The sequence below is a fragment of the Lethenteron reissneri genome, chromosome 2 (genome assembly GCF_015708825.2).
Source record: "Lethenteron reissneri isolate LAM-NWPU_2019-01 chromosome 2, ASM1570882v1, whole genome shotgun sequence".
Lineage (NCBI taxonomy): Eukaryota > Metazoa > Chordata > Hyperoartia > Petromyzontiformes > Petromyzontidae > Lethenteron > Lethenteron reissneri.
In genome coordinates, this window is record NC_083780.1 from 11,912,007 (window position 1) to 11,983,946 (window position 71,940).

Genomic DNA, 71,940 nt, shown 5'->3' on the forward strand with positions numbered 1-71,940 from the left:
CGGTGGCTGGGCATGCGGGCTACATGACCCAGCCAACGCAGCCTTGCCTGCCGGAGGAGCTCACTGATGGGACTTTGCCCAGATCTTTCAAGGATTTGTGAGCTCCTCACACAATCCAGCCTGGTTAAACCCAGGATGGATCGTAGGCAGGCCAGCCTAAATGTTTCCAACCGGCGAAGATGCTCCACCAGGGGGGTCCACGTCTCGCAAGCGTAGAGAAGGGAGGGAATGACCGTGGCCGAGAAGACCTGAAGCTTCGTGCGGAGCGACAGACCAGGTAGCTTCCACACAGCGTTACGCAACCGATGAAAAGATATTGCCGCTCGACTGATTCGGAGTGAGACCTCTGCTGATAGACTGGAGCCGGTCATAAGCACACTGCCCAGGTATGGGAAACTCTCCACTCTCTCGACAACTGCCCCATCACCAATTGGGAGTTGTGGGGGTGGAGTGTCCGATGGTACAAAATACCCAGGCAGGTGCTTAGTTTTGGTGGGGCTGATGGTAAGGCCCCACCTCTTAGTGGCACGCTCCAGTCTCAGCAGCAGCGTCTCCAACTCCTCTTCTGAATGAGCAGCTATTACCAAATCATCGGCATACATAACATGGTTGACCAATAGGGAGCCATCCCTTGATCGCACCCGGGCGTCGATCAGCCTCCCATTATATCTGTACCAAATGGAAATTCCCCCGGTACAGCTATTGAAGGCTTCACGAACTATGCGGTCAAAATAGATGTTAAATAATGTGGGAGCCAGAGGACATCCCTGTCGCACCCCAAGGTGTACAGGGAAAGGCTCCGACTCCCGGCCACGTAGTTTTACCCGGGCCCGCTCACCATCATGAAGGTCCTTAATGATCGTGAGCAGAGGGTCAGGGACTCCGAAAGCACGAAGAACAACCCAGAGCCCAGTCCTACTGATGGTATCATAGGCCTTGACCAGGTCAATAAAGCAGAGATGTAGGTCTTTTTGGAATTCCCTACACCTCTGCTGTAGCAGACGGACAGAAAATATGGCATCTGTGCAGGACCGCCCTTTCCTGAAACCGCATTGGGGCTCCGCAAGCCTCTCCTCAGCGTGCCTAGCAAGGCGATGTTGAATAATCCTTGCCAGGACCTTACCCGGCACACTGAGGAGTGAGATGCCCCTGTAGTTGTTACAGTCGGTACGGTCCCCCTTCTTAAAGGGGGGGACCACCAGGGCATCCTTCCAGTCCTGCGGAACCCGTCCAGTGGTCCAGACTGTTGTTATGATGTCATATAGGGCAGTCTGTGCACAAACGCCACCCTCCCTCAGCATTTCGCTTGGGAGATCATCTCTGCCCGGTGCCTTCCCTGGTCTCAGACTCCGGATCGCCCTCAATACTTCCTCAACAGCTGGAACCTCAGCCAGCCACTCACAGGGGGTGACCTCTTCCAATATTTGAGGCACCGCAGCCTCAGCAGGGTTATCACCACTTTGTGCCATGATGTTTTCCTGGCTGAAAGAATTTCCCTCCCCCAGGACCTCACATAAATGCTCAGCAAATCTGCAAACCTGTTCCTGGGGGTCGGAGATTGGATCACCGTTTTTTCCTCTAATGATGGTAATAGGTGTGGCGCTGCAGGTTACTTTTTTGATGGAGTTAAATAGTGATTTGTGATCACGGGCCACTGAGGCAGACTCCATCTCCTCAGCAACCCGCGACCACCACCCATCCTTACAGCGCCTTACGGCTCTCCGAACTTCCGAGCGAAGGCTGCGGTAAACCTCCTCATTCTCTGACGTGGGATGCTGTAGGCGATGAGAGTGGGCCTGACGCTTTTTTTCAATTAACCTGAACACCTCCTCTGTCAGCCAGGGTTTCTGGGGAGGTCTGGACCGCGTACCCAAAGCAGCCATTGCAGCTGCATGAGTCAGAGTCTTAAACCTCGCCCATTTCCCCTCGACATCAGGTGGAGTGGGGGACGATGCCAACCCCAGCTGCAAGCGATGATGACATTCTCGCTTGCAACTTTCATCAGCTAACTGAGACCAGGCCACTTTTGGTTGGAATGGGATCCTGGGTGTACACCCACCACCGGAGTGGAAGAAAGGCAGGTGCATCTTACAGATGACTAGTCGATGGTCAGAGGACAGATCAGCTCCACGGTAGGTCCTGGTGTCAAGGACATGGGTTCGCATCCGCTGGTCCGTCACTATGTAGTCCAGCAGATGTTCTTGCTTGGACCCGGCATGTATCCATGATGTTGTGTGGATGCGCCGATGCCGGAAGAGCGTGTTGGTAATTACAAGCCCATGGGCTGCGCAAAAATCTAGCAGCCTCCTACCGTTATTATTGAGCTGATCTGGCCCATGCCTTCCAATCACTCCAGACCAGGTACCAGCATCATGACCAACTCGGGCATTGAAGTCACCCAACAAGATGACTCTGTCCCGAGTGGCCACTTTAGCCAGCACCTGTGACAGGAGGTCATAGAAAGAATCTGACTCATCGGCTTTGCCTGCATCCCTCCACGGATGTTCGTCTTCGGTGGGGGCATAAGTAACCACGACCACCACTCCTCGCCTCTGGTTGATGGGAAGGCGAGCCCAAAGTATCCTGGGGCTTACAGCTTCCCACACCTCACCGCCACGCTCCCACGCCCCCTTCATTCTTTTGTTCAGAAGAAGAGCCACACCCTGTTGTTTGGCAGTCTCCTGCCCCGAGTAGAGGACTGTCCACCCCTCATGGTGGCAGGAGCCAGAACCGGTCCACCGGACCTCCTGAATGCCACAGAGATCCAGGCGGTACCGGTCCAGCTCCCGACAGAGGAGTGGCAGCCTCTCCTCCGCAGTGAGCGTTCGAACATTCCACGTGGCCATCCGCAATGGTTTTTTGTTGTTTCTGGAGGAGCCCCGAGGGTGAAAATTCAATCTCCTGGCTCCGCCAAATGGGGTTTGGCCAGGAGACGTCATAAAAGCCTGACCCCCCGGGGCCTCCGGCACAAGCTTATTAGTTACAGGTTTATGTTTAATTCGTGGTTTAGTGGTGGTTAATTGAAGGTGGAGGGGTTACCAGCCCCTCGCACCCGTCCAGAGCCCCCGTTTAGCCACTGTGGTGGTCACATACGCCATGAGGGGAGAGGCCAATGCGCATTGGCCCTCCCCCCACAGCACTGCCCACGACAGTGTTGCCCGTCCGGCACCGCGAGGAGGTAGGAGGTTGTTTTGCCGGACTACATACACACGCGTACACACACACACGTACACATGCGCACGCACACACGCACACACACACGCACACACACGCACACACGCGCACGCACACACACACCCGCATACACACACTCGCGCACACACACACGCGCACACACACACACGCACATACACACGCGCACACACACACGCGCACACACACGCGCACACACACACGTACACACACACGCGTACACACCCGCGTACACACACACACGTACACACACACACGCGCACACACACACGCACACACACACACACGCACACACACACGCACACACACACGTACACACACACACGCACACGCACACACACACGTACACACACACACACGCGCACACACACGCACACACACACGCACACATACACGTACACACACACGCGTACACACCCGCGTACACACACACGCGTACACACACACACGCGCACACACACACGCACACACACACGCACACACACACACGCACACACACACGCACACACACACGTACACACACACACACGCGCACACACACGCACACGCACACACACGAGCAATGTAATCATTTCAGATTCGCTGGACAATCAACAGCAGACCCTGGCGCACGGCAGTTGCTGTATCGTCTGTCCTGTTGATTCCCGAGGTTCTGGCACTCACGCAAATGGAACAAAAGAAAATATTGATATCAACAATTTGTGACCCGGTCTAAATTTATCCAAGTCAAATTTTTTATTGCCACCTTATGTACGAATTTGTATCATGTGCCAGCCAATCGTCACCATCATTATCCCTGCGGGGTGGGTGGGTGGGGGGGGCGCTTCGCTAAAATCAGAACCGTGTTGGGGAGAAGATATAAAATCTGGAGGAGGGAGGGGGGAAACAAAAAAAACTTCGAGAATATTCAGAGAAATCTGAGACACGCATCTCACGGCCGATGGCAGATCTGGGTTAAGTGGGGGGTAGTTCGATTTAAAGCTTTCGTGACTGCAGGGATTCATCTTCTTGGTTCCTTCGGTAAAGTCACGTAGAAGGGAAATAATAAAGTAATACAAATAAAACATACTAAACTAATATAATTCTCACTATTTTATTATGTTTTATTTTTATTACTTTATTATTTCCCTTCTACGTGACTTTACCGAAAGAAGCAAGAAGATAGTGGGGGGGTAGTTTCTAGATCCGCCCCTGTCCACAAATGAGCAGACGCGGCTGCGCAGCACTTTGGCGGTGACTCACAGCGAGAGTCACTCAACATGATTCTGTGGAAACTCAAGATCGATCATTGGGTGGCAGGGGTGGGGTAGGGTGGGGTCATCGTAATGTGGAACTTCCACTGTTGGTTCAGGGTCCGTCACTATGATCGGCGACTGCCCAGGAGATGACGATCTTCCGAGTGTGTCGACAGCACTCGGACTCGGACTTTTAGTTTAAATAAAAGTACGCGCGCGTGTTGTCTAATCGACGTGTCCCACTTCCTGGCTGTCGGTGTATTAATCCCAGGCACGCATCAAGTTTGCATGTCACCACCAAAGACAAAGATCCCCCGTATAGCCTGTGACGGATTGTTGGGGCAAGTGCTGTTAGCGAGCACCTATGAAGGCCGGCACGGCGCACGAGGGGGTGGGTGGCCAGCACCACGCCCAACCTGCCTTTGTCTCCCCAGTGGCGATTTTTACTCATTTGAGGCTGAGTCGACCTAGGGGAGGCCCAGGACCGGTTCAGAAAATCGTCACTGATCTTGGCCGTGAGTAGGAATCGAACCCGGGTCGCCAGGTTCGTAGCGCAGCGCGCTGACCGCCACCATCATCATCAGACGTGGGCACATTGATGATGATGAAGATAATGATGGTCGTCATCGTCATCATCACCGTATCGCGTCGCTCATTACAACGTCGTGAGGCCAGTGACGGACATCAGTGACAGCACCGAGGTGACAATTCGCGATCATGAACCAAGTTCGTCGCAACTTCGAGGGCCCGCGCAGAGGAGGGATATCTGCGCGTGAGATCCATGTCCCTCTGGTTGGCCGCGGACTTTCCACTCGCCCGCTGTTGTAATCTCCCCATCGCCGATCCCGAGCCAGGAATCACTCCCCCACCCCGCCCCCCACTCCCCACAACCACCACCGCCGCTGCTGCTGCTGCTGCTACAACTTGGCCACTCAGTCCGACACCCACCATCACCCCCAAACCAACCTCGATGCTTTCAATTATGGGGCCATTTTGTGGCACCACTGAAAAGAGACACCCACCTATTGAATTCGTCGTTGTCATCATCCTCCGTGATCGATCCACCGCTAGATGGGTGCCTGCCCCAAGGAGGTGTACTATCCATCGCGCTCCTGCGATGCGGCAGTTTCGCGTCTATTGGTGTCTCTGTAAATCTGCGGGCATCTATGTAAGTCCATGGGCATCTACGTCGATATAAAGGTCCCTATGCAAGTCTGCGGGACTCTAGATGTGTCTATAGGTCTCTACGTAAGTCCATGGGTGACTACGCATGGCCAATACTTAAATCGCACTCTGTCGAGTGAGCGGATGGCTGAGTGGATGGACGGATGAATGCGCGGTCTTTCCGTCGGCGTTTGTGAGATGCAGGTCCCTGCTACCTCGTTTCAAAACGCGCACGCGACTCCGCCGGCCACGAGAGGCCGCTAAGCCTTGTGGATATTTAAAACAACTCAAGAGCTGAGCAATGACGGCCGTCTTCTTCCGAGTATAAGACGGTGCTGTGTGTGTGCGTGTGTGCGTGCGTGTGTCAGACCGTGAGATCTGCGTAACTTTATCGACACCGGGCACGACATTGTTTTCGTTGTGATCGCTTAGTCAAACCACTCACGGAACGAAGGCCCTCTCTCCGTGTCGTGTCGGCCATCGAGGTGGTAGTGACCATACTTCACCACGCTGGTCATTGCGCCCAGGAACCGGTGGAGTCAGAGATCACTCACCGCCGACGTGAGCCGCATGCCGGGAGCCGAAATGACGTCACCGGGTTTATAGCGCGACGTGATAACCGCTGCGCCACCGCTCCCACTACTGTGTGCAGGCAAAAGGCGCAGGACCTGCAACTGCCCGCGCACGTCACTGGTGGACGGATGTGGCCTCCCACTCGAAGGGACTCTGGGGGGGTGTTTGGCCTACTCTTCCACGCTGGTCAGCACGTCTCGGAAGATGTGGGATTACCCACACTGCACCCTGCCGCACGCGAACTGCCAATCGTCCGCATAGGTCAAGGGGTTACAATAATATTAAAGTCGCACTAACAATGCACTTTCTTAATCCAGGAAAGCCTCACTGAGTCTCAAGACTCGTTTCCAAGAGGATCCCTGCCACGTTGTGGGATGTTTGGCCACGAAATGCCGTGAGATGTGGACATTTGACTTCGTGTGTTGGCAGGAAACAAAAAGAACCCGGAGATGACCCCCCACATCTCCGCACAGATGGATGCAATAAAACATTCACTGCAACTGTCTGGCATCCGCGCGGGGTTTTTTTGAGAGTTTCACAAATCTGTGTGGGTTTGTGTGTGTGTGTGTGTGAGCCTGCAACCCTTGCACCCCACCCGATGATTTGCATTGATCTATCAGAAACAAGGACGCGATGACGATGTCATTGATCCCTTTTTTTCTCACCAAAAATCGAACCTTGGATCAATGAGTCCAGCGGGTTGGTTTGCTGTGCACGAGGGAGCGCCGCTGTGGGTGACCCCACTCCTGCCTTGCACAATCTCGGGACACACTCACACTTCCGTCAAATGCACACAACACACACACACACAAAGAACCCCCGTATAGCCTTCACAAACTGGGGGGGGGGGGGGGGAAGTGCTGTTAGCGAGTTGCACCGAGGAAGGGGTAGCACACGGACATACGGGGGGGGGGGGGGTTGGGTGGCAAGCTTACCACGCCCGGCCACCTTTGTTCTTTGCAATACCGATGTTTACTAACACACCGGGTACACGTTTGAGGCTGAGTCGACTTAGGGGAGGCCCGGTACCGGTTCAGACATTAGTCACCGATGTTGGCCGTGAGCGAGAATGGAACTCGGTTCGTCGGCTTCGTAGCGCAGCGGGCATTCCACGACACAACCGCTCCCCCACACACCCACACACACACACACCCACACACCAAACCACACACCCAACCACACACCAACCCACACACCCACACACCCACCCACACACCAACCCACACACCCACACATCAACCCATCAACCCACACACCCACCCACACACCAACCCACACACCCACACATCAACCCACACGCCCACCCACAGACAGACAGACAAAACAAAGACAAAGATCCCCCGTATAGCTTTAACAGACTGATGGGGCAATTGCTCTTATCGACCATCTATGAAGGCCGACACGGCACACTCACACATAAACACATTCACGCTTACACATACTTGCACACACACACTCACACACAAACACATTCACGCTTACACATACTTGCACACACACACACACTCACACATAAACACGTTCACTCCCCACTTGCACAGACACACACACAGCACCACCATCATCATCATTATCTCGAACCCGCCCAGTGGGCCGGCCGATTTAAAAACCCCGCATCTCCCAAACACCGTCAGACAGACAGCCAGCCTTTCACTTCTCCCACTCAGCCACCCATGCACTCCGCTCACTCACTCACGCACCCGCTCGCCACGCACACAGAGTCTCATGCCCGTGCCACACTCTGCGTTTGCATTAGAATCCCAGCAGAAGGTACATAAATAGAGGACGCATTTAAAAACACATCTCCATGTAAACGTTTAAAATACATATTGTACATTGTCAAGCTCTGCTGCGCGTTGTATGCTACGCGAGATTATCTGCCTGCATATCTGCAATTGCATCTGCGTGATAAATTAGGTGTCGAGCATTTGACAAGGTTCACTCAGACTCGTCTCTGGTATAATAATGGTTAGCGAGCACCTATTAAGAGCATCGTCACCATCGCGCACACGACCCTAACAGCGTCTGTCGCACTCGTCCTATGCGACTCACACCTGTGTGCGCCCCACACACACACACCTGCACGCTCCACACACACACACACCTGCACGCTCCACACACACACACACACCTGCACGCCCCACACACACACACACCTGCACGCCCCACACACACACACACCTGCACGCCCCACACACACACACACCTGCACGCCCCACACACACACACACCTGCACGCTCCACACACACACACACCTGCACGCTCCACACACACACACACCTGCACGCCCCACACACACACACACCTGCACGCTCCACACACACACACACCTGCACGCCCCACACACACACACACCTGCACGCCCCACACACACACACACCTGTACGCTCCACACACACACCTGTACCTGCAAGACGACAACGCGATGGGGGCAAGCGGAGCTCTCTTCGCCTGTTACCTGCTCGCATCGGTGGCGACACCGCGCGTCGCTCGCGCGGCACCGCGCCCGCCGCCTCGACCGGCACGTGACTCCAGCCCTCACCTGGACAACGGCTGGGGCGGACAGGTGCGGCTGAGGCACCTGTACACGGCCAGCCGGAGCCAGCCGGCCTGGGCGGCTCACCTGCGGCTACGGGATGACGGCCGCGTGGACGGCGTGGAGCGGCAGAGTGCGCACAGTGAGTGGCGGGTGTGCGTTACGCGTGGGTTGGGTGTGGGAAGGGGGGGGTGTGTTGGTGTGTGTGGGGAGTGTGGGGAGTGTGTGTGGAGAGTGTGTGTGTGTGTTGGTGTGTGTGGTGAGAGTGTAGTGTGTGTGGGGAGTGTGTGTTTGTTGGTGTGTGTGGGGAGTGTGTGTGTGTCAGTGCACTTGCCCCTACAGTCTGCCAAGGCTATACGGGGGATCTTTGTCTTTGTGTGTGGTGAGAGTGTAGTGTGTGTCGGGGAGTGTGTGTGTGTGTGTTGGTGTGTGTGGGGAGTGTGTTTGTGTGAGTGTGTGTTGGTGTGTGTGTGTGTTGGTGTGTGTGTGTGTTGGTGTGTGTGTGTGTTGGTGTGTGTGTGTGAGTGTGTGTGTGTGAGTGTTGGTGTGTGTGAGTGTTGGTGTGTGTGTGGTGAGAGTGTAGTGTTTGTGGGGAGTGTGTGTGAGTGTTGGAGTGTGTGTGTGTTGGTGTGTGTGTTTCGAGTGTGTGTGGCGCTAGCCACCCACCCCCTCGTGTGCCGTGCCGCCCTTCATAGGTGCTCGCTAACGGAACTTGCCCCTAAAGTCTGGTACAGGCTAGACGGGGGATCTTTGTCTGTGTGTGTGTGTGTGTATGTATGGCGACGCTCATAACAACGAGCGGAGCGCCGGGTGGCTAAAGCACAGCAAGTTGGCACAGTAGGGGGCACAGGTGGTGCATCAGCCACTCATCTCAGTCAGTCGACCCGTGGCACCTGGGGTCTGCCCCGTGACCTCCTGCCAGCGGCCGTTCGACTGATAATCCTGTCTGTTGACACTCGGGGTGCCACTGATCCGTTGTGTACGTTTCTGCAAAGTGAAAAAAAAATTGACGGCGAAAGGTTTTCAAAAAGTAATTTGCCCTAGCGAAACAAATTTCGCTCTAGGAAATTAATTTTAATTTCACGTTGATTTCTGTTCGTGTTACCGTTTCATATTCATTCTACCGTACGGCTGTTGTTCTTGGTACGGATTTCCGTTCGCTTCGTCGACTGAACGTCGCCTCTTTTTTACGCGATTGCTTTTGGCCATGTCGGTGACCCGGTTCACCTTTGTGGGTGACACCCCCAGCGTGGTATCTCGAGTTCTCGCCGCCTGGTTAAACAAAGTAAACCCCGCAAACCTGAACCATCACCTCCAGTCACTTTGTGCGTCCCTGCAGCCTAAACCTTGTTCCATGGGGGGGGGGGGGGGGGGGGGGGGAGTGCACGAGACTACAACCAACTTCTCGGCACCACGATCAGCCTACGGTGTCCGTCAGCCCTCACTCCCGTGGCGTGACATGGACCCTGAGGATGTTTAACAACAATCAAAAAAGTTACGTGAGTGACGCACGGACCCCCCTCCCTCCTCCGTCCCTTAATGTTTAATTAGGAGGGGGGGGGCTCCTAAACAACCCCGCTCCAATCGTCGCGTGCTCCCCCTGCCAACGACCTGACCCCAACGGGAGAAGGATCACGGCACAAACACGGCAGAAGCAGCAGTAGCAGCAGCAGCGGCAGAAGCAGCAGTAGCAGCAGCAGCGGCAGCAGCAGCAGCGGCAGCAGCAGTAACGGCAGCAGCAGTAGCGGCAGCAGCAGCAGCAGCGCTCCGATTCCAAATGCGCGCCAGCCCCTGGCCTAGTGCTGCCTGCCAACAACAACAACAGCAACGAGGACGAGGACGGAGTGCCGTGTGGCCCTCTCGCGAGTGTGACCCGTGGCACGGGAGGAGGCGGGTGGTGGGCTGGGTGGGTGAGCGGATGGCACACATGGGCAGAGAGAGAGAGAGGGAGCGCTGCGAGGATTGAAAGTGCACCATCATCATCATCATCTTCAGCAGCAGCCGTGGTCAATCCACTGCTGCTTTTGAATGCCTTCATCTTCACCAAGCCACCGAGGCCTCTCACGATCCTGGGGATGTAGCGATACACCCAGCGGCTGCTGGCGATTTCATCATCGGCTCCATCTCCTACCGGTGGACGTGCTCTTAGAACGCGTTCCATTCCATTCCCTGGCTGCCACTCCATTCGTGAGTCTCGACCACCCGCCATCATCATCGTCATCGTCGTCTTCCCTTCTGGCCGTGACGCGTTCTGCCCTGGCCCACACGTGGCCCCCCTTAACGGTTATGGAAGAGCCCCCCATTAATCGGCGTGCGTTCTCCAAATCCGCACGTCTCCTCCCGCTGTCTCTCCGTGTCGTGGCTCTCTCTCTCTCCCTCTCACTTTATTTCACTCCTGCACTCCCCACGCTTCTCTGTACACTTTTCAACGTTTTGTTCCACGTGTTGTTGTTGGTGTCTTTTTCCCACTGTCAGTGTCAAAGCCGGGACAGTGGGGGGTGGTGAGGAACCCGGCCAATCGCGGCGCTGATAAAAAAAACACAAATCCTCGCTGCTAAAAATCAAATTACTCGTTTGAACGTTGCTACGTTGCGTTGGTATCGTCCTGATTCGGCCTGACCCTACTTCAATATAACCCCTAATCGCGAGCACATGCCCTCCGCGTTATATAATGATGGTGAAGAACGTGCAGCCTGCGCAATAAACGCGTAGCGGGCAGCGGCGATGGAATGCTGTGATCCGTGCCCGTGGCAGTCCGTGGCACGAACCTCAGCTGTGTGGTGAATTCCAAGAAAATAAAGAAAAATGTGACAGTCTTGCCCTGAAATCAGAAGCCAGTTAAATTCGGCCGCACAGCCGGTGGCTGGCTCTCTGAAACCCGCGGCCCCCCTTACCACTCAGGATATCAGAATATTTATTTTATACTGGAGGAATCCGATGAGCTATGAAGCTCTTTGATTCACAAATGTCCAGTAGGGGCACGGGATAAAAAAAAGTTACAACGACAAACAAAACAAAAACGCGATCGTGGGTAAAAAAAAAATCACCCAAACACATACAAACACAGACAAAGGCAAACACATACAAAGATCCCCCGTATAGCCTTAACAGACTGTAGGGGCAAGTGCTGTTAGCGAGCACCTATGAAGGCCGGAACGGTACACGACGAGGGGGTGGGTGGCCAGCACCACGCCCAACCGCCTTTGTCTCCCCAGTGGCGATGTTTACACACCACCCCAGGTACTAATTTCAGCCTGAGTCGACCTAGGGGAAGGCCCACGACCGGTTGAAATAATCGTCACTGGGTGTTGGCCGTGAGCGGGAATCGAACCCCGGGTCGCCAGGTTCATAGTGCAGCGCGCTAACCGCTGCACCACCGCTCCCCACCACAAACACACACAAACACACGCAAATACAACGCCACCATTCCCTATCATCCGACCAGGCCAGAGCCCACGGAGGTGTCAGCTTATCTTTCAGCAACGACCTGCCCACCACAAATGACAGCTCACCAAAGTGAGTGCCCCCCTCATTTGGGACGTTCGAATCAGCACAAATCGTTGCGATGCGCGAGAGAGAGAGAGGCCCCCCGTCTCGTCTCGCTCGAGGTCTCGTCGCAGCTGCGGCCTTAACAGGAGCTCGCTAACACGTCTTGCCCCAACAATATACGGGGGGAGGGGGGCGATCTTTGTCTGTGTGTGGGGGTGAGTCTCTGTTAGTCTCTCTGTGTGAGTGTGTGTGGGGGGTGGGTTGGGTGAGTGTATGCGGTATTTGTTACAAACGAGTTGTGTGTGGGATTGTGAGAGTGTTGTGAGTCTGCCTGTGTGAGTGATATTGGCTGACTGTACCCACTATTGGCAAGGCAGGGGACGCAGGTGGTGCATGCATCTCAGTCAGTCAACCCTTGGTTACCCGGCTCTGTTTCGTGACTTCCTGCCAGCAGCGAGCTTTGAACACTTAGAGGGATCTTCTCGGTTCTTTCGATAAAGTCACGTTGAAGGGAAATAATAAAATAATAAAAATAAAACATAATAAAATACAATTCTCACGACGTTTCGGCCACAACGCAAGCAGCCGTCCTCAGGTGAAGAACAGGTCTGTCGGAAAGACAGCGTCTGAATGATCCCCACCACGCTTGGCAGCGTATATTTAAGCTGGTTGGAGGGGGAAGAGCGCCTTGACAAAAAAATGTGCATATCAAGAGGAATTTAGCATATTTATGTTTGGCGATTGGTATTACCTTAGAGTCGCGGCATCTCTTCAGAAAGGTGAGAGACTCGATTAGCTGAGCTTTCTTATGCCTTAAAGTGACCTGAAGGGTACACCTAGCCTGTCACGGGAGCCGAGGTGACGTAACCACCACTTTGTGGCGTATGGAAGCTTTTGCATAGACCCTGACGCCTGTGCGCGTGTGGAGTTTGCATCTTCTCCCCGTGGTCCCGTGGATTTCTCTCCGGGTCCTCCATGGTTTTCCCTCCAGAAACGCGCGTTTCGAGAATTTGGCTGCTATAGATTTCCACGCGCGATAAGCCACCACGCCGAGCTCTCATTTGCGGTGACCAGGTCGCTTCCGAACAAAGAGCGACATGGCTCAGTGGACCTTACCTGGCAGAAAAAAAAATTATTTTTAGTCGAATAGTTATCGTAACAAGTGCTCGCTAACGGCACTGTGCCCCACAAGGCCACACTGGGCCATCTCTATCTCTGCGGTGTCGCTGTTCTACGGGACGGGGCCTTCCCCTAAGCGCCTCCTGCCGTCGTGCCTCGCCAGGTCTGCTGGAGATGAAGGCGGTGGCTCGCGGAGTGGTGGTCATCAGGGGGCTCAAGTCTCGCCGCTACCTCTGCATGGACCCGAAGGGCAGGCTCTACGGGCAGGTGAGCGCGCCGAGACTCGCAACCCACCACGGGCGAACTTATCGCAAAGGGTTGGCGGTTCGAAGCGGCGAGTGTCCGCCCCGACGAATCGAAATGATTCAGTGCCGCGGGTGTCAGCCGCGGAGACTCGGCGTGCGTCGCGTGAAACCCTCCATGTCGACCTTGGCAGGTGCCCTCGGCCCTGCACGCGCACAAACGCACGTAGAGACGAATCGACTCGCATAGAGACCCACACACAGCTACACAGAGACCCATAGACTTGCATAGAGACCCACACACAGCTACACAGAGACCCATAGACTTTCATAGAGACCCAACAGCCACCTACACAGAGACCCATAGACTTGCATAGAGACACACACACACACCTACACAGAGACCCATAGACTTTCATAGAGACCCACACACACCTACACAGAGACCCATAGACTTGCATAGAGACTCAACACACAGCTACACGGAGACCCATAGACTTGCATAGAGACCCACACACAGCTACACAGAGACCCATAGACTTGCATAGAGACTCACACACAGCTACATAGAGATTCATAGACTTGCATAGAGACCCACACACACAGCTACACAGAGACCCATAGACTTGCATAGAGACCCACACACACTTACACAGAGACCCATAGACTTGCATAGAGACCCAACACAGCTACATAGAGACCCATAGACTTGCATAAAGACCCAACACACAGCTACACAGAGACCCATAGACTTGCATAGAGACCACACACACAGCTACACAGAGACCCATAGACTTTCATAGAGACCCACACACACTTACACAGAGACCCATAGACTTGCATAGAGACCCACACACACAGCTACACAGAGACCCATAGACTTGCATAGAGACCCACACACACCTACACAGAGACCCCATAGACTTGCATAGAGACCCACATACCCCTACACAGAGACCCATAGACTTGCATAGAGACCCACACACCTACACAGAGACCCATAGACTTTCATAGAGACCCACACACACCTACACAGAGACCCATAGACTTGCATAGAGACCCACACACACAGCTACACAGAGACCCATAGACTTGCATAGAGACCCACACACACCTACACAGAGACCCATAGACTTGCATAGAGACCCACAAACCCCTACACAGAGACCCATAGACTTGCATAGAGACCCACACACCCCTACACAGAGACCCATAGACTTGCATAGAGACCCAACACACACCTACACAGAGACCTATAGACTCACATAGAGACCCAACACAGACCCATCGACTAGGGGACTTGCCGAGGAATCCCTCGATAATTGGGATTCGTGTGCGTGGTCCTTGGGTCGCCCAGCCGCACTCCGTCACTCGCGGGAGGCGAATGTGAAACACGCGGCGCTCCACGCCACGAGCCGCCCTCTCCCCCCCCCCCTTGCCAGCGATGACGACAGAGCTCTCGTTATGGAGCTTTCCACATGGGCGTCGATGTTTTTTTTTCTCAGAACGTGTCCCAATTCGAAATTCAAAAATATCGGCTACGATTTCTCACCCCCCCATCCCCCCAAAAGAAAAAAAATGAATAACGCGCCGACCAGGATTTCAATAATATATATACTTGTTTTTAAATTCGCGTTTCATTCTCGTATCCATTCCGTGGGATTAGGGTTAATTAGCCGCCCTGTGTCAAGGAGGGGGGGGGGTTTCATAATACCCGTGTCGGGAGACGCTCAGCCGACACCCCAAAAGCTGATAATTGTTTTTTTTATCCCTTTTATCTGGCAACAAAACTGACACCTTTTTTACGAGGAGTCATGTTAGCATAGACCACAATACCTGCAGTCATAATGCAAACAAAAAACACAACTTGATAATGTGTGCACTGTCCTTGAAGTTGATTGTTCCACACCCGAGACAGCTTTCCTTAGAGCCTAGTCTCACATGGTGTTGGACCAGATGACGCCAAAAGGACAGTGCATACATTATCAGAGTTATGTTTTTTTCGTTTGCATTATGACTGCAGGTATTGTGGTCTATGCAAACATGACTCCTTGCAAAAAAAAGGTGTCAGTTTTGTTGTCAAATAAAAGGGTAAAAAAAAACAATTATATTTTTTACTGGCAAATGAGGTTCCAATGGTGTAAACCCCAAATGCTCCCCGCACGAGAGGCTCGAATCCGCGCGTTTCAATCCCGCGCCGCCTCCGGCGATCATCACCAGATTCTCAAGTGCGGCGAGCTCACAGCCCCGGCCACCTTTGTTTCTCCCCCCCTCCCCCGCCAGGTGTCGTTCGACGAGGTGGACTGCACGTTCCGCGAGTCGCTGCTGCCTGACGGCTACAACCTGTACCGTGGCGGCACGCACCACGCCGTGGTGTCGCTCAGCGCGGCCGCTCCACGACACCACCACCACCAACAACAACAACATCAACAACAACATCGCCAGCAGCAGCAGCAGCCAAGCCAGGAGCTGCCGATGGATCCACAGCAGCAGCAGCAGCACGAGTGGCCACTCGCCCGAGGGCCACCGCCGCCGCCACCACCACCACCCCTGTCCCACTTTCTGCCCGTCGTGAACTCCGTGCCGCTCGAGGACTCCGAATCCGGAGTCCCGTGGATGGAGGAGCCCGGTGCCGGCAGTCGCTCGCCAGACGAGGTGGCGCCGATGACGAGGAAGGGGCACGAGGAGGAGGAGGATGAGGAGGGTCGCGAGGGCTACGTGGATCTGCTGGATCCCCTGGGCATTCTGTCGTCCCGCACGAGCCGGTGGTCGTGGTGGTGATTGCGCGCTGGTGCGGGGAGGAGGACGAGGGCTGCTGGTGAACCCGTGGCACCTGCTGGGTCTGACCCGTGACCTTCCCGCTGCCAGCGGGCGTTCGACACTGCACGTGGTCTCAACGTGCACGTGGCCTGGCACGAGAGCCGTGGTGACGTCCCCTGCCACTTAGTGGCGAATGGCGGTTGTTGTTGTTGGTGGTGGCCACGTAAAAAACTCTCGCTCGTGGAGGCCCATGAATGGAACTTTGTTCGGCGAAAACTCAGAGGCTGAGTTGGGGAGATCCGGTTGGAGTCTGAGTGGTGGAAATGGGTGTAACCACCTGCGCAGCAGCAGGCGATGGATCTCTGTGTGCGGGGGCACATTCGGACGACGTAGCCACTGGCAGGCGTCACCCTGACTGCCGCACGCGCGCGCGCGTCCGCGTTGCGAGTTCATGCGCGCGCGTGCGTGACCGAGGAGCGGTGGCGCAGCGGTTAGCGCGCCGTGCCGGTAGGGAGCGACTCACAGGTGGACAAAGGGGCGAGTGCCACCTGGTGGCTCCGCCGCCTTGCGCTCAGCCAGCCCGAGTTCGATTCGCGGTCACGGCCAACGCCGGTAAATGAAATATCTGAACCTGTTTCTGGGCCCTCTCCACCATCTCCCTCCGAACACCACCACCACCACTCGGCCTGAGTTGACTTTCACGCGTGCGGCGTGTGATGAACATCAGCACTGGGGGGTGGGGGGGGGGTGTGAGGGGAGGGCGAGTGGACAAAGAAGGTGGTTCGCTAAGCAGCGCTTGCCCTCGAGCAAGTCGGTGTTTGGGTCGGAGCGGTTGGCATCGCGAGGCAAACTCTCGCTGCCAGATGTCTCCTCCTCCTCCTCTTCATCCTCCTCCTCCTCCTCTTCATCCTCGTCCTCCCTGCTGCTGCCCAGCACACGGCTCAGCCGAGGAGGAGTTCCATCACCGGCCTGAGGGGCCTGGCGACCGGTGCCACTCTGATGGAGATGAGGCGCACAGAGCGAACCGAGCTGCACTTAATGCCACGAGCGAATAAATGAATTGTGTGTGTGTGCGTGTGTGTGCGTGTGTGTGCGCGTGTGCGCGCGTGTGCGTGTGTGTGTGCTGCTGAGACTGGAGCGTGCCACTAAGAGGTGGGGCCTTACCATCAGCCCGACCAAAACTAAGCACCTGCCTGGGTATTTTGTACCATCGGCAAACCTCCACCCCCACAACTCCCAATCGGTGATGGGGCAGTAGTGGAGAGAGTGGAGAGTTTCCCATACCTGGGCAGTGTGCTTATGACCTCAAGGTGCACATGGCCTGGCACAAGCGTCGTGGTGACGTCACCGCCACTTAGTGGCGAATGGCGGTTGTTGTTGTTGTGTGTATATAGCGATGGCAAGAAGCCAGTGGGGGTGAAGTATGGTCAGTCAACTGCCCGCCCCCCCCAACTCCCTCCCCCCATTAGCTGTGGGGAGGCCCTCATCCAGCAGTGGATTAACAAAAGGGTTGTAAATTATTCTTTTTACTGTTGTCGCTGTTTGTTGTTGTTGTTGATGTCAGTCAGCCACACACGTGGGCGCGCGTATCCCTGTGGGCTTGATCGAGAGGGTGTAACAGCAGGGGCGAGCTCTACGACTCCACGAGTTCGATCCCCGCTCACGGCCACCAACACCGCCAGCGACGATTGTCTGAACCGGGTCCCCTGGGCCTCTCCTAGCTCGACTCAGCCTTCAAATGAGTACCTGGTGCGGTGTGCGAGTATGGCAACCGCGGACGATCACCGCACCTCGTGCGCCCTTCCCGATGACGGCGCTTGGCCCCCAACATTCTGTTAGAATCTCGAGTTGAAGCTTTCGTGGGGGCTACACGGGGGTAGGGGAACCTTTTCGTCTGCCCAGGGACATTTGGATAATCTATAACATCATTCGCGGGCCGTACGAAATGATCAGCTTAAAAATGTAGCCCGTTGTTATATTTGGTCAAACATTTAATTAACTCGCTCCCTAATTCGATGGGCTGGAACCGCTTCTCTTTGGCGAGGCGTGTGATGTTAGCTGCTGGTGTTCATGATGTTGCTGCTGCTACTCGCAACTGCTTTTTCAGCTCCTAGATTTGTTGAATTTCGAGTCCCGCCTGCGGTTGCCTTGGCAGGGCCAAAGACCAAATGATTCCGAGGGTCTGATACGGCCCGCGGGCCGGACCGTTCCCCACCCGTGCCATAGAGGATCTGGCCCCCTTCTCCCCGACACGTGCTGCGTTGCCACAGAGAGCCGTGCCAAGTCTGCCAGGAATGTCATCTGGATCGTATAGATGATGAGTGATACGACAATTAGATTCACGGCGGATGATGTACTCGTGACAGAGTAGGACTGTGGAGTTGATGCTCATGGGTATTTCGTACGGTCAGCAAATGCAAAAATCGATGTGTGATTACATAATCGAGTAACGAGGAGCGGCCACGTGCACGCATGCGCCCACATGTCGCGAGACAGACACGATATTGTAGCCACATGTACACACGTACGGAGGTGCTTGAACACAACGCACAGACACGCAAACGCATTTTCATTTTACCATGTTGAAAGATAAATGCACGCCAAAGCATACATGGATACAAAGACAAAGCACACACACACTAACACACACACTAACACACACTAACACACACTAACACCCAGACTAACACACACACACTAACGTACACACACACTAACACACACACACACACACTAACACCCAGACTAACAGACACACACTAACGTACACACACACTAACACACACACACACACTAACACACACTAACACACACACTAACGCACACACACAGACTAACACCTCTGTCTGTGTAGATCGCCATGAACATTGGCCTCTGCTTCCACTTAACCAGTACTCATCAGCAACGCGCTTCCAAGTTTAACCGTAGCCGGCCGATGATTTGTAGTTGGGGTGACAGGCAGTAGTGGTGGGCAGCTTCAAGGCAAAGGAACGTGCTACACAGAGAGAGAGTGGTGTAGGTATATTTATTGTTAAATTATTTGCTTGATGTAACGTAACAGTTTTGTATCGCCCTCTGTATAACTTATTTTTCGCTATTTATATTTGACCGAGCACACGTAACGCTTGTTGCACGTCGCGTATCACGCACCGCGAACTTCTCCAAGACTTGTCGACGCAATTCGCCAACAACACTGTGGGCCCTTAAAAAAAAACAAAATAAAATAAACGTGGCGTTTCGGCGACGTTTCGGGTTATTGCCCTTGTTCAAAGTTGTATTTTTTATAAATAAAAATATATTGTTCAGTCGGTTCATTGGTGCTTTGTGCAACGCTGACGATGTCCGAAACATCTGCCGGGTCCGATTATGCTCTCTGCCCAAGGAGGCCGTCCATAAATGACGTCACAGACCTAGGGGGGGTCAGACATTTGTGACGATGTGTGACGAGGGGGGAGGGGGGTTGAGAAATGCGACGTCGCATCAAAATGCGCAACTTTAAATTTAATAAATATAGACAACACGTTCTACTTAATTAAATATACTTTTTAATTCATGTTTTCTCCTACAACATCAGAATGCAGCGCCACATTAAATACGCGTGACGTCATTTATGGACGGCCCCAAGGACCGCGAGATGTGAAAATTTTCGGTACAAATTTTGGGGCAGGGGTCACCCTCGTGGCGTCGGCGCTCCGCGTCTCCGTGCGCTCGTTCACACGAAGACAAAGACAAAGATCACCCGTATAGCATTAACAGACTGTTGGGGCAAGTGCTGTCAGCGAGTGCCTCTGAAGGCCAGAACGGCTCACGAGGGGGTGGGTGGCCAGCACCACGCCCGGCCGCCTTTGTCTCCCCAGTGGCGATGTTTGTACGCACCACACCAGGTATTAATTTGAGGCTGAGTCGACCTAGGGGAGGCCCAGGACCGGTTCATATAATCGTCACTGGGTGTTGGCCGTGAGTGGGAATTGAAACTCGCGTAGCGCAGCGCGCTAACCGCTACACTACCGCGTCCAAAGACAAGACAAGACAAAGATCCCCCGTGTAGCCTTATCAGACTGTAGGGGCAAGTGCTGTTAGCGAGCACCGGTAAAGGCCGGCACGGCACACGAGGGGGCGGGCGGCCAACACCACCACGTCCACACACACACAGACACACACAGACACATAGACACACACAGACACAGCAACAACGCTCGCTCGGCCGCCTTTGTCTTCCCAGCGCCGACATTCACACACTCACGCACCACAATGCCATTTAAGGCTGAGTCGACCCACGAGTAAGAGGCGCAGGCAAGGTGGCTAGCGACCACCACGCTCGACCGCCTTTGTCTCCCCCCGTAGAACTGACGTTCACACACACGTGCTAAATGCTTGGGGGGGGAGACACAGGGCAGGTTCAGATACCACTTGTCACCGATGTGACACACACACACACACGAGATTTAGCAGAGAACAGGTTTCAAAGGAAGAGGGTATTTAGTTAAATCTAAAATTGCCCTGTTTGTGCCATTGGCTATGGGCAGCCTAACCCCAACACGCCTGCCTCCACGCACTCACACAAGCCGCTGCAATTACTCCCCCCACCACCCACCACCACCCACCACCACCTTCAATTATCTTGCACCCCACCCAGGGACCTATTAGTGCTAATTAAAACCCAGAGTGCTGTTCACACGGGGATGAGAGGGGCGCGGGGTGGGAGAGGGAGGGGGTGGTGGGTGGTGGGGGGCTTAAGCCACAGAGGCAACTCTAATCCGAGCCTACGGGGACGAAGCGACAGGGACGATGAGAAGTCGTCTCGCGGGTCGCACGTCGGGGAGAGAAGCGACTCGGGCCGACGTTGCCTCGACAGCGAAGAGGAAAGCGAGGAACGCGCACGCACGTGCACGCACGCACTCACACGCATGCACACGCACGGCACGCACGCGCACGCACGCACGTGCACGCACGCACACGCATGCACACGCGCACGCACGCGCACACGCGCACGCACGCACGCGCGCGCACTTGAAGGTCGATGGCCCTGTGTCGTGTGGCCAAAGTAGAGGTCGCAAACGGGTTTTGATTCCTTACCCGTACCCGGCCGCACCCGTTCCCGTACCCGTACCCTACCCGAAATGAGTGACAAACGGTTACTCACCAGTGACTCACGGCCTACCCGTACCCGTACCCGGCCGCACCAGGGTCGCAAACGGCTACCCGTACCCGGCCGGGTAGGGTACGGGTATCGGGTACCTGATTGTGACCTCTGGGATGAAGCCATGTTGCAGGCGCGGGTGGGTTGATTCTAGGAACTTGAATTGTGAGAAGAGACAAGACGTTGGGAAATGAGTGACAAACGGTGACTCACTATCTTCTTGGTTCTTTCTCTCACCAGTGACTCACGGCTACCCGTATCCGTACCCGGCCGGGTACGGGTAGCCGGGTATCGGGTAGGGTACGGGTATCGGGTACCCGGTTGCGACCTCTGGGCCAAAGGCGAGCGGGCGGGCGGGCTGGAGGGCAGCACGCTCAAAACGTCGCTTGCGGAGGAGGCGCGGTTCGAATCCCGGGCGGGCGGCCCTGGTTAACGCCGTGGTGTGTATTTCGGCGAGCACGAGGCTCGCAGGCGACGTGAACAATCAAGCGGCGATTCGAAATGTTCGACGAAGAGCGGGGCTCATTGGGTGCCGGCATAAAAAGAAAAAAAAAATGTCACTGAATCGGTGAATAGGTAGCAAGAGTCGCCCCCTGCTGGGAAACATTTGCAGGACCCTCTTAGAAGAGTCTCGGGGGGGCAGGGGGGGAGTGAGCGAGTGGCTGGAGTGAATCGATGAAGTTCACGGGAACGCAGTAAACCCAGAGCCGGATTATCCTCGGAGCAAAAGTAGCTGCACGTGTAGTAGTAGTAGCTACTACACGTGGAGTAGCTACTACTACTACACGTGTAGTAGCAGTAGCTACTGCACGTGTAGTAGTAGTAGCTACTACACGTGTAGTAGTAGTAGCTACTGCTACACATTCTTCACCTAAGGACGGCTGCTTGCGTTGTGGCCGAAACGTCGTGAGAATTATTTTATCATGTTTTATTTTTATTATTTTATTATTTCCCTTCTACGTGACTTTACCGAAAGAACCAAGAAGATGATTGTAAGTTGTCTTCTTCTTGCACGCGTTTGTCCCACCCACGTGTAGCTCCCGCCGTGCACATGTTCTCTCGATGTCTCTCTGCGCCGATCTACTTCAACACATTTTCATTTCTGAGTTGATGTTCAACTAGCCGTACTCCACTTGGATCCACCACGCCCGGCCGCCTTTGTCTCCCCAGCGGCGATGTTCACACACCACAGCAGTTACTCGTTTGACGCTGAGTCGACCTAGGGGAGGCCCAGGACCGGTTAAAATAATCGTCACCGGTGTCGGCCGTGAGCGGGAATCGAACTCGGGTCGCCGGGTTCGTAGCGCGGCGCGCTTCCACATGCACGGGTCACGTGACAGATGTGACGTCACAGCTCACTTGCCGTGCAACAAAATCTATGTATTATTGAGCTCCCCCCCCCCCCCCCCCAAAATAAAAAAAAGTGTATTTTTATAATTTTTGCATGTTGTACAGTCTGGAAAGTACCCACATGGCAACTTTCAAGTGTGTTGCATGTCGGGAAGTACGCTAAACATTTTGAACAGACACACATGTAGTACAGAGTTAGATTGATGGCCTTAATCTAAGTTGTGGTTGTTGTTGTTTGACTTGCATCCCACTGGGATTTTTGCACAGTGTAGGTGTACGGTGCTTTTTCTGCAATATTTTGCTGTCTTTTCTTGGATTTTCTCTTTGCACTTAGTCACATAGTCACTTTAAGATGTTTTCTTGTTCATGTTTTTGTTTTCTGTTTGTTGCGGTTGCACCCGATTCAAGAGCCGAATGGCTCACAGGGCTGTACCTAATCAATGAACTTGAAACTTGAACATAATCACAACTTTGCCTTTTAAATATAGAGAGAGTAGATTACAACACGCGACCTCTTGAGGTCAGAGAACGACTCGGAGGCGCGAGGAGGAACCTGGCGGGTTTAGGCCGCCAGGAGGCACAACCGACACGGCCTTCACCGCTCACCAGTTGCAGCAAGAGCTGTCGGGAGCAGCAGACAACGTGGCCTTCCGCATCCTCGCGGATGAAACTGTGGGAGCACGTCCCAGCGAAATCAGTCGCCGCTCTCTGCCTGCTCCGTGACGACGCTTCTCAGCGACGGAGCGGAGATTTCTCAGCGGCGGAGCGGAGATTTCTCAGCGGCGGAGAGGAGATTTCTCAACGACGGAGCGGAGATTTCTCAACGACGGAGCGGAGATTTCTCAGCGGCGGAGCGGAGATTTCTCAGCGGCGGAGCGAAGATTTCTCAGCGGCGGAGAGGAGATTTCTCAACGGCGGAGCGGAGATTTCTCAGCGGCGGAGAGGAGATTTCTCAACGACGGAGCGGAGATTTCTCAGCGGCGGAGCGAAGATTTCTCAGCGGCGGAAAGGAGATTTCTCAACGGCGGAGCGGAGATTTCTCAGCGGCGGAGAGGAGATTTCTCAACGACGGAGCGGAGATTTCTCAGCGGCGGAGCGAAGATTTCTCAGCGGCGGAGAGGAGATTTCTCAACGGCGGAGCGGAGATTTCTCAGCGGCGGAGAGGAGATTTCTCAACGACGGAGTGGAGATTTCTCAGCGGCGGAGCGAAGATTTCTCAGCGGCGGAGCGGAGATTTCTCAACGGCGGAGCGGAGATTTCTCAGCAGCGGAGAGGAGATTTCTCAACGACGGAGCGGAGATTTCTCAGCGGCGGAGAGGAGATTTCTCAACGACGGAGCGGAGATTTCTCAACGGCGGAGCAGAGATTTCTCAGCGACGGAGCGGAGATTTCTCAGTGGCGGAGCGGAGATTTCTCAGTGGCGGAGCGGAGATTTCTCAGCGACGGAGCGGAGATTTCTCAGCGACGGAGCGGAGATTTCTCTGCGACGGAGCGGAGATTTCTCATGGACGGAGCGGAGATATCTCAACGACGGAGCGGAGATTTCTCAGCGGCGGAGCGGCGGAGCGGAGATTTCTCAGCGACAGAGCGGAGATTTCTCAGCGGCGGAGCGGAGATTTCTCAACGGCGGAGCGGAGATTTCTCAGCGGCGGAGCGAAGATTTCTCAGCGGCGGAGCGGAGATTTCTCAACGACGGAGCGGAGATTTCTCAGCGGCGGAGCGGAGATTTCTCAGCGGCGGAGCGGAGATTTCTCAGCGGCGGAGCGGAGATTTCTCAACGGCGGAGCGGAGATTTCTCAGCGGCGGAGCGGAGATTTCTCAGCGGCGGAGCGGAGATTTCTCAGCGGCGGAGCGGAGATTTCTCAACGGCGGAGCGGAGATTTCTCAGCGGCGGAGCGAAGATTTCTCAGCGGCGGAGAGGAGATTTCTCAACGACGGAGCGGAGATTTCTCAGCGGCGGAGCGGAGATTTCTCAGCGACGGAGCGGAGATTTCTCAGCGGCGGAGCGGAGATTTCTCAGCGACGGAGCGGAGATTTCTCAGCGACGGAGCGGAGATTTCTCAGCGACGGAGCGGAGATTTCTCAACGACGGAGCGGAGATTTCTCAGCGACGGAGCGGAGATTTCTCAGCGGCGGAGCGGAGATTTCTCAGCAGCAGAGAGGAGCTTTCTCAGCGACGGAGCGGAGATTTCTCAGCGGCGGAGCCATCGTCAGGGCCCCCTGTGAGGTTCAGAGGGGAGTCGAGCAAGCTGGCGTCGCTGGCCCAACGCTCTTCTCGATAATCGTCGCCGCGATGACCACCGTCGTGCACTTCCGCGACATCGAAGTGAACCGGCAACACGGCGTGCCAAGCGTTACACCGCGGCTATGATCACAGCACGTGTTTACTCATCATCATTTACATCGGACAGAAACGTTCAATGGACTATCGCCTCCTTCCTGCCGACCGAGCGTCGCAAAGCAAAAGCGATGGGAGAAAGGTGAAGAGAGAGTGGGGATTGCAGCCCATTCGCCATTCATCATTCATCCATCCATCGGTCAAACGAATCAAAACTGCAGACATGGTAACTGTGGTGAAACGATGCCAGAGGCGATATCGAAGCTCATTTGTAAATATCGTAACTGTAAACCAAATGCACATGAGCGGTGCTGAGGTTTCATGACAACAGCAGCATGTGTGGAGGCCGGGTGGGTGGGTGGCTCAGAGGTCAGGGACGCTGAACCAGCAAGATACTCGGTTAGAATCTATCTGGGTTCGAGCTGCTAACCATGGCCACACATTCGACACCCATTACCCTCCCTCCCCCTCCCTACCAAAATCAAAATAACTTATCACTTAAATTTCGATTTAAAGCTTTCGTGACTGCAGGGATTCATCTTCTTGGTTCTTTCGGTAAAGTCACGTAGAAGGGAAGTAATAAAATAATAAAAATAAAACATAATAAAATAATTCTCACGACGTTTCGGCCACAACGCAAGCAGCCGTCCTCAGGTGAATACCCGACAGACCTGGTCTTCCCCTGAGGACGGCTGCTTGCGTTGTTAATTATGTTTCATTATTTTTATTATTTTATTACTTCCCTTCTACGTGACTTTACCGAAAGAACCAAGAAGAACTTATCACTTGCGCGCGTGGCCACACTACAATGCCTTACCACGTAAGACATCTCTACTAGGAGACCAGCACTTTTTAGTCCGTATGCTTTATTTTTATTTTCGTGGTTCTTTCGGTAAAGTCACGTAGAAAGGCAATAATAAAGTAACACTAATAAAACAATTATTATTTCCCTTCTACGTGACTTTACCGAAAGAAACAGGAATATGGATCCCTGCAGTCACGAAAGCTTTAAATCGAAATTTATTTTAATTGTTATTAATCTCGATTACTTGATTGATGTTTGCATTTTATTGTATAGAGGAGCACTATCTGACCCCCCCCCCCCACCGACCTTTAACCTTTCCCGCTCTTTGGCAACGAGTTGTAGCCCTTACCACCATTCCCTTCGAAATATTTTTTGTAATGTATTTCTGAAACGAAACACGCAGCCCGTGGCGTGTCGGCTGCTCCGACTGGCCGGAGTGCGAGCGTGTGAATAAACGATTTCTATTTGTAATAAAGCTCGTTGAGGCGACTTCTGGAATCCGTCTTTTATTCAACTTATATTACAGTTTCCTTCACACTGCTGATAGGCAGCGTGAGAGGGACAGATAGAGAGAGAGACGCACTGCCACGTGGCAACTCGGAGCCCCGCTCCCACGTGGCCTCCCCCCTCTGTTCGTTCCCGTTCTGACCACCTGTCGTTCGTCTCCACCTCTATTTAATACCCGGGTCACGTGGTACGTTTCCGCCAATCCTCGTTAGCCTGCATGGAATCTTCCAGGCTCCCTCGTCAGCTCCCGGGACCACGCCCCTGACTCATCTCCCCATTGGCTGTGGCCAAAGCCAGCAGAACCAATCCTTATAGCTGTCACCTTTCCATTACGTCAGGGCCACGCCCCCAGGCTTCCCCCCATTGGCTGTAAACCAGGACCGGCAGATCCAATCACCATGACGAGTTGTGATACGTCAGTGAGCCGGATATATCCTCATATTACATATTAAACTGGGTTCTCAAGGGGAGCGAGGCGATGACGGTCTCAGTACGGTCACCGGTGACTCGCATAGAGACCCATAGGATCACACAGAGAGGCCGATAGCCTCACAAAGACCTACACATTCACATAAAGACGCATGCACACGCATCGACAGAGCTGCAAATAAATTCGGTCCTCAAGTCAATCGAGTTGGCGGTCTCAGACCAGTCACAAATGATTGCACACACGCACACACACACACACACAAAAAATGCACAATGTTAAATTAACGTTTGCAATAAAATTGCCTAAATCGTAGCTCTGAGAATTAAAGATATCAGTTTGACCGCGATGCGATGGGCGTTACCCTCTGCAGCGCGGCAGGTGGGCGAGTGCTTCTCCTCGCTGTGCGGATAAGAGGTCACTTGAAGGGGAACTCAGAAGCAGGTCTGTGATATGAGCTCATGCGGACGGTTGTTTAACAACACGAGGTGACGAACTGCTCTGTAAGTTCCTAGTGGACGAGCAACTCTTGCAATTTGGGATAATATTGCGGGCAAAAAATATTTTTTTCATTGAGTAAACATAAAAATCTCCGTATGCGTGTGTGTGTGTGCCAATGACCGGTACGAGCGGTGTCAAGATTGGCCTCTGTGCAGGAGGCTTGTGAAGGAGGTTACTAGGGCAGTTGGAGGCAGTCGCCCTCCAGCAACGAGCGGAGCGCCGGGCAGCTAAAACGCAGTGAGTTTACACAGCTGGGGGCACAGGTGGTGCATCTGCCAGACATCCCAATCAACTTGTGACAGCCGAGTCTGTCCAGTGGACCTACTGCCAGCCTTCCACACTGCACGAGACGGCCTCAAAGTGCACCTAGCCAGGCACGAGCGCTGCAGTGACATTACCCCCCCCCCCCCCCCCACACACACACACACCCTCACACTCGGTGTTGTTGCGAGCGAAACGCGTTTCGCAAAACTGTACGACCGTGAATCTTCAAATATTCACAAAAACAGCTCCTCTTATAGCAGTACAGCAAGCGGATCGATTTCTGTTTCCATCCGCGAGGGATTGAGCGTTACACCGCCCCCACCCCCTCGTCTGCGCGGGGTTTCTCCGGTTTCCCTCCCACGTGCAGAATAAACGCTCATTGATGGAGTTGGCCCCATGACTCCATTGGGAAACACGGCGAAATCGTCAAGCTCCCTGCTGCGAACACTTAGCAGGACCCTCCTGGAAAAGTGAGTGGACTCCGCGAGACTTTCCCGCGTAAACAAGGCCAAAGCGGTCGCTGGAGGCACGACCTGGTAAAACTCGATCGACCACGCGCACGTGTGCCACGGCAGGGAGGCACAGGTGATGCATCGGCCAGTCATCTCGGTCGACCCATGGGCGCGTGGGTCTGCCCCGTGACCTCCTGCCAGCGGGCGTTCGACACTTCACGCGGCCTTGACGTGCACATAGCCTGGTGACGTCTCCACCACTTAGTGGCGAATGGCGGTTGTTGTTGTTGTTGTTATGGATGGCCTTTGGATTCAGATTTTAGAAGAAATTTTTTTTTTAAGAATTTCAGATGTTTTAGATTTTCGTGTCGCTGACATTATGTAGAACCCTATGCCCCGGCAGCATCCTTAAGATCTGATGGTGCCCTTTAATCCCAACCTCAAGTAGGGTTTCGATTTGGGGGGTGATCGAGCGGTTACAGTGGTGCCCCCCGCCCCCCCTCCCCAACTGTGGAACTCCCTACTGGTGCCCCTTGTAGTGAAAAGTGCCTTGCGAATGTGCCTTGTCTCCTCCACGCTAACAAACGAAATGTCAACCGATGCCACCTAACACCGCGGCACAAGTGGCGTTGTAAACAAATGTCACACACAGTGATAAGTGACGTCACTTCCGTTGATGATGTCATTACTCCTAAAACATTCCAGATTTAGATTTTATCTTCCCAAGTGTCATTTCTGGGCCCGATTTTTTTCTTTTTTTTTTATAAAATCTGAAAATAATTAATCGTCAGATTTTCACTGCCAAACCTTACGGTGTTAATTTATCGTAGAATTTTCCCACGCAATGTTGTAAAATTTACTAATTAATTTTTTTATCCATCTCCTCTCAAGAAAAGCCTACTAGTACTCCATAGACAATGAGGTTTTGTCAGTTGTCAACCTTTTCCCACGACAAGCGCATCGTTCTTCTCTCCGTGCGCACGGTGAGATTCACCTTCCAAGGTTACTCACGCGACGAGCGACACTGGTGGACGTTTACGAGCGGTAGGGCGCATCGTTTACAAAAAAACAGGAGCACGGGGCGTTTGACAAGCGCCACCCCTGCCGTCCCGTCTCGGTTGAATCGAACCTTTGCACACGAAATGTTCCGTCTCAAGCAATATTCCTGGCGAAATATTTTAGTTTTTAAATTTAAGAAGTAGAAAAAACACGTCACAGTTTCTTTCTGGCAATTCAGCATCCAGTCCAGCATGGATTCGCCCGCAGTGGCCGTCGCACGCAGTGACAGCTTGCCGCTCGCCATGGCAACGTGGAATTTCCGCCACCAACAACGCTCAAGCAGGATTTCCGCCCTCAACGCGAGCTTGTTTCTTGAACGAGAGCTTGTTTTTCGAGCGGGAACTTGTTTTTTGAACGAGAAGAGTCCCTGCGGAGTGAGTGTTGACACTCTGGGGCCATCCGCTTGGTAGCGGTGGTGGCGGCGGTGGCGGTGGTGGCGGTGGTGGCGGCGGTGGCGGTGGTGGTGGCGGTGGTGGCGGCGGTGGCGGCACCTCTAGGCTTTCCTAAGCTGTCGGTACACGAGGAAGGCGCTCATGAGCAGGCTGGCCACCTTGACGACCCGGGACTGGCACGCGGCCCATCGCACGTACACGATCACCGCCTCCTGCGAAACAAGCGCACGCCAAATCACGCGGGGTCACAGTGTTGCCGCAACCGACGCGTTGCCGAATGAATCTGGGAAACCGTGTGTCCTGAAGCACCCCTCCCGTCGCCTGACAAAGCCAAACAAATTCACATTCTTGGTTCTTTCGGTAAAGTGACTTTACCGAAAGAACCAAGAAGATGAATCCCTGCGGTCACGAAAGCTTTAAATCGAAACTTAACACATGTTTAGTTTTGATTTAAAGCTTTCGTGACTGCAGGGATTCATCTTCTTGGTTCTTTCGGTAAAGTCACGTAGAAGGGAAAAAATAAAGTAATAAAAATAAAACATAAAATAGTGAGAATTATTTTATTATGTTTTATTTTTGTTATTTTATTATTTCCCTTCTACGTGACTTTACCAAAAGAACCAAAAATATGAATCCCTGCAGTCACGAAAGCTTTAAATCGAAATCAAACAAATGCAGTTATCGTGTGGTACACAAACAAGGATTCACAAACAAGCGCCAATTATGATCCTTTGAGTTCACTCACTGCTGAGGCTTTCCTGGGTAGAGAAGCGTCAATAATAGTCACGGCAGCCCTTTTTGCCCACTTCAGCAATCGTTTCTTGCTGTGGTTGTCCCACATGATGACGGACGCTTGTTTTGCGCCCGAAACGTCGTGATTTAATTCATTTCATTTTTCTACCTACGTGACGTTAACCGAAAGAACCAAAAAGTATGGATCCCTGCGAGTCACGAAAACTTCAAATCTGGATTGCGATCCAGTTGCATTTACCGACAGCGGAAAGGCAACTTACCCATCCCCCCTGCTGTTTAATCCAGGGAACAATGTACAGCTTGATCAGCTCAAGCATCCATCCCAGTAGAGTCTTCACGTGATCGGGCACACAGCTCGCGTAAGCCTGGGGGCACGACACACGCAAGGAATGATTAGGAAATTGATTTGGCGTCACACCGCGCGTGTAAAATGCGTGTTGCATTGCATTAGGTTTACACATTTTGCTCAGTTTGTTTGACTTGGTGTGTGTTTTCTCTCTCTCTCTCTGTCTCCCCTCGTTTCGTTGCTCTTGTATCCTGCAGTTACGCCAAGTCTCTCATTGACATGCCGATTTCTCTACCCCCCCTCTCTCTCTCTCTCTGCCCCCCTCTCTCTCTATTTAAGGCCTCGACACAGAGGCGTTGGGTCTCTGTGTGTCTATGTTGTGTGTCTCTCTCTGTGTGTCTCTGTGTTGTCTCTCTCTGCTTGTGTGTCTGTCTGTGTGCCAATGCTGTGTGTCTCTCTCTGTGTGTCTCTGTATTGTCTCTGTGTTGTCTCTGTGTGTCCATGTTGTGTGTTTCTCTCTCTCTGTGTCTCTGTGTGTCTCTCTCTGTGTGTCTCTGTGTTGTCTCTGTGTTGTCTCTGTGTGTCCATGTTGTGTGTCTCTCTCTCTGTGTCTCTGTGTCTCTCTCTGTGTGTCTCTGTGTTGTCTCTCTCTGCTTGTGTGTCTGTCTGTGTGTCTGTGTTGTGTGTGTCTCTGTGTGTCTCTGTGTTATCTCTCTCTGCTTATGTGTCTGTCTGTGTGTCTCCGGTTCTGTGTTTTATCTCACTCTTAAATTTAGCAATCTTTGGAAGAACGTTAATCAACCAGGTAGGGTGTTGATTGTTATGTTAGCCGACTCTCTGTGTTGTCTTGCATTATATTTCTAAGTTTACTAGGTTGTGTTTTCTCTTTCATTTGTACCTGATGATGATTGCTTGTGTTGCAATCGAAACGTCATTCGCTATTATTTAATTGCTTATTTTCTCTTTCTACGTGACTTTGTGTGTTGTACATCCTCCTCCACCCGACACAGCCATTTAATAACGTTTTCTCGTGAACAAACATGGCCCATTTATTACTGCTTCAGCAGCACCACCGATGACGATGATGATGTTGTTGACGGAAAGCGATCTACATTTAACCATTCGTGCAAGAGAGATTAACGGGAACAACACTTGATTCCCAATGTTTTTTTTTTGGTTACGCCACTACGTAAGCATCTGACCAAATGTGTGTCGTCAAGACCCTCAACCACCCGAAGCAGCCAGATGAGTTAAGTCTGTCATGTGTACGAGCATTAATGAGCCCATTATTATTGTTTTGGGCTCGCTCACTGCTAAGAAGGTAAATAACAAGTCTCGCAAAACCAAATTTAATCAACACACGTGACATTTTGCTCGAATCTGCACCAAGCATTTTCAGGTAAAGCCACGATACAAACTCGATTTGCCAGGTTTGTAGCGCAATGCACGCGCCAACCATTGCACCACCGCTCCCCACACACATACAAAGACAAGGGATCCCCCCCCAGTGTAGCCTACACAGGCAGTTGGGGCAAGTGCTGTTAGCGTGCACCTAAGAAAGCCGGCACGGTGCGCGAGAGAACGGGGAGGCCAGCCACCAAGCCGTTGTCTCCCCAGCGCTGATGTTTACACCCTGCACCAGGCTCATTTAAGGCCGAGTTGATCTAAGGGAAGCCAAGGACCGACTCACTGTTGGCTGTGAGCGGGACTCAAAACAGTGCGCTGACTGCTGCATCATCACCGCTCGCCACTGACGCACACACACACAGCGCAAAGACACGGACGGTATTGCCTGCTACAGCCAGGCCACGTGGCAAACGAGTGAGTAGGCCAGGCTTGACTTAGTTCCTCAATATAGACTGTGATCTCATCCGTTCCCGAATGGGCCATGACATCAGATACAAATGACACGCTCGTGTCTCCAAAGGGCTCACCATGAAATTCCTCCTAGTTAATCATCTCAATGAGGATGCTTGGTGGTTCGTAAAAAAAAGTGCAAGGGCTATCCCTGTGTAATTACTCGTCCTCGTCATGAGAATGTGGAATGTGCAACTCTGGCTAAAGCGTGGCAGAGATGAGCATTGCCCCCCCATGACCTTGTGTGTGTGTGTGTGTGTACACGTGACACAGAAAACAGAATGTAAATAAGTGCGGAGAGATGCACGCTTAGAAACACGCTCTGAGACGGAAGGAGGAACACGGGAGGACGCACGAAGCTCATAAGGGACATCTCACGCTGACTGATCAGAAAATTGAAGTGGGCTTTGGGCAGGTGGCCCGGTGGTCATGACTTAACGACGGGACTGGCACGCAGAGGAGGGAACTCGCCCAAGAAGGACGATGATGTCATTACTTCTAAACCATTCCAGATTTTATCTTCCCAAATGTCGTTTTTGGGCCCGATTTTTTTCATTTTTTTTAATAAAATCTGAAAATAATGAATCCATAATCAACGTTTTTGGGTTTAGATCGCGTTATTTATAAATGTGTCGTAACCCTCCACCACCCGACACGGCCAATTAGTAAAAATGTGTCACGTTGACAAAGACAAATAATTCACTGCTTTAGCCCACCGGTGTGTTGAAGCCACAACATTTACAATTTGAGTACGACGTTTCGCTGGTAATTGCAACCAGCATCATCGGGCAATTCGCCAGAGGGTTACGACACATTTATAAATAAACGCGATCTAAACCCAAAAACGTTGATTATGAATAACATTGGTCGCGAAAGCCTACGTGTTAAACAAATAATGAATCGTCAGATTTTCACTGCCAAACCTTACGGTGTTAATTTATCGTAGAATTTTCCCACACAATGTTGTAAAATTAACTAATTAACTTTTTTAATCCATCTCTCAAGAAAAGCCTACTACTACTCTCTAGACTCTGTCTCCTCGACAGACCTGTTCTCCACCTGAGGACAGCTGCTTGCGTTGTGGCCGAAACGTCGTGAGAATTATTTTATTATGTTTTATTTTTATTATTTATTATTTCCATTCTACGTGACTTTACCGAAAGAACCAAGAAGATGAATCCCTGCAGTCACGAAAGCTTTAAATCGAAATACTACTCTCTAGTCCTCCGTGGAGACGCACCGATGAAATTCGCTCGCGCGCAGGAAGCGGGACGGATTGTGGCCTTGGCTGACCATGAACTTCATCCAGCGGTGAACAGACGATGGCCGATGACGATGACGACGACGATGATGAGGATCATCGCAATGAGGAGTGAAAACTGTGCGCTTTACCAACACGCTCTTCCGGCATCGGCGCATCCACACAACATCATGGATGCATGTCGGGTCCAAGCAAGAACATCTGCCGGACTACATAGTGACGGACCAGCGGATGCCAGCCCATATCCTTGACACCAGGACCTACCGTGGAGCTGATCTGCCCTCTGACCATCGACTAGTCATCTGTGAAATGCGCCTGCCATTCTTCCACTCCGGTGGCGGGTGTACATTGACAAAAAACAAAACGTGATCGCGACGCGTGAATGTTGCCGCGGCGCTCACCCGGATCACCAGCTTGTACGCAAAGTAGAAGAGCGTGGCCACGCGGCCCCAGTTGAAAATCCCGTCATCGAACAGCCTGCACGCGACGCTGAACAGGTAGTCCTTGGGGGAATTGACGGGGATGTTCTGTAGGAGTCTGTAAAAACATCCGCACGCACCATTCCATCGCGCCGTGCACTCAATAACCGCCCTACGCACGATCACCGTCGTCATCGTCGTCGTCAGCGGCCACGGTCAATCCACCGCTGGGTGAAGGACTCCCCAGGCCTCCGCCGCCAACGCTCAATGAGATGCAACAATCCCACCGCCCCCCCCCCCCGGCGCTCGATCGCTCCTCTTCCCACCCCGCCCCCCCCTCCCTCCCGTGGTGGGCGACGCTCACCGCTGCAGCTGAACGTTGTTCTCGAGGTCGTCGGCGATCTTCTTGAGGCAGTCGGCCACCTCGACGACGCGCCGGTCCTCCAGCGGCTCGGCGCCCACGTCCAGACACTCGGCGGACAGCGCCGCCGCCGCCTCCGCCCCCTTCTCCGCCAGCGCCCGGTCGACGATGAACCTAGGCGACGATCAAGAGCGCCGCATCGTGCCCACGCTCGTTCACCAGGGGAGGGAAATCGCGTCTCGCATGGCAGTCGATTACGGGGGCGGCGGCGGTGACGACGTGCGTTTTGCCTGGCGCCGTGGTCGAAGGGCAGGCCAGCCCTGGTTAATACCGCGGTGCCGTATTAATACCGCGGTGTGGTATTCACCGTCAAATACACCGTGCCGATCGCTTCATTCGACGCCATTCGAAGCAGAGGAGGTCACCGTGTGGCAGGCGTCACGGCCCGAATTTGAAAAGTTACACCGCAAACGACTTTTTACACGTTTTTATTTAACTTACTGTATGTGTTGTCGTATCCAAAAATCTTGTAACTCATTTTCAACCGCATTCCCAATGTCGTATCGACTGCAAACTTGGTATAGCTATGTCATACTGATGACAATACTATATTCTATCATTGAAAATTAAAAAAAATTAAACAATCTTTTTTACGGCTCTAATTGTCGATGCTCAACTGACGTTGCCTGTAAATCACCACGGTCCAAATTTCGATTTAAAGCTGTCGTGACTGCAGGGATTCATCTTCTTGGTTCTTTCGGTAAAGTCACGTAGAAGGGAAGTAATAAAAAATTAAAAATAAAAGATAATAAATAATTCTCACGACGTTTCGGCCACAACGCAAGCAGCCGTCCTCAGGTGAAGAATGATTCATTCTTCACATTTCATTCTCATTCTTCACCTGAGGACGGCTGCTTGCATTGTGGCCGAAACGTCGTGAGAATTATTTTATGTTTTATTTGTATTATTTTATTATTTCCCTTCTACGTGACTTTACCGAAAGAACCAAGAAGATCACCACGTGGTCCCTTACGTCACGGCAAGCTTCGGGGAGCCACGCCCAGGGGCGGGGGATGTGGAAGGAGGGGAGGGGCAATGGGGGAAGGGAGCAGGGGGAGGGGCAGCTCGGACAGTACATTTCATTAAAACGTGTTTTTTTATTTTAATTTTATCATCCTGTTTGTAACTAGCGCTGCTATGCTTACGTATGATTGAGTTCACGTACGACCGAGTTTACGCGTAATCATTTAATTTGCCTACCGCCACTGCTGACCCCAGTTTTTGGGGCTGGACTCCAGGAGTAAGTTACTGTGGAGCTCATTGGCCTCTTCCAGCGTCAATGCTGCGCCTCTGTCTGAAATGTGAGAGCACACGCCGGACACGTGCCTCCATTGGTACGCGAGAACTCTGCGCAAGTCCGCTCGGCTCCACGGACGCTTATGGGTCACGCAAGGAAATACATTTAGACGTCGATGTATGTTTATGGGTCTGAGAGCAAGTTTTACATCGAGACCTATGTTCACAATGAGGGGTTGGTGGTTTTTGAGAAAACGCGAAATGTGTCTTATATACGAATGGACGGGCACACGTACGAACATGATACTCCCAGAACATAGCAATAATTTGTCATTCGGCTCCATTACATTTATCTCAGAATGCCAGTATTTCTTACTTGATTAAAAGGTCCCGAGCTTGTCGTATGATCGGGTCTCTGCTGCTGTCGGCTGTTGGAACAATAAAGTGTTGAAGAGGCAGATGTCAGCGCGGAATGTTGTGTGTAACAGGGTGCCCTCCTGCTCATCTGCGGCCTCTACACGCGAGAATCGTGGTTTAATCACAACCCGCGAGTTAAATAATCTCCATATATATAAAAGGCAAAGCTGTGATTATGTGTCTGTTCAAAATGTTTAGCGTACTTCCCGACATGCAACAAACTGGAAATTTGCCATGTGGGTACTTTCCCGACTGTACACCATGCAAAAATTCTAAAAATACTGTTTTAGTTTTTTATTGGGGAGGGGAGCTCAATAATGCATATATTTTTTGCACGGCAAGTGAGCTGTGACGTCAAATCTGTCATGTGACCCGCGCATGTGGAAGCGTAACGCATTGTAGTGTAGCTACGAACCCGGCGACTGGAGTTCGATTCCCGCTCACGGCCACCACCGGTGACGATTATTTTAACCGGTCCTGGGCCTCCCCTAGGTCGACTCGGCCTCAAACGAGTAACTGCTGTGGTGTGTGAACATCGCCACTAGGAAGACAAAGGCGGCCGGGCGTGGTGAATCCAAGTCCCAGGTGAAGCCGGGGTAGTACAGCTAGTCTTCATAAATCTCTCGGTCTCTTTGTAAGTCTATGGGTCTGTAAGTAATTCTATGGCTCTCCATGTAAGTGTATGGTGACCACGCTAAGACCATAACCTCACCGCACAACATTTACAATGTTTTATTTACTCAAAAATTGTAAATGTTGTGGATTCACTTTTCAACACGCCGGTGGGCTGAAGAAGTGAACTATTTTGTCTTTTGTCAACGTGACACTTTTTTACTGATTGGCCGTGTCGGGTGATGGAGGGTTACGACACATTTATAAATAACGCGATCTCACCCAAAAACGTTGATTATGAATAATATTGGTTGCGAAAGCCCTACGTGTTAAACTAAATAACTTTCGTTGCGCGTCTGAAACCCGGATTCGAACCCACGGTCTCAGCGGAGCCGACTCAGCGTCTCTCTTTACCTCCGAGCCACCGGGTGACCTCAGAAAACGGAACCGATAGCATCGCGACACGGGGGCACACTCACCGCTCTGCAAAGTCGGCTCGATTGAACGATCATTCGCATCGCCGCCGCCACCACCCGACCTCTCGGAGCAAGGGAGCGGGTCTCGCTTACACCCCACATGCGGCGCAGGAATCTTCTCTCCTAGGGTGTCTCCAGGGACACCGCGTCCGCCACGGCCACGCGGCTCGTCCTCCTGAGCAGACATGGCGTAGCGGAGACTGCCGGGGTCCAAACTCACGAGCCGGACAATTCTCGCTCCCTCCCTCCCTCTCTCTCTGTCGTTGCGCCGATCGTCCGAGTCCGCTAAGCGTCCGGATACAATGGGCTCCTCCAAGGTGTCCGTGACCGTGATCGATGTTGTTGTCTGCGTATAGGGAGACAACAATGCGTAGCGTCTGGGTCAAAAGTAGAAACACATTCCTGCGGAGGGAGCTGGTAGGAACGTTGGGTTGCTCGGTCAATGGCCAGGGTCAACGGCGGCGTGGTGTATTCCGCAAATATGCCCGACTGTGAGGGCGGGCACAAGCCGACGTGAGTAGGTTAAACGTTGAGTTTTATAAGGGCACCACGGGGTGACCAGCCCCTCCCCACCCAGCCCCACCCAGCCCCACCCTCCCCACCCAGCCCCTCCCCACCCTCCCCACCCAGCCCCTCCCCACCCTCCCCTCCCCACCCAGCCCCTCCCTCCCCACCCAGCCCCTCCCTGCACGACGGACACAATAATCCCCTGTGGGCTGGTGTAACCAGGAGGTTCCTACTAGTATAATCTGATCTTGATTTGAGGCTTTCGTGACTGCAGGAATTCATAACACTTTGGTTCTTTCGGTAAAGTCACGTGGGTAGAAAACGAAAATAATAAAATAGAATAATCTGTTTGAGATGAAATTTGCATGTTATCTGAATGAGATTTTGATCCCTCGCTCACCCTCACTCACTACAAATATCCCACATGTAGCCTTAACCTACCTTGGGGGCAAACGCTATTAGCGAGCACCTATGACGGCCGGCATGGCACACGAGGGGGTGGTGGGTGACCAGCACCACGTTAACTCACCAACACATGATGACACACTTCAAATCTAGAATGACATGAATACACGCATACGTACACATATTCACCAATACTCACACACGCTCACTCCACCAATACACTAGCACTCACCAAAAGTCACTCATCCATACTCACCCAAGTACTAACACTCACCCGCTTATCCAAAAACTCACCTACTCATCTACTCACTAACCACCACTTACCCCACACACTACCCAACACTCACCGAAACACACCCACCACTCAGCCCCCCCTACTCACCCCACCCCTACTCACCCCCCCCCCCCCCCCTACTCACCCCCCCCTACTCACCCCCCCCTACTCACCCCCCTCCCTACTCAGTCCACACACCCCCCCACTCACCCCACACCCCCCCCCTACTCACCACACCCCCCCCCTACTCAACCCCCCCCCACTCACCCCACCCCCTACTCACCCCCCCCCCTACTCACCCCCCCTACTCACCCTCCCCCCCCGCTGCTCACCACAACCCCCTACTCACCCCCCCTACTCACCCCCCCCTACTCACCCCCCCCTACTCCCCACCCCCCCCCTACTCACCCCCCCCTACTCACCCCACCCCCCCCCTACTCACCCCCCCTACTCACCCCACCCACCCCCCTACTCAACCCCCCCCTACTCACCCCACCCACCCCCTACTCACCCCCCCCCTACTCACCCCACCCACCCCTACTCACCCCACCCACCCCCCTACTCATCCCCCCCCTACTCACCCCCCCCCCTACTCACCCCGCTACTCACCCCACACCCCCCCTTACTCACCCTCACCCCACACCCCCCTCCGCTACTCACCCCCCCCCCCTACTCACCCCCCTACTCACCCTCACCCCACACCCCCCTCCGCTACTCACCCCCCCCGACTCACCCCCCCCTACTCACCCCCCCCCTACACACCCCGCTACTCACCCCACACCCCCCCCTACTCACCCTCACCCCACACCCCCCTCCGCTACTCACCCCCCCCTACTCACCCCCCCCCCTACTCACCCCCCCCCCCTACTCACCCCACACCCCCCCCCCTACTCACCCCCCCCTACTCACCCCCCCCTACTCACCCCCCCCCTACTCACCCCCCCCCTACACACCCCGCTACTCACCCAACACCCCCCCCTACTCACCCTCACCCCACACCCCCCTCCGCTACTCACCCCCCCCCCCTACTCACCCCCCCCCTGCTCACCCCACCCCCGCTACTCCACCCCCCCCTACTCACCCCCCCCCCTACTCACCCCCCCCCTACACACCCCGCTACTCACCCCACACCCCCCCTACTCACCCCCCCCCCTACTCACCCCCCCTACTCACCCCACCCCCCCCTACTCACCCCCCCTACTCACCCCCCCCCCCCCGCTACTCACCCCACACCCCCCCCTACTCACCCCCCCCCCCTACTCACCCCCCCTACTCACCCCCACCCCCGCTACTCACCCCACACCCCCCCCCTACTCACCCCCACCCCCCCCCTACTCACCCCACACCCCCCACCCCCTACTCACCCCCCCTACTCACCCCCACCCCCGCTACTCACCCCACACCCCCCCTCTACTCACCCCCACCCCCCCCCTACTCACCCCACACCCCCCACCCCCTACTCACCCCCCCCTACTCACCCCCCCTACTCACCCCACCCCCGCTACTCACCCCACACCCCCCCTACTCACCCCCCCCCCCCGCTACTCACCCCTACTCACCCCCCCCTACTCACCCCACACCCCCCACCCCCTACTCACCCCCCCCCCCTACTCACCCCCCCTACTCACCCCACCCCCGCTACTCACCCCACACCCCCCCTACTCACCCCCCCCCCCCGCTACTCACCCCTACTCACCCCCCCCTACTCACCCCACACCTCGTGCGCACAGCCGGTGGTGGAAACTCCACGTTCCTATGGCGGCGGCTTTTTTCTTCGGCGCGCGAATTCAATCGAGCGTAGCTCAGCACGTAAGCGGATCGATACGATAGCAGGCAAGGGTTGCGAATGCCGTCTTTACCTTATTGCAATATGAAGATAAAAAACTAAACTACCGTTTAAACTTAAATGTAAAACTCCTCTTAACACGGCTACTGTACTGTACTACTGTAGTTCGCATACAGTAGTCGACCGTGCGAGGCAGAGGTAAAAACAACCTCCGATCTGGCACCGGAAGCCACGAGGCATCGCCCCACCCACAGGGGTGACGTCACAATGTGGGTTGTACCATTGGGGTCAAAAGAAATGGGGGGGGGCGGCGGGGGTTTGGTGGCGATAGTTTGGAATGTACCAAGTCAGTGAAATTTGGACTTTCTCTGAAAAGAAAATAATACAGTGTTCTTGGTTCTTTCGGTGAAGTCACGTAGAAGGGAAATAACAAAATAATAACAATTTAAAACAATAAAATTCTCACGACGTTTTGACTGCAACACAAGCAATCATCAGTTGTGAAATCCACAGCAATAAATTTTTCAATTATATTTTTTCAAATTTTCTTGCTGTGGATTTCACACCTGATGATGATTGCTTGTGTTGCAGTCGAAACGTCGTGATAATTGTATTGTTTTATATTTTTATTATTTTATTTTTTCCCTTCTACGTGACTTTACAGAAAGAACCAAGAATATGAATCCCTGTAGTCACGAAAGCTTTAAATCAAAGTAATACAGTATTAAAAAATTTTTAAGAAACGCTTTAATGAAATGTACCGTATTAGTAATGGAAGAACTCCACGACTCCAGGAAGTGGCCCCGAGGCTTGCCATAACGTAAAGGGCCGTGGTGATTTACAGCCAACGTGAGTTGACCGTGGACAATTAGACCCAAGCCGAAACATAACATATAAAAAAAGAATGTTTAAAAATATTTTTTTTATGATAGAGTATAGTATTGTCATCAGTATGACATAAGTATACCAAGTTTGCAGTCGATACCACATTGGGAAGTGGGTTAAAACTGAGTTACAAGATTTGAGGATACAACAACAGACAGAGTGAGTTAATAGAAAGCGTGTAAATACAAAAAACGCGTTTCTTTCCCATCGCAACGTGAACCAATCTTGCCCCAGCCTGCATCATTGACATGCTGCACCCCCCACGTGTCTCCTCACGGTCTCCAAGATGCGGGGATGGAGATGTTCTCTCTCTCTCTGTATTCGGTCGATGGGTGACCGAGATTTTTTTCCCGCAGCGGTCTGAGAATCTGTGGACATTTTAAAAATGGTAATAGTTGTAAAAAAAAATTAAATGCGCCTTAAAACCTATTCATACGCTTCCGCTTATTACATTTTTAGATAATTTAGTCAACGTTTTTTTAGATGTATCGATAATATTTAAATGTGTATGCCGAATGCCTGCCGCTGCTGTGTTCTGTACATCGCTTTAAGATCATTGATGAAAAGCGCTATGTTCGTCTAATCATTATTAATTATTATCATTAAGAAGGTGGTTTCAAAACTAAATAAATCACTGGATAAGTAGACAAAGCTCCTCGTTCGCATATGTACCCCTCCGTTAAAAAAAATCCCATCATTTTCTTGGTTTTTTCGGTAAAGTCACGTAGAAGGGAAATAATTAAACAATAAAAATTAAACATTTCTTATTATACTCTTAGGATTTTTTCGGTAAAGTCACGTAGGTAAAAATAAAAAATATAAATGAATAATAAAAATCATAAAAATTATAAAAATGATCATAGAAATAAAATAAATTCTAAATCATTGTGATTTATTAAAAATGATAATAAATCATTGTGATTTATTAAAAATGATATTAGAAATAAAATAATAAAAAATTAAATGCGCGCTACAATGACAATAGTTTAAAGCATCTTTTATTTCGGGGGGGGGGGGGCAGAGCTTTGTGACGTCATATTTGAGGGGGGGTCTGACTTTTTGTGACGCCGTGTGACGAAGAGGAAGGGGGGGTCAAAAATCGTCTAAAATCGCGTGACGTCATTTATGGACGGCCCCTTACCCCATCCGCTAAGCCCCCTTCTCTCCACGATTCTCGCCACGAGCTCTCCGCCTCGGATGGTTTTCATCTCCCTCTGTTGAACATTCCTCGAAAAAAAAGACGCGACGTTTCGGTCCGTCGGCCAACGAGTTCCAGCAGGTTTTTGTTTTCAAGCAGTCAAAGCCGAGATCGGTTCCGACATTTTCCGAACGTCATCGGCAGTGGCGTGGCCCCGTTAAACAAATGCCGCCCGCCGTTTCCCGATGTCGTTGACGTACAGCAGTAGCGCCCGACTCGTACCACGTGGGCGGCTACGTTCAGTGGCCGCTAAGTTCGAGACAAACTTCAATCTGCGGCGAATCGCGCCTTCTCGCCGTCAGGTGGCAGTAGTGCACTTCGACTGCTGGCCGAACCGTCGGACATGGTCGATCCGCTGCTGGATGAAGGCCCTTCCCCCGCACCCCGCAAGTCGTCGCCACCTGGCACGAAGCTGCGACGCAGAAATCCATTTCGCAGCGCTGTCGTCAATTACATGACCCTCATAGAATAATAGGGGGTTTTCTCCTTTTTTACTGGCAACAAAACTGAAACCTTTTTTTACGAGGAATCATGTGTGCATTAACCACGATACTTGTGGTCAAAATGCAAGCAAAAAACACACTGATAATATATGGATTGTCCTTGAAACTGATTGGTCCACACCAGAGACGGCTTTCTTTTGAGCCTCGTCTCAATTGGTGTTAGACCAGAGGACGCCAAAAGGCTGTACAGCCTAAAGACAATGCGCTATCAAAATAATGAGGGGTCGGGGTAAGCATCTACATCACTAGCATCTACATCATTAGACCTAATGAAGTAACGGATTGACACGTTTTGTTAACGTGATGAACCTTACTAATTGGCTGTGGTCAGGTGATGGTGGGTTTAATGACACATTTATATTTACACTGTCCAATCCAAAAACCTCTTAAGGATACATTTCCGTAATCTCCGCGATGACAAAACTCACTTTTTTCTAAAAATGACCCCAAAGTTTGGGAGTGCCTTTTGGTCCAGAGAATTCGTTATCAAGAAGCCACCGGTAAGTTCATCCACATGTTGTAAGACCAGGGGTGGGGAACGTCCGACCCGCGGGCCAAATGAGGCCCGTGAAATAATTTGGTGTGGCCCTGCCGAGGCAACCGCAGGCAGGACTCGAAATTCAATTAATCTAGGAGCAAACCTGGAAAAGCAGTTGCGAGTAGCAGCAACATCATCAATACCAGCTAACAACACACGCCTCACCAAAGAGAATCGGTTCCAGCCATCACATTAGGGGTGAAAACAAAATATTGCTGTGGTTTTCCCACCTGATGATGATTGCTTGTGTTGCGACCGAAACGTCGTGATACAATTAATTATTTTTATTTTTATACCTTCGTAACTTTACCGAAATAACCAAAGAGTATGGATCCCCGCAGTCACGAAAACTTCAAATCTAGATTAGGGGTGAGTTAATGAAATGTTTGACCAAATATAACAGGCTAATTTTTAAGTTGATAATTTTGTATGGCCCGCGAATGATGTTATACATATCCAAATGGCCTTTGGCATAAAAAAAGGTTCCACACCCCTACTGTAAGCGAACATTCCACGCCTCGATAATTGGTTCTTTACCCTTCTATCTGGCAACAAAACTGACACCTTTTTGCAAGGAGTCATGTTTGCATAGACCGCAATACCTGCAGTCATAAATACAAACAAAAGACATAACAAAAAGGTGTCAGTTTTGTTGCCAGATAGAAGGGTAAAGAACCAATTATCATATTTTTACTGGCAAATGAGGTCCCCATAGAATTCCACGCCTCGTTTCCATACCCATCTCTCCACACACACAAAACATAAAACTACTTTATTTGTAACACATCCCATCAGCTGCACGTCATTCTGGCAGTGTTTTTCAACAGCATTTGCCAAACGAAAGCAAAGCGCCGTGTCTCATCAGCACAGTCAGGCTCGCTTGAACCAATATGCTGGTCAACTGCCAGATGTGTATAGGCAAGCACTGGTTTCGACATGCGGTGTCTGATCAGCATAGCCAAGCTTGATTGAACTACATCTGGTGAACTGCTAGATGTGTATTAGGCAAGGGCCCTCTCTCTCTGTGTCTTAGATATGAGTTATAACTCCACAATACACAACGCAACAACCATTATGGAGAATATCAACAACAGCCGTGTCCATTCCTTTGTGCTCACGTCCCTTTGCAAAACCGAACGCACCTCAAAATTCCGGTACTTGTGCACCCACGGGCAGCAGAAAAAAAACTAAACTCTAAAAGTGTCAATTTGACCCCGATGCTGATGGAACGTGGCGGCGTCCAGGGGTGGCCGCGATATTCACGGTGAGATTTGGCGCTTCAAAGTTCAAAGCAAGAGGGAGCAGCTGGGTTTGATAATCCCAGACTTGGGTGCCTTTCTGTGCCGAGTTTGTATGTTCTCCCCCTGTTGTGCATGGGCTTCCTCTGAGTTGTGCGGTTTGCTCCACGCAGCTTACAACATCCCACACAGTGCACACCGGTATTGGCCAAAACATCAGAATGCTGAAAGATAACACCGACAAAAATCACTCCGTTTGGGTCACACACAGCGGCGGCTACATCGACCTTTCCTCTACTGCGAAAACGTGGCAGAACCCTCCTGACAAAGAGTCGTGAGACTCGGTGAGGGTAGTCCTGTGTGAACAGGCGAAAGAAAAAGCAACTTGGGTCTCCAGTCCACTCTCCATTGTCATCAAATTCCTTTCTTCCTGAGCCTCGCCGCCGTCTTTCGTTCTTCACCGAGCAGCAACCAACCCCCTTGACCAGACACGTGACATGGGAGGCCTTCATCCAGCAGTGGATTGACAAAGGACTGTACATGAATATCAGCGTTGCGACTGCCATTGCTATGATCTGTGTTTTGATTTAGTGTGCTGATCTTAAAGGTGCATTGAAAATTTGTGATACTCCGACTGATGCTCCTGCTGTTGTGGAGTGACTCATGCAGCCAGCTATGGCTGCAGGGTTTGGTGGTACATGTTGTTTATGTCGTTTATTGTGAAAATTCGGTCACAGTTCCTATGATTACTGTTACATTGCTTTAATGGCTTTATTTTGGTGATTTCGAAAAGTATTTTGGTTTGGCCATGTTTGTTTGTTGGAGTACGGAGTTAGACTGATGGCCTTAATCTAAGTTGTCTTGTGGTTGTTGTTGTGTGACTTGCATCCCACTGGGATTTCTGCACACAACGTTGGTGTACGGTGCTTTTTCTGGAATATTTTGCTGTCTTTCTTGGATTTTCTGTTTGCACATAGTCACTTTAAGATGTTTTCTTGTTCATGTTTTTGTTTTTTGCGGTTGCACCCGATTCAAGAGCCGAATGGCTCACATGGCTATACCAAATAAATGCAACTGAAACTATTTAACAATTATTTAACAATTAATGTGTGCACCATTCCCGTCTATTCCTCCTCGGGGAGATAGAAGGCAGAAGGGGGGCGAGAGGAATACAAAAGAGAGACAGGGGCATTTTGGAGACACGTGTTCAGAGGAGGTCCCTGGTTTACGACGGTCGCGCTCCTACAAACCCTACAGCCGAACTGTTGAGACGAGCTGCTACATTAACTTGACGTGAAGTTTCAAGTTGAATTTTTTGTTCAGACGAGATGATCGGAGTCTTAATAGAAGCTGATCGGAGCCACCAACATGGCAACAGCAATAGCCTAGAAAGTAGAGCGTTGAAGTGCATAGCAAGCAGACCAAAAATTAATAAAAACACATTTCCATCAGAACATACGCGACAAAATATAAATCCGAGCAGAGACAACTCAATCGAGATCCGAGCACAAAAAGTTATTTACAGGAGAAATGCTGCATAGCGTACGAACACAATTCATATTTAATAATAATGGTGAAATAACCACATTTAATTGAACGAAAGTTGGCTCACACAAATAACTTTTAGTTTAATCCACTCAAGTGAAAATTTAGTTATTGAAACATCAACATGGGTTAAGGGTGAGTATTACACTCGTGCTGGAGTTGAACACACACACACACGTGTATTTCACATTCATGTTGAACACACGCACATAAGCGTATGTGAAATACACGTATATGGGTGTGTGTGTGTGAAATATGCGTGTGTGTGTGTTCAACGCCAGCCGTCAAACCACGATGAAGACGTTTGTGCTGACTTGGCAGGTCTCGATCAGCTGTCGGCACAACTCCGGCAAAACTGGAAATCCTCAAATGTGCAAGCCACGCAAAACCAAAGCTACAGGGCCAAGCATTTATCGGCATTGAGGTGGGGGGTGGGGTGAGCACGTGCATGGGTTAGGATGTCGAATGTGGAAGAAATGAGTCAAAGGACATCAAGAACAACAACACGTTACTGAGTTGCAAGTGCGGGCGAAAGTCGCGTGATTTCAATCGCGCCGACTCAAAGAGCTCAAACTTATTACGAAACAATTTTTTTTTTGCAAAACTGTCATTATACTAGTGGGGGGTGTTGTCAGCCGGTAACTTCTTTGCCTGCCAACTGTGGAGTCACGTTGTTCATTTATGGGTTTATTTCATCCGATGAGTCTCTATGAGAATTATGGGTCAGAGTGTGCAATTGTGGGTTTATTTCATCCGATGAGTCTCTATGATATTCTATGGGTCTCTGTATGCGTCTGTGGATCTATTTAATCCTATGAGTCTCTTTGAGAATCTATGGGTCTCTGTGTGCATCTATGGGTCAATTTCATCTTATGAGTCTTTATGAGATTATATGGGTCTCTGTATGCGTCTATGGGTCTATTTCATCTTATTAGTCTATGATATTATATGGGTCTCTGTATGGGTCTATTTCATCTTATGAGTCTATATGATAATCTATGGGTCTCTGTATGGGTCTATTTAATCATATGAGTCTCTTTGATAATCTATGGGTCTCTGTGTGCATTTATGGGCCAATTTCATCTTATGAGTCTTTATGAGATTATATGGGTCTCTGTGTGCATCTATGGGTCTATTTCATCTTATTAGTCTATGCTATTCTATGGGTCTCTGTATGGGTCTATTTCATCTTATGAGTCTATATGATAATCTATGGGTCTTTGTATGGGTCTATTTCATCTTATGAGTCTTTATGATAATCTATGGGTCTCTGTATGGGTCTATTTAATCATATGAGTCTCTTTGATAATCTATGGATCTCTGTGTGCATCTATGAGCCTATTTCGTCCTACAAGCCTCTGCGAATCGATGCACCTCTGTGCGTATCCTGGATTTAAACGACAAGCAGTGAGCCGCTAACCATTCGCATTATCACTCCAAAACTCAGAGACCGGTGCCCGTTTTCCCGTGAAATGTGAGCATCGAATGGCACCGATCGACTTTGATTAGCCAGCGGCAGCCGTCTCGCAGCACCAACACGGGGCCCATCCGGTCCCCCCACGTGGTACCTTCGCGTCTCAGTTGAGGGTAAAGGCACAGCCCCTGCAAGTGCCAGCTTCGCGCCACTGCTGGGGGAAGGGCCTCGACTAGAGCGGGAGAGGTGGGCGTACCCACGCTTTGCCCCACCACACGCGCTTCATGCCAATTGTCTGACTGCGGGGGCTCGGTGGACAGAGTTGGATGGGATTTCAGAAACGTGCCCCATTTGGTCATCAGTGAATTGTACTCGCAATGGAAGCGTGACCCAGGACGTATTGCGACGACGGAACTGATTTTGACCGGACTGTATTGTGCTCGTGAAGGTTTATAGATTAATACGGTCAATTTAACATAAAAAAGTCATCCTTAAAGCTAATGCTGGGAAAGTAATAGCGTGCACAAAAAATGCTAAAATTAACTTATCAAACTCGCGCTGTTTCACGATTGTGCAAATAACTCAATAACGACGAGAGGCATCTGACATGCACCATCTGCAAGCTACGGTACTTCAACATCGTGTGCCTGACATGTGTACTGCATACGAGGGGTATGAACGCACATTCAAGCACAAGGTAGAAATCGCACAGGTGTCTTTAACTCGGCGCAGTAATCGTTGTTGTAACTGTCACGCGCCAATGAAACCACGGCCTCCGCTAGGCAGGTGTGCTCACCGACGCATCACCGACACACCGCGACAGACAACGATCACGGCCACAGCCGCCGTTCGCTGCTCAGTGGCGTCACGAACGGCGCCTGTGCCAGGCCAGGTGCACTTTGAGACAATCACGTGAAGTGCCGAATGGCCCGCTGGCACGAGCTCATGGGACAAGACCCAGGTGCTGTGGGTCGACTAACTCAGATGGCTGACAGATGTACCGCCAGTACCCTCCGGCTGTGCCAACTTGCTGAATTTTAGCCACCCGGCGCTCCGTGACAGAGAGAGAGACAACGGACGCACAAACACGCAGGGTCGTACGTTGATGTTTAATTTTTTAACGTCGTTTTACGATGTGGTTACGGTGTTTAACAATCCCAGTTTATACATCTGCGTGTTGCTATGTGAGTCTATGTGAGCCTATGGGTCTCTATGTGAGTCTATGTGAGCCTATGGGTCTCTATGTGAGTCTATGTGAGCCTATGGGTCTCTATGTGAGTCTATGTGAGCCTATGGGTCTCTATGTGAGTCTATGTGAGCCTATGTGTCTCTATGTGAGTCTATGTGAGCCTATGTGTCTCTATGTGAGTCTATGTGAGCCTATGGGTCTCTATGTGAGTCTATGTGAGCCTATGGGTCTCTATGTGAGTCTATGTGAGCCTATGGGTCTCTATGTGAGTCTATGTGAGCCTATGGGTCTCTATGTGAGTCTACGTGAGCCTATGGGTCTCTATGTGAGTCTATGTGAGCCTATGGGTCTCTATGTGAGTCTATGTGAGCCTATGGGTCTCTATGTGAGTCACTGGTGACCGGGCGGAGACCATCAACCCGCGAACCCTTGAGAACCCGGTGCAATGTTGGGTGGCTCGAACCCAGGATTCGAACCCAGGATCTCAGCGGTGCCCGCCTCGGCGTCTCTGAACCTTTGAGCCACCCGGCCCCCATCTAGCGGGACCCCCCCATCTTGCGAACCAGGAACCAGGGAGGGTTCACTGCCGTGGGAACGTCGCAGTTTGCCGGTGACCCCTGACAGTGACCCCTGACGGTGACCCCTGACGCTTCAGTGCCATCGTCTGGAGGGCGTTAAAGGGCCCTTCGTGAAACCACGAGGCGTGGAAGCCGCGCGCTTTAAAGAGAAGGCGGCGACTCAAACTCGCCGTGGTCTCCCTCGTGCTCACGCGAGACATTGGGTAAAAAAACGGGGTAAAAAAAATAAGGGTAAAAAACCAATTATCATATTTTGCTACTGGCAAATGAGGTTCCAATGGTGTAAATGCTTACCCCGAGCTCTCATACTCTGATGGTGCATTGTCTTTGAGTTGTGCGCCTTTTGGCGTCATCTGGTCCAACCCATGTGAGACTAGGCTCTAAGGAAAGCTGTCTCGGGTGTGGACCAATCAACTTCAAGGACAGTGCACACATTATCAGAGTTATGTTTTTTGTTTGCATTATAACTGCAGGTATTGTGGTCTATGTAAACATGACTCCTTGTAAAAAAAGGTGTCAGTTTTGTTGCCAGATAGAAGGGTAAAAAAACAATTATCATGATAAAATATCGTCAACGAACATCCAGAGTGGAGTTACGCAACATGCACGAACAGCCCCCCCCCCACCACTCTTCACCTCTCTCCCTCCAACACCTCCCCCCAATCCTCTTCCCCGGGCTCCTAGCTCTGGGAGTCTGTGGGTCTCTGTGCGAGTCTATGGGTGACGGATCCTTCAAAGTTGTTACCATTTCCTGGATTTTTCTATTGCGCGTAGTCACTTTAAGATGTTTCTTGTTCATGTGTTTTTATTTGTTGCGGTTGCACCCGAGTCAAGAGCCGCATGGCTCACCTCCCCCCGCCTTCCGCGCAAACTTGGGAGGGTACTCCTGATAAAGAGTGAAGATTCTCCTCCGTCTGGTTAGACCGTACAAGCGAAACAACTACACACGTGCGGCAAACCGGTAACCAATTTAACCGGTTATCTTCTCGCGGTTACCAGTTAGAGCAACTCTCGTGCTAACCCCCTTTGCTGTGAACGTAGCCATTGCGAATCCATCCCCGAGGCCACCCAGAAAAACTCGAAAGCTATTTGGCGCACGCAGTTTTTTTTTTCGTCCGAAAACTGTCGTTCATATCCGCGGGACATTGTCACCCCCCACCACCACCACCCCGCATCCTACGGTCGCTGTAAACCAAACACGAAACATTTTGTCCCTCCTCTGCAACTTTACGGCACCTTTAGCACCGCTGGCGACAGGTGCGCGTGCGTTGCGTGCGAAGCGACACGCACGCGCTCGGTGGCAAAATGAACAAGGCCAGCATCGCCTGCTTGCTTCGTCGTGCAATCACGCAAGGTGCGGCGACACGGAGCTCAGCGCCGTAAGCGTTCAGGGCCTTTCTTACGCAACCAGCGGGCGGGTGGCTGAATGGGTGGGCCGGGGAGTGGATGGGCGGGTGGTTGAGCGGTGGATCCAAAGGCTCGTGCAGAGACGCAGACTTGGGCAGTGACCCACAGACGCACGCAGAGACCCGTAGACTCACACAGAGACGCACAGACTCACTCAGAGGCCCACAGACTCAGAGACCCACAGACTCACTCAGAGACGCACGGACTCAGAGACCCGTAGACTCACTCAGAGACGCACAGACTCACTCAGAGACCCACAGACTCACTCAAAGACCCACAGACTCACACAGAGACGCGCAGACTCAGAGACCCGTAGACTCACTCAGAGACGTACAGACTCACTCAGAGACCCGTAGACTCACTCAGAGACCCACAGACTCACTCAGAGACGCACAGACTCACACAGAGGCCCACAGACTCAGAGGCCTACAGACTCAGAGACCCACAGACTCAGAGACCCGTAGACTCACTCAGAGACGCACAGACTCACACAGAGGCCCACATACCAACACTGCCTCACGGTCACCGCCTCGTAAATGTGATGTTCCAAACCCAGGAGGGGGGGGTTCAGGTGAATTATCCGTAAGTAATGATAATTTTAAAAAAAGCAATGCACATTTCGAAAATCCAACTTCGTTGTGCAAGGGTGTCCAGGGATGTTCCTGGTGAAAGAGTGGACACATCTGACCCACCTCGCTAAGCTTGAACATTTACGAACCCTCCCCGTTGAGCCCCGTGGCTGACGAGATGTTCGCATCGTGCACTCGAGTGGCTACCGCGAGGGGAGCTGTGGTCAGAGCAGAGGTCGCAACCAGGTACCCGATACCCGTACCCTACCCGATACCCGGCTACCCGTACCCGGCCGAGTACGGGTACCCGTTTGCGACCCTGGTACGGCCGGGTACGGGTACGGATAAGGAATCAAAACCCGTTTGCGACCTCTGGTTCAGAGCGACTCCGTCGCGGCTTCGGCGAACGCACCCGAGTCGCGAGACGCGTGGCCGCGCTCGGCCTGAGCTCAACCAGACGGGTCCGGTCGAGCAAGTTACACCTGGTGGAGGAGTGGGGGAGGAGGGGTGGTAGGTCAACGAGTCGCTGGCTGACGTGGGGACGAAGACGCCTCCAGCCCACCATTGGCATTTGCTGGGGGGGGGGAGGCTCTGTACGAGTCTATGGGTCTTTGTGTGAGTCTACCCGGCGCTGGATGACCTCGGCGTGACATGCAGACAGCCAGTAGCATCATCAGCAGCGTCTGTCGCCATCTAGCAACTGTTGAAGGTCTCCCCAAAACGTGGCCAAAAGTGCCCTGTTCGGGTGGGGCCTCTGGAGTTACGGCGGGCGCCACGGTGGCTAGGAGATGTTACTGGTAGGAACCTCCTGGTTACACCAGCCCACAGGGGATTGTTGTGTCCGTCAGTCCGTCGTGCAGGGAGGGGCTGGGTGGAGAGGGAGGGGCTGGGTTGGGAGGAAAGGGTAGGGAGGGGCTGGGTGGGGAGGGTGGGGCTAGGTGGGGCTGGGTGGGGAAGGGCTGGGTGGGGAGGGTGGGGAGGGGCTGGATGGGGAGGGTGGGGCTGGTGGGGGGTAGGAGGGGTGGGGCTGGGTGGGTAGGGGCTGGTCACCCCGTGGCGCCCTTACAAAACTCAACGTTTAACCTGCTCACGCCGGCTTGTGCCCGCCCTCACAGTCGGCCATATTTGCGGAATACACCACGCCGCCGTTGACCCTGGCCATTGACCGAGCAACCCAACGTCCCTACCAGCTCCCTCTGCAAGAATGTGTTGACTCTCTCGCCTGGTATGCAGGAGGTCGCGGGTTTGATCCCGACCATGCCACCTGTACATTTGGAGTTTGCATGCTCTCCCCGTGGTCGCGTGGATTTTTCTCCGGGTTCTCCGATTTTCCCCTCCACATCTATGAACAACGTGCGTTCAGAGTGTTTGGCTGCTGTACACTTGCACGTAATAAGCCACTTCGTTGAGCTATCATTTGTGGCCAGGTCGCTTCTGACAAATATACAGCTTAGTGGGCCTTCATCTTCTTGGTTCTTTCGGTAAAGTCACGTAGAAGGGAAATAATAAAATAATAAAAATAAAACATTAATTTTTTTTTATAAAATACATTTTTTTATAAAATATTTTTTCTTTTATTTTATTATGTTTTATTTTTATTATCTTATCATTTCCCTTCTACGTGACTTTACCGAAAGAACCAAGAAGATGAATCCCTGCAGTCACGAAAGCTTTAAATCGAAATTTAGTAGGACCTTGTCTAATAAACATAAAGTCGGTCTAGAGTGGCTCTCTGGAGCGCCCTGTAGTGGAGGCCCTTCCACCAACAGTGGTGCGAGAGAGGCGATTTCAGGGCTGCTCCTTTAGCTTTTTGACATGGCTCAGACACGTGGACAACGTCCAGGGGAGTGGCGCAAGAGCTCAGCAGTGCGCGAGAGAACACGATGGGGGACCCCACGTGGGTCACAGAAACGCACGCACGTTCTAGGGACTTGGTAGACGGTTCGTCACGTCGCAACAACAACAACAACAAAACCCCCCGTGAGATTGTTATCGGAGCAGTGGTGGCTATTCATGTAGTCCAGCACTGTGGAGGCGAGGCTTGGCGCATCACACGAAAATTTGAAGAAAAACATCTAATTTTCTTGCTGTGGATTTCATACCTGATGATGATTGCTTTCGTTGCAGTCGAAACGTCGTGAGAATTTTTATTGTTTTATATTTCTATTATTATTTCCCTTCTACGTGACTTCACCGAAAGAACCAAGAATAATAAATCATGTTTTCTTTTTTTCTTTTATTATTTCCCTTCTACGTGACTTTACCGAAAGAACCAAGAATAACCAAACGAGTATGGACCGGACGTGTTGAAAATCGGAGGGCGTCCCAGCCGCCCTTCACCATCACCGCACATGACCTGCTCTTTGACTCGGGCGATGCGTCACCCATTCACGGCTGGCCCCAGCAGCAGACGCAGGTTGGAGGGCACCTGGGGGGGGGGGGTTGTTTCATTGACCCCGTTGCGACATCGACTCAGACGGCGGCGCTACGGGAGATCGAATCAAATCTGCGACCTCTGCTTTGCCAATCCAGTTACGTGCTAACCAGTTAAAAGCGGAACTTGTTGTTGGTATTTACTGCTATGGACATGTATATATGTGCGCGAGACTGTTAACCGGTTTTTTTTATGTGGTTCAATGTTTTAAAAAAAATTTTACGTGGTTACCATTCGAGCAAAAACGATATTAACAATCCTGCTATGAGCCTGGTCACCTGAGTTCGATTCCCAGGCACGGCCAACATCCGCTCATGACAGATAACGACACTGATCCTGAGTTCCGTCCTCTCCTCTCCACTGTCTTCACCTTGAGCCCGCGTCGACCAGCGTGGTGAAGTATGGTCAGACAGCCCTTCTCCCGAGCGGCATGTGGGAGTCTCTCGTTCAGCAGTTGATTGACAGGCCTGGCCCGTGTGGTCATGCCAAGGGTCCAAAGTTTAACCGTTCTGCGCTACTTTGAACCTTTGAACCAAACAATGAGCGCGGCTCTGCTGAGCTCACGTCTTCTGCTGGCACGGCAAAGCCGCTAAAACAGTGAACTGGCGGCGATCCAATCACGGCTGTCATCGGCGTCGCGTGATATGTGAAACGGTCTTGTCTCTCCCAACATCCATCGAGCTGACCAATACGAACAGGAGGCCCACATACTCGCACGGGGACACACAGACTCACACGGAGACCCACAGAGATCCACAGATACCCACAGACTCGCACGGAGACCCACAGAGACTTGCACAGAGACCCACATAGACCCACAGACTCGCACGGAAACTCACAGATACCCACAGACTCGCACGGAGACCCACAGAGACCCACAGACTCGCACGGAGACCCACAGACTCGCACGGAGACCCACAGAGACCCACAAACTCGCACGGAGACCCACAGAGACCCACAGACTCGCACGGAGACCCACATAGACCCACAGACTCGCACGGAGACCCACAGAGACCCACATACTCGCACGGAGACCCACATACTCGCACGGAGACCCACAGACTCGCACGGAGACCCACAGAGACCCACAGATACCCATAGACTCGCACAGAGACCCACATACTCGCACGGAGACCCACAGACTCGCACAGAGACCCACATACTCGCACGGAGACCCACAGAGACCCACAGACTCGCACATAGACCCACAGAGACCCACATACTCGCACGGAGACCCACAGACTCGCACGGAGACCCACATACTCGCACGGAGACCCACAGACTCGCACGGAGACCCGCGGAGACTCACAGAGACCCACGCAGACCCACAGACTCACACAAAGACCCCATTGGAGAGCCACAGACTCACAATGACAACAACAGAACGGGTGGCGACGGCGTTGTGGTTGCGAAAGGAAGGCGACTTTGTGTGATGGTGGTCGTGGTAACGCTGGAAGGCAGTTGCGGTTGCCACTTGTCCCGTTTTTGTCCGTGAAAAAAGGTGGCGACCCCAGGTACCAGGTGGTAAGAGTTCATTTTGTGGGCCGGTTATTATATTTTTTACGCAGTTGACAAGCACAGAGCAAACGGCCAGGAACAAACAGCAATGTCGCAGTTCTAATAGATAAGCGCGTACCACGTGTCTGGAATTGAGCAAGGTTGTTGTTGCTGTAAGAGCTTGGGGGGACGAGATGATGATGATGATGATTATGTGAGGAGGAATTCCAGTGTGCAGCAGAGCGAGAGAAGACGCAGAGAAGCGTTGTGACCTGCAGTGTGGTGAGTGGATGGGTGAGTGGGTGGATGGATGGGTGAGTGGGTGGGTGGATGGGTGAGTGGGTGGGTGGATGAATGAGTGGGTGGGTGGATGGATGAGTGAGTGGATGGATGAGTGCGTGGATGAGTAGGTGGGTGGTTGGATGAGTGAGTGGGTGGATGAATGAGTGATTGGTTGGATGAGTGAGTGAGTGGTTGGATGAGTGGGTGGATGTATGAGTGGGTGTTTTGTTGTGGCTTCCAGTGTGGTGGTGGTTGTTGAACACAGCGTGGTTGATGAAACTCAACAGGCAGTATCTGGTATATAGAGCGAGTTCATGGTAGTAGCGACAAAAGAGTAACCAGGAGACAACGACCGCCAGTGAGTGAGTGACTCAGTGAGTGCTGCATCATCAATCAGCCGGAGTATGCTGGTTTGTGTGAGTGTGAGTATGCTGTGAGTGGGTTGGGCTGTGAGTGTGAGTAGGCTGGGCTGAGCGTGACTTGGCTCAGCCTCCCTACGCCTTCACAGACTATATAAGCCACCAGCGCCTCGTGCATTCAGCATATCATCACGGGAAACACGGGTTCTAGCTTCAACAGTGTTTGAACGGAACTTCCTCCTGTGATCTCCTTCGCCTGTTGTTGCCCTTTCAGCTGACAGAAGATGACGTCCCAGGTTCGCCAAAACTTCACCCAGGAGGTGGAAGCTGCCATCAACCGGCAGGTCAACCAGGAGCTCTACGCCTCCTACGTCTACAGCTCCATGGTGAGGAGGCCACAGACGGATCCCTGACCCGTCGCAAGCGACACGCGGACCCGTGTCGATTGCGACGGGGAGCGGTGGTGCAGCGGTTAGCGGCGTGGCGCTCCGAAACCTGGCGACACCGAGGTCGATTTGCACGTGCGCGCGCGCGCGCGTGCGCGTGTCCCTTTGTGTCTGTGTGTGTGTCTGTTATTTTTACCTTTGTGGAAGTGTCTGCGTGTCCGTGTGTTAGCGTATGTCTACGTGTGTGTCTCTGCGTGTTTGTCTGTGCGTGTTTTGTGTTTGTGTGTGTGTGTCTATGTGTCTGTGAGTGGTGTCTGTGTGTGTGTCTGTGTGTCTGTGTGTATGTGTGTGTCTGTGTGTCTGTGTTGTGTCTATGTGTCTGTGTTTGTGGTGTCTGTGTGTGTCTGTGAGTGGTGTGTTTATGTGTATGTGAGTGGTGTGTGTGTGTCTCTGTGTGTGTGTCTGTGTGTCTGTGAGTGGTGTGTCTGTGTGTATGTGTGTGTCTGTGTGTATGTCTATGTGTCTGTGAGTGGTGACTGTGTGTGTCTGTGTGTCTGTGAGTGGTGTGTGTGTGTCTGTGAGTGGTGTGTGTGTGTGTGTCTGTGTGTCTGTGTGTGTGTGTGGTGTGTGTGTGTGTGTCTATGTGTCTGTGAGTGGTGTGTGTGTGTGTCTATGTGTCTGTGAGTGGTGTCTCTGTGTGTGTGTCTGTGTGTCTGTGTGTGTGTCTCTGTGTGTGTCTGTGTGTCTGTGTGTCTGCGAGTGGTGTGTGTCTCTGTGTCTGTGAGTGTGTCTGTGAGTGGTGTGTCTGTGTGTGTGCGTCTGTGTGTGTGTCTGTGTGTGTGTGTGTCTGTGTGTCTGTGTGTGTGTCTGTGTGTGTGTATCTATGTGTGTGGGGAAAACTCATGTAGTGGTTAGCGCACTGCGCTACGAACCCCACCACCCGAGTTCAATACCAGTGACGAATATTTGAACCGGTCCTGGGCCTCCCCTTAGGTCAACTCAGCCTTAAATTGGTACCTAGTTTCAACGTGTATGTATATATGAGTACTGGGGAGACAAAGGCGGCCGGGCATGGCGCTGGCCACCCACCCCCTCGTCTGCCGTGCCCTCTGCTGACCAGCCTGCTAAGGCTACACGGGGGATCTTTGATTTTGGCGCATAATTGGGAACAGTATCGAAAGTCGTGGATTCTCGCGGACAATGGGAACCATATTTCAGCAATTGCTTCTTGCTGTGGTTGTCCCACCTGATGACGGACGCTTGTGTTGCGCCCGAAACGCCGTGATTTAATTCATGTAATTTCATACCTACGTGACTTTACCGAAAGAACCAAAGAGTATGGACCCCTGCAAGTCACGAAAACTTCAAATCTAGAGGGAACCATACTGTGGAGGGTATAAACAGGAATTGCGTCGTCGCAGATGCAACGGCAGAGGGCTTCTCTCGCACTCCCGAGTTGGCAGCCTCACCGGACGATTTTCGAAATGCCACCCTCCGGCCACGAATGTCCAATCTCTTGCCGATATCCCCATCTCGGTTGCGGCCTGTTATCGTGCCGGCTTGCCAGCGTTCACGAGAGTCGTGGCGCAATCAGTTTGGCAACACAGCCAAGGCCCGGGGCGATTCCATTTTGCGTTGCTTGCTTTGTGCGGTTACATTTTCATATATGTGTATAAACAATATTATCATCTGGACAATCATTTCAGGTGAAACAGCTCGCTTGGCAAAGAGCGTCGCAGGTGAAAGATTCCATTGGTACCTCAGTTGCCAGTAAAAAATATGATAATTGTTTTTTTACCCTCTTATCTGGCAACAAAACTGACACCTTTTTTTACGAGGTACCAATGGTGTTAATGCTTACCCCGGGCTCTCATACTCTGATAGTGCATTGTCTTTGAGTTTTGCGCCTTTTGGCGTCATCTGGTCCAACCCATGTGAGACTAGGCTCTAAGGAAAGCTGTCTCGGGTGTGGACCAATCAACTTCAAGGATAGTGCATACATTATCAGAGTTATGTTTTTTGTTTGCATTATGACTGCAGGTATTGTGGTCTATGCAAACATGACTCCTCGTAAAAAAGGTGTCAGTTTTGTTGCCAGATAAAAGGGTAAAAAAACAATTATCAGGTGAAATATTGTCACGAATAAATAGACAATCACATCAGGCCGTTGTTACTCGGTCTGACTCGCGTGCAATCACGTGGGTTCAAGCGAGCCCGACTCTGCTGATGAGGTACTGAATGTAGAAACCCGTCCAGAGTGCATACCTGTCAACCCCTTATCAGTGCTCTACCTTATTGCAAACCAATTCAGACCTTATTGGTCAGCCCGTGCCCCTTAGAAATCTCAACGTTCATCCTACAAAGCCCCATCACAAGGGAGAAACACAAACAAAGACACATTTTTTTGCCCGTGTTGAAACGGCTGTACGCCAATAACTCAATGTCCCTGTACAAGAATACGGGGTAACCCCTATGGGTTGACACGGTATGAGAGTGGTACTCGTCTTGAACCAGGCAGCAGGTAAATTTAACAGGTGCCACATTTCCACCCCTGGACCCGCTAGGCCTACTACTTCGACCGCGATGACGTGGCCCTGAAGAACTTCCACAAGTTCTTCAAGGAGCTGTCTCACGAGGAGCGCGACCACGCCGAGAAGCTGCTCGAGTACCAGAACAAGCGTGGCGGCCGCGTCGTGCTGCAGGACATCAAGGTGAGGCGGCCTTCTCACTCACAGTGGCCCACGGGCTCAATCAGAGACCCGCAGACTCACTCAGAAACCCACAGGCTCATTCATAGGCCCACAGGCTCAATCAGAGACCCACAGACTCACTCAGAAACTCACATGCTCATTCATAGGCCCACAGGCTCACTCAGAGGCCCACAGACTCACTCAGAGGCCCACATACTCACTCATAGACCCACAGACTCACTTAGAGGCCCACAGACTCACTCAGAGGCCCAGACTCACTCAGAGGCCCACACACTCACTCAGAGACCCACAGACTCACTCAGAGGCCCACATACTCACTCAGAGGTCCACAGACTCACTCAGAGGCCCACAAACTCACTCAGACGCCCACAGACTCACTCAGAGGCCCAGACTCACTCAGGAGACCCACAGACTCACTCAGAGGCCCACAGACTCACTCAGAGGCCCACAGACTCACACAGAGGCCCAAACTCACTCAGAGGTCCACAGACTCACTCAGAGGCCCACAGACTCACACAGAGGCCCATACTCACTCAGAGGTCCACAGACTCACTCAGAGGCCCACAAGCTAACTCAGAAGCCCACATACTCACTCAGAGGTCCACAGACTCACACAGAGGCCCACAAACTCACTCAGACGCCCACAGACTCACTCAGAGGCCCAGACTCACTCAGGAGACCCTTAGGCTCAGTCAAGAGACCCACAGACTCACTCAGAGGCCCACAGACTCACTCAGGAGACCCACAGGCTCAGTCAAGAGACCCACAGACTCACTCAGAGGCCCACAGACTCACTCAGGAGACGCACAGGCTCACTCAGATGACCATAGGCTGACACAGCGAGCCACGGATTCGCGTGGACAGAGCTGTGACCGCGGCCGATGGCGGTGCCGCGTGCCACGAGTGTAGAAGCCGGACCGGGACGAGTGGGGCAATGGCCTTGAGGCGCTGCAGCTGGCGCTTCAGCTGGAGAAGAGCGTGAACCAGGCGCTGCTGGAGCTGCACGCCCTCGCCGACAAGAACAAGGACCCTCAGGTGTGCTCGCGACGCCGCAGACGACACTAAGACGCTTGCCAAAGGGGTGGTGGTGGCGGTAGTTACAGCCTGTGATCCATGCTTCCTTCCCAGCAACGTGCAGGCTAACACAGCTGTCAACCCACACGGTTTACCCCGTATTCGTGTACAGGGGAATTGAGTTTTCAGGTCCATGCGGCGTACAGCCGTTTCAATACGGGCAACTTTGTGTTTGTCTTTGTTTGTGTCTCTCTACTTGCGATGGGACTTTGTAGGATGAACGTTGAGGTTTACAAGGGGCGCGGGGTGACCAATAAGGTTTGAATTGGTCTGTAATAAGCTAGGGGGCACTGATAAGCGGTTGGCAGGTGTGGCAATGTGCAGACTTATTTCTAACATGGCCCACCTGAGTGGGATACGGTGTTTGTCCCCCTCGCACGTGTGGGGGTTGTTTTCTCTGGTGGTGGCCCGGTTTGCTCCCATGTGTGAGCACGTGGCCACTGGCCGCCAGCACGTTGGCACGACGATTGTCACTCCTACTACTGCGATCAAAGTGCTCGCTGTATCTTCATTTAGGATCTCAGGGGGTGGGAGGGGTTGGGGAAGGCGTGGGGGGTAGTGACCTCATTGCTTAACCCAGGGGTGGGGAACCTTTTTTCTGCCAAGGGCCATTTGGATATGTATAACATCATTCGCGGGTCACGCAAAATTATCAACTTAAATTTAGCCCGTTGTTATATTTGGTCAAACATTTAATGAACTCACCCCCTAATGTGATGGCTGGAACCGCTTCCCTTTGGTGAGGCGTGTGATGTTAGCTGCTGGCATTGATGATGTTGCTGCTACTCGCAACTGCTTTTCCAGGTTTGCTTTTAAGATTTATTGAATTTCGAGTCCCGCCTGTGGTTGCCTTGTCAGGGCCAGACCCAAATGATTTCGCGGGCCTTATACGTTCCCCACCCCTGGCCTAACCAAAAAGAAACCAACAATGATCTCTCATGATTTGAATAACGAAGGAGGGCCGGGCCGGGGGCCGGGTGGGGGGGGGGAGCGAACCTCCGATGAACTGCGATGCTCAACCGAAGCGCCCTCTCGCCCCCTGCCCCCCTCGCCAGCTGTGCGACTTCATCGAGAGCCACTACCTGGAGGAGCAGGTGGACGCCATCAAGCAGCTGGGCGAGCACATCACCAACCTCAAGCGCCTCGGCGTGCCGCAGGCCGGAGTGGGCGAGTACCTCTTCGACAAGATGACGCTGGGCAGCTGAGCGGCGGTGGTGGCTGCGGCGGTGGCGGCGAGCGGTGGGAAGTCGACGCTCGCCGTTGGTTGCCACCTGACGTAGCGCGGCACCGTTCGTGGTGGCGCTGGTGCCGTTACGCGGCGAGCGCGACGATTCCTCCTTCGAAGCGGATTTCGCGGTCCGTTCGCTGTTGCCGGTCACCGCACCGGCGCCACCGCGAGGGTTTTCCGCCGCTGCCCGAAGGTGGTGCCTTCAATCTGCCATCGGGATCAGCTCGACAGCGGGATCGTTGTTGTTGTCCTTGATCCTTGTTTGGCCGTAATAAAGATTAATTAAAGCAACCGCGCTGTCGTGTGTGTGTGTGTCGTGTGGTCGCTATTGTTGTCAATGCCGTCCGTCCATCTGTCACGGGGGGATGGGGCAAGGATACAAAAATATATTTTTATAAAACCAAACTCTTTTATTTGTGCGCCCAACGTCAGGCGGATGCTGAAAAGCATTCGCAGGATCCATGCCATGGCGTGGTTTTTCTTCCATGGTTGTTTGCATCAGGCAAGCCGGCTAACAGCCAAACACCAATACAAAGATCCCCCGTATAGCCCAAACAGACTGTAGGGGCAAGTGCTGTTAGCGAGCACCTATGAAGGCCGGAATGGTACACGAGGGGGTGGGTGGCCAGCACCACGCCCGGCCGCCTTTGTCTCCCCAGTGGCGATGTTTACACACCGCGCCAGGTATTCATTTGAGGCCGAGTCGACTTAGGGGAGGCCCAGGATCGGTTCAGATAATCATCACCAGTGGGAATCGAATTCGGATCGCCGGGTTCGTAGCGCAACGCGCTAACCACTGGACCACCGTTCCCCACACACACAACAACAACCGCCATTCGCCACTAAGTGGCGGTGACGTCACCACGACGCCTGCGCCAGGCCAAGTGCACCTTGAGGCCACGTGAAGTGTCGAACGCCCGCTGGCAGGAGGTCACGGGGCAGACCCAGCAGGTGCCACGGGTCGACTGACCGAGATGACCGAGATGACTGGCTGATGCACCACCTGTGCCCCCTACTGTACCAACTTGCTGTGCTTTAGCCACCCGGCGCTCCGCTCGTTGTTGTGAGCGTCGCTCCTCCGCCCTCTGTTGTTGCTGGAGGGCGACTGCCTCCAACTGCCCAGTAGCGTCCTTCACGAACCTCCTCCAAAGAGGCCGGTCTTGACACCGCTGGTACCAGTCATCGGCAAGTCCACTCAGCTCCACATCCTCCTGTACCACATCACTCCATCTCTTCTCTAGCCCGTGCCGCGCCCATTAAGCCCTCTCGATCCGGCCGAACAAAAGCTGTTTGGGCATGCGGTGGCTGAGCATGCGGGCAACATGGCCCAGCCAACGCAGCCTTGCCTGCCGGAGGAGCTCACCGATGGGACTTTGTCCACACACACACACAGAGGCAAGCCTGACACTAACAACCCGGTCGGGTGGCGCGGTGGTTGCCACGTGCGCCTCACAAGTGGAAGGGGCCCTGGACGAGATTCGATTCCGCATGCGGGCTCACTTTGTTCTGCCCCTGTTCTGCGGAGTGTGACTGAGTGTGGTTAGCGGTGAGCGTGTGGAGTCTGTGTGTCCTCCCTCTAATAGAGGGGGCTTTTGGGGGGGGTTAGATCGCGTGATTATAAATGTGTCGTTAAACCCGCCACCACCCGACACAGCAAATTAGTAAGGTTTGTCACGTAAACAGAACGTGCCAATTCGTTACATGGTCAGCACACTCGTATGTTTGGTGTATGGTGATTTTTTTCTGCAATATTTTGCTGTCTTTTCTTGAATTTTCTGTTTTCACTTAGTCACATAGTCACTTTAAGATGTTTTTTATTCATGTTTTTTTTGTTGGTTGCGGTTGCACCCGATTCAAGAGCCGAATGGCTCACAGGGCTATACCTAATACGTGAACTTGATGTTGGAGAGTAAACCCACAATATTTACAATTCGACTTGTCGCCTGATGAGGCTGGTTGTAATTACCGGCGAAACGTCGGACTCGAATTGTAAATGTTGTGGGTTTACTCTCCAACACACCGGTGTGCTGAACCAGCAACGAATTGGCACGTTTTTATCGTGACAAAATATTACTAATTGGCTGTGTCGGGTGGTGGCGGGTTTAACGACACATTTATATTCACGCGAGTTAACCCCCCCACCACCACCACCACCCAAACAAAACGTCTATTTTTTTATGTTTTATTTTTATTATTTTATTACTTCCCTACTACGTGACTTTACCGAAAGAACCAAGAAGAAAAAAACGTCTATTGTGGATATTATTATTTATTCCTGAGGATGAAGAAATAATCATAAGAATAAGATCGCAATCTGTTTGATTGTATAGGGTGGTGTATAGTAATCACAAGTAGTGCTAGTCGCATATCTGAATTTCCCATCTTAATTAGACGCTCCAAGCCCAGGACGTGTCATTCAGACTCTGTTTTATCGACAGACCTGTTCTTCACCTGAGGACGGCTGCTTGCGTTGTGGCCGAAAGGTCGTGAGAATTATTTTATTATGTTTTATTTTTATTATTTTATTATTACCATTCTACGTGACTTTACCGAAAGAACCAAGAAGATGAATCCCTGCAGTCACGAAAGCTTTAAATCGACATCTGTTTGATTGTTACGCGAAACCAAAGTGGCCGAGTGCGTGGAGAAGTGGCGCCCTCTACTGTGCGTGAAGCAGAAAGTCGCTTGAAGAAAAATGAAAAAAACGTGAAGCTGCGAATCTCAGCGGGAGGTCTGTGATGTCCGCTTCTGTGGGCCATTCGGTCTCTCTCAAGGAGGGGCAGCAATCCTCGGAGACGTCTCCTAATGGATTCTAAGCGTGACGCAGATATACACACTTGAGATACAATTTGGGGTAAATATCTTCTTTAAAAAAATTAATTCAGAACACACTTACGGTGGTGTTTTTCAAACACATTCCTGCGGAGGGAGCTGGTAGGAACGTTGGGTTGCTCGGTCAATGGCCAGGGTCAACGGCGGCGTGGTGTATTCCGCAAATATGCCCGACTGTGAGGGCGGGCACAAGCCGGCGTGAGCAGGTTAAACGTTGAGTTTTATAAGGGCACCACGGGGTGACCAGCCCCTCCCCACCCAGCTCCACCCCTCCCACCCCCCACCCAGCCCCCCCACCCAGCCCCTCCCCACCCAGCCCCTCCCCACCCTCCTACCCCCCACCTAGCCCCCCCCCACACCCAGCCCCTCCCCGCCCGTCCCTCTCCACCCAGCCCCTCCCTGCACGACGGACACAATAATCCCATGTGGGCTGGCGTAACCAGGAGGTTCCTACCAGTATAACACGTCCATATGTTAAATAACACGGACGTCACGTGATTATCGCATCATATTAATAATGCAATTAATAATCCACGCATCGAGTGTCTTGGCTGGCTGCTGCTGGAAGACCTTCGGAGGGCTCCCAATAGATCACGACGCCGATCAAGCCCAGTGATGTGCGCTGAGGTCAATGGCTGGGGAGGCACTGGATAGTTCTAGATTTGAAGCTTTCGTGACTGCAAGGATTCATACTCTTCGGTTTTTTCGGTAAAGTCACGTAGGTAAAATAATAAAAAATAAAATAATAATAAATGAAAATAACTAAACTAAATCACGACGTTTCGGAGGCAACACAAGCTTCCGTCTTCAGGTGGAACCGTCACAGCACGATAGCTGTATCACTGAAGACGGAAGCTTGTGTTGCCTCCGAAACGTCGTGATTTTTATTTTATTTTTACTTTACTTTTATTAATTTAAATTTTTTTACCTACGTGACTTTACCGAAAAAACCTAAGAGCACTGGATAGTGTCAGAGTCAGATTCACACACTGAGAGGGGCGTGTCCTCACTATAGTGTATGGTGATTTTTTTCTGCAATATTTTGCTGTCTTTTCTTGAATTTTCTGTTTGCACTTAGTCACATAGTCACTTTAAGATGTTTTTTATTCATGTTTTTTTTGTTGGTTGCGGTTGCACCCAATTCAAGAGCCGAATGGCTCACAGGGCTATACCTAATACATGAACTTGAACTTGATGTTGGAGAGTAAACCCACAATATTTACAATTCGACTTGTCGCCTGATGAGGCTGGTTGTAATTGCCGGCGAAACGTCGGACTCGAATTGTAAATGTTGTGGGTTTACTCTCCAACACACCTGTGTGCTGAACCAGCAACGAATTGGCACGTTTTTGTTATCGTGACAAAATATTACTAATTGGCTGTGTCGGGTGGTGACGGGTTTAACGACACATTTATATTCACGCGAGTTAACCCCCCCCCCCCCCCCACCCACCACCACCACCGAAACAAAACGTCTATTATGGATATTATTATTTATTCCTGAGGATGAAGAAATAATCATAAGAATAAGATCGCAATCTGTTTGATTGTATAGGGTGGTGTATAGTAATCACAAGTAGTGCTAGTCGCATATCTGAATTTCCCATCTTAATTAGACGCTCCAAGCCCAGGACGTGTCATTCAGACTTTGTTTTATCGACAGACCTGTTCTTCACCTGAGGACGGCTGCTTGCGTTGTGGCCGAAACGTCGTGAGAATTATTTTATTATGTTTTATTTTTATTATTTTATTATTACCATTCTACGTGACTTTACCGAAAGAACCAAGAAGATGAATCCATGCAGTCACGAAAGCTTTAAATCGACATCTGTTTGATTGTTACGCGAAACCAAAGTGGCCGAGTGCGTGGAGAAGTGGCGCCCTCTACTGTGCGTGAAGCAGAAAGTCGCTTGAAGAAAAAGAAAAAACGTGAAGCTGCGAATCTCAGCGGTAGGTCTGCGATGTCCGCTTCTGTGGGCCATTCGTTCTCTCTCAAGGAGGGGCAGCAATCCTCGGAGACGTCTCCTAATGGATTCTAAGCGTGACACAGATATACACACTTGAGATACAATTTGGGGGAAATATCTTATTAAAATAAATAAATTCAGAACACAATTACGGTAGTGTTTTTCAAACACATTCCTGCGGAGGGAGCTGGTAGTAACGTGTGTTGCTCGGTCAATGGCCAGGGTCAACGGCGGCGTGGTGTATTCCGCAAATATGGCCGACTGTGAGGGCGGGCACAAGCCGGCGTGAGTAGGTTAAACGTTGAGTTTTATAAGGGCACCACGGGGTGACCAGCCCCTCCCCACCCAGCTCCACCCCTCCCACCCCCCACCCAGCCCCTCCCCACCCTCCCCACTCAGCCCCTCCCCACCCAGCTCCTCCCCACCCTCCCCACCCAGCCCCTCCCCACCCTCCCCACCCAGCACCCCCCCCCACCCTCCCCTCCCCACCCAGCCCTTCCTTCCCCACCCAGCTCCTCCCTGCATGACGGACGGACAGACACAATAATCCCCTGTGGGCTGGTGTAACCAGGAGGTTCCTACCAGTATAACACATCCATATGTTAAATAACACGGACGTCACGTGATTATCGCATCATATTAATAATGCAATTAATAACCCACGCATCGAGTGTCTTGGCTGGCTGCTGCTGCTGGAAGACCTTCGGAGGACTCCCAATAGATCACGACGCCGATCAGGTCCAGTGACGTGCGCTGAGGTCAATGGCTGGGGAGGCACTGGATAGTTCTAGATTTGAAGCTTTCGTGACTGCAAGGATTCATACTCTCAGGTTTTTTCGGTAAAGTCACGTAGGTAAAATAATAAAAATAAAATAATAATAAATGAAAATAACTAAACTAAATCACGACGTTTCGGAGGCAACACAAGCTTCCGTCTTCAGGTGGAACCGTCACAGCACGATAGCTGTATCACTGAAGACGGAAGCTTGTGTTGCCTCCGAAACGTCGTGATTTTTATTTTATTTTTATTTTACTTTTATTCATTTAAATTTTTTACCTACGTGACTTTACCGAAAAAACCTAAGAGCACTGGATAGTGTCAGAGTCAGATTCACACACTGAGAGGGGCGTGTCCTCACTAAGGGGGGCGTGTTAGACACGTCCCCCTCGGTGAGGCAGATGTGATAGCTGCCTCCCCTGGTGCTTTTTCATTACAGTTTCATGACGAGACCAGCGAGTCTTAATATCTTTATACACATACGTGAAATAAGTTACCTGGAATATGGAAGGCGAGGACATGAAATGAAGGGGTCTACAAACATTACATTGGTGACATACTGAGATAGTAACAGGCACACGCTTATTGCCCGCACTCCATCCAGTTACTGAGAGGTTGCGCAATCAGAGGGGAGGCTGAGCTCGTCGCTGCCTCACCTCTCGTCTCTTCCTGCATTTTCAGAGGAGCTCCGCAAATTTGACGACTTTGACGAGTCTACGGGTCTCTATGCGAGTCGATGGGTCTCTACGTGAGTTTGTGGATCTGCGGGTCGCGATGTGAGTCTTCGAGTTGCTACGCGAGCCTATTGATTTCGACGTCAATCTATTGGTTCCTCCATCTGAGTCCGTAGGTCTCTCTACGTGAGTAACTGGTGACCAGGCTGAGACCATCACCTCGCTGCCACGGAAAACCACGTGCAGGCAATCCCAGGTTTCATACTCTTAGGTTTTTTCGGTAAAGTCACGTAGGTAAAAAATGTAAATTAATAAAAGTAAAATAAAATAAATTACAAATTTCACGACGTTTCGGAGGCAACACAAGCCTCCGTCTTCAGGTGGAACCGTCACAGCCACGACAGCTGTATCAAGTGGCGGTGACGGTTCCACCTGAAGACGGAGGCTTGTGTTGCCTCCGAAACGTCGTGAATTTTTTTATTTGTTTTATTTTACTTTCATTGATAAAACAAATTTTACCTACGTGACTTTATCGAAAAAACCTAAGAGTATGAATCCTTGCAGTCACGAAAGCTTCAAATCTAGAATCCCAGGTTTCTCGGCGGCGGCACCGGCTGACCTCTGAGCCACACGTCCGTGAACTTGATGAGCACGGGGAATTCGTGTTTGTCATTCTTGTCGGTGTGAGTGTAGGGGGGGGGGTAGGGGCTGCTCTGGGAATGACCTGGCCCCGCGGAGACACAATGCGAAGCCAGGGACACCGCTGATCACCTCCTGTCGCCACCCCCTCGTTATTTTTAGCGTCACCCCCCCCCCCCGCCCCAATAATTTGTCCTGATTTTCTAAAGCATCCCGCGTGCGAGGCTGACACTGTTTACAGCGACCCGGCAGGTGTTCTCTGTGTGTGTTCTCTCTCTCACCTCTCTCTCTCTTCGTGCACTCACCTTGGATAATGGAAATGTGTGAGTGCGTCGGTGGGCGGTTGGCGGGGGGTGGTGAGTGTCGTGTTCCCATTGTCTGCTGCGTCGTGGATGGGTCTGGGATCCACCGCAGAAGCGCTCCCGCGGTCAGGCGAATCTCCAGCACGGAGCGTAGAGTTCACCCGTGAAGACTCACGCATATATGTAGAGCACTACACTATACACTACACTATACACTACCATACACTACATACACTATACTCTACCATACACTACACTATACACTACACTATACACCACCATACACTACACTATAAACTACCCTACACTACATACACTATACACTACCATACATTACACTATACACTACACTATACACTACCATACACTACACTATACTATACACTACACTATACACTACACTATACACTATACACCACCATACAGTACACTATACACTACAATACACTACACTATAGACTACACTATACACTACACTACTATACACTACACTATACACTACTATACACTACACTATACACTACACCACTATACACTACACCACTATACACTACACTACTATACACTACACTACTATACACTACACTATACACTACACTATACACTACACTATACACTACACTGCTATACACTACACTATACACTACACTGCTATACACTACACTACTATACACTATACACTACTATACACTACACTATACACTACTATACACTATACACTACACTACTATACACTACACTATACACTACACTACCATACACTACACTACTATACACTATACACTACACTACTATACACTACACTGTACACTACACTACTATACACTACACTACTATACACTACTCTATACACTACACTACTATACACTACACTACTATACACTATACACTACACTATATACTACACTACTATACACTATACTACTATACACTGCACTACTATACACTATATACTACACTACTATACACTACACTAGTGGTTCTTCGCCTGAGGTGCACGCACACCCCGGAGGTTGCGAGATGCCCTTCCTGGGGGTGCGAGACGTGGCCACATTTCTTCAGAAGATAAATCATCGACGAAGCAAGTGAAGACGCGGTCACGTGAGTACCGACTTACTTCGTTCCATCAAACCCGACGTATTCATTAACGATGATCAAAACACAACCACACACACACACACACGTGTAGTGATTGTACACGTGTAACGATTAAGCACCCAGGGTGTGTGCGAGGCTGCAGTCAATGCGATGAACCACTGATGTGGTGGCACACAGAGACACTTTAGTGACAACGCAGAAAACCACGCAGCCCGCGAATTTTCGAACGTCGCCGGCTATGAAGTAGGGCCATTTGCATGAAGCGTCGCCGATTATATTTATTCGTGTGTGAGGCCACGCACGGCGTGATTGACGATTGTGTTGAGATTTTAATTATTATTTTTTATCACTCATTACGTATTGTTTTTGGGCTTTTGAGATGTAATTGTGTCGCTTGTATCGGGGTCTCTCCAAGCTGCGCTCAACGGTAGCGTTGAACCGGTAACCGCATGATTTGCAGCACGTAAACATATACAAATGTCGAAAGCAATAAGCTCAACATATTTGTCTTTTCTCTCTCTACTGAGAAACGCCTCGAGCTGCCGATTAACGGGTTCTGCAAACGGCATCTGTATCGATACGGCACGGGATGTATAACGGGGAGTGGTGGCGCAGTGGTTAGCGCGCCGCGCTGCGAACCCGGCGACCCGCTCACGGCCAGCATCATATACGAATGCTATTGCTGAAACCGGTCCTGGGCCTCCCCTAGGTCGACTCAACCTTTAATTTGAGCACTTTGCGCGGTGTGTTGTGAACGCTGTGAATCGAGGCCGTCATCATAATATATATTGGGGGGGACACATCAAAATGCCCCCCCCCCCAATATATTGTTATAAAAAATAATTCTATACTATGTAAATAAAAACAACAATTTGATAAACCTTGGCCACAATATCTGGACTTGTCTTCATGTAAATCAATAGATTTCTGTTTACTGTCGGTATTAACCACGATGCTTTCCCACCTGATGACGGACGCTTGGGTTGCGCCCGAAACGTCGTGATTTTATTTATTTTATTTTATTTTTCTACCCACGCGACTTTACCGAAAGAACCAAAGAGTATGGATCCCTGCACTCACGAAAGCTTCACAATCCCCATTCATTGCGTGAAATATCAACAGCAGTTGGTCCACATACGAGCAAAAATCCGCGGCACACGTGCTGAGATTCGGGGGTTTCTCCATCATCATCAGCAGGAGGCCAGAGGCGACAGCGGGAGGCATCAATGGACCAGCCCGTGGTGACGGCGGTGAGGATGACGATCTACAGCCTCCTCCTCGCCTTGGGTCTCCCCGCCAACGTGTTCGTGATCTACCGCAACTGGACTCGGTCTCAGCAGCTGCCCCTGGGCAACCTGCTCATCGTCAACCTGTCGTTGGCGGACCTCCTCCACCTCGTCTTCCGACAGCTGTCCGTCACCGTGAGCCACGTGACGAGGCGCTGCGTGTCGGGAGACGCCGCCTGCAACATCATCGGCGTGGGCATGTACGTGACCATCGGCCTGAGCGCCAACTTCACCATGCTGCTCACGCTCTACCGACTCGCCAAACTGCGGGGCGTGCAGAGCCCCTCGCCTCTCCTGCTACGCGCAGAGGTGTCCAGGTCAGCGAGTGGTGGCGGCGGCGTGGGGGGGGGGGGCAGTGGGGGGGGGCAGTGGAGGGGGGGCAGGGGGAGTGGCCTGGTAGGCGGTGGGGGGGGGCAGGAGGCGTAGGGGACCCGCGCTTTGGGATTCCCAGCTCCTCGCTCCTCACCGTCGCCCCCCCCCTACTCTCCCCCCCCCTACTCCACCCCCTACCCCCCCCTACTCTTCCCCCCCCTACTCTCCCCCCCCCTACTCCCTCCCTACTCCCCCCCTACTCTCCCCCCCCCCCCACTCCACCCCCTACCCCCCTCCCTACTCTTCCCCCCCCCTACTCTCCCCCCCTACTCCCCCCTACTCCCCCCCCTACTCTCCCAACTCCTACTCTCCCCCCCCCTACTCTTCCCCCCCCCCACTCCACCCCCTACCCCTCCCCCTACTCCACCCCCGCCCCCCCCCCGCGCCCCCCCCCCCAACAGGTGGCCGTGCCGCGTGGCCGTCCTGCTGTGGGTGCTGTGCGGCGCGTCGGGCGCTCCCTACCTCGTGCTGCTGAGGCCCACGGACACGGCCAACATCTCGTGCGCGTGCACCGCCAACCCGCGCCTCGTGGCGGGCGGAGAGGCGCTGCTGGGCTACAGCACCTTGCAGCAGGTGAGGGCACCACAGCACCTTGCAACAGGTGAGGGCACCACAACAACTTGCAGCAGGTGAGGGCACCACAACACCTTGCAACAGGTGAGGGCACCACAACATCTTGCAGCAGGTGAGGGCACCACAAC

At 51.9% G+C, this 71,940-nt stretch overlaps 3 protein-coding genes across 4 annotated transcripts; 2 read left to right on the forward strand and 1 right to left on the reverse strand.

The window, feature by feature from the left end:
• Window positions 1–8,465: 8,465 nt before the first annotated feature.
• LOC133343683 (fibroblast growth factor 21-like) lies at window positions 8,466–17,033 on the forward strand. Its single transcript, XM_061553419.1, has 3 exons — window positions 8,466–8,843; window positions 13,473–13,576; window positions 15,835–17,033. The coding sequence occupies exons 1-3, from the start codon at window positions 8,591–8,593 to the stop codon at window positions 16,330–16,332; spliced, it is 855 nt and encodes a 284-aa protein (XP_061409403.1). The 5' UTR covers window positions 8,466–8,590; the 3' UTR covers window positions 16,333–17,033.
• A 9,225-nt stretch (window positions 17,034–26,258) lies between these two features.
• On the reverse strand, window positions 26,259–40,468 carry LOC133343730 (apoptosis regulator BAX-like). 2 transcript variants are annotated; one of them, XM_061553508.1, is made up of 7 exons: window positions 40,188–40,468; window positions 37,288–37,630; window positions 36,156–36,207; window positions 34,487–34,657; window positions 34,105–34,240; window positions 30,560–30,664; window positions 26,259–29,758 (listed from the first exon to the last, which is right to left on the reverse strand). In XM_061553508.1, exons 2-7 carry the CDS (start codon window positions 37,469–37,471, stop codon window positions 29,648–29,650), a joined length of 759 nt encoding a protein of 252 aa, XP_061409492.1. In that variant the 5' UTR covers window positions 37,472–37,630; window positions 40,188–40,468; the 3' UTR covers window positions 26,259–29,647. The 2 variants fall into 2 exon arrangements, with proteins under 2 accessions (XP_061409492.1, XP_061409484.1); XM_061553500.1 differs by having other exon boundaries at window positions 40,181–40,468.
• Window positions 40,469–56,057: 15,589 nt separating this feature from the next.
• Window positions 56,058–61,582, forward strand: LOC133343891 (ferritin heavy chain B-like). The gene is made up of 4 exons (XM_061553868.1): window positions 56,058–56,278; window positions 58,843–58,989; window positions 59,899–60,024; window positions 61,119–61,582. The coding sequence occupies exons 1-4, from the start codon at window positions 56,177–56,179 to the stop codon at window positions 61,266–61,268; spliced, it is 525 nt and encodes a 174-aa protein (XP_061409852.1). The 5' UTR covers window positions 56,058–56,176; the 3' UTR covers window positions 61,269–61,582.
• Window positions 61,583–71,940: the final 10,358 nt, after the last annotated feature.

Coding starts and splice junctions, on each gene's coding strand:
- LOC133343730 (XM_061553508.1), bottom strand. CDS start 37,471: ATGTCTGCTCAGGAGGACGAGCCGCGTGGCCGTGGCGGACGCGGTGTC. Junction 36,208..37,287: donor CGAGCCGACTTTGCAGAGCG/GTGAGTGTGCCC, acceptor TTGTTCCAACAG/CCGACAGCAGCAGAGACCCG. Junction 29,759..30,559: donor TTAAACAGCAGGGGGGATGG/GTAAGTTGCCTT, acceptor CTTGTTTCGCAG/GAGGCGGTGATCGTGTACGT.
- LOC133343683 (XM_061553419.1), top strand. CDS start 8,591: ATGGGGGCAAGCGGAGCTCTCTTCGCCTGTTACCTGCTCGCATCGGTG. Junction 8,844..13,472: donor GGAGCGGCAGAGTGCGCACA/GTGAGTGGCGGG, acceptor GTGCCTCGCCAG/GTCTGCTGGAGATGAAGGCG. Junction 13,577..15,834: donor AGGGCAGGCTCTACGGGCAG/GTGAGCGCGCCG, acceptor CTCCCCCGCCAG/GTGTCGTTCGACGAGGTGGA.
- LOC133343891 (XM_061553868.1), top strand. CDS start 56,177: ATGACGTCCCAGGTTCGCCAAAACTTCACCCAGGAGGTGGAAGCTGCC. Junction 56,279..58,842: donor CCTACGTCTACAGCTCCATG/GTGAGGAGGCCA, acceptor TGGACCCGCTAG/GCCTACTACTTCGACCGCGA. Junction 60,025..61,118: donor ACAAGAACAAGGACCCTCAG/GTGTGCTCGCGA, acceptor CCCCCTCGCCAG/CTGTGCGACTTCATCGAGAG.